The sequence below is a fragment of the Canis lupus genome, chromosome 27, assembly GCF_011100685.1.
Source record: "Canis lupus familiaris isolate Mischka breed German Shepherd chromosome 27, alternate assembly UU_Cfam_GSD_1.0, whole genome shotgun sequence".
NCBI lineage: Eukaryota > Metazoa > Chordata > Mammalia > Carnivora > Canidae > Canis > Canis lupus.
This window is the reverse complement of record NC_049248.1, coordinates 5,405,819-5,477,907: the sequence shown is the minus strand read 5'-3', so window position 1 is coordinate 5,477,907 and position 72,089 is coordinate 5,405,819. Positions and strand designations below refer to the sequence as shown.

The 72,089-nt window shown below is 42.4% G+C and overlaps 1 long non-coding RNA gene across 3 annotated transcripts; it reads right to left on the bottom strand.

The window, feature by feature from the left end:
• Positions 1-18,033: 18,033 nt before the first annotated feature.
• Positions 18,034-62,761, bottom strand: LOC111092891. Of its 3 annotated transcripts, XR_005379751.1 has the most exons (8): positions 62,679-62,761; positions 59,444-59,562; positions 54,646-54,743; positions 37,063-37,149; positions 35,944-36,094; positions 26,625-26,712; positions 20,552-20,741; positions 18,034-18,377 (listed from the first exon to the last, which is right to left on the bottom strand). It is a non-coding gene; the product is annotated as an uncharacterized LOC111092891 (long non-coding RNA). The 3 variants fall into 3 exon arrangements; XR_005379752.1 differs by lacking the exon at positions 26,625-26,712; XR_005379753.1 differs by lacking the exons at positions 20,552-20,741; positions 26,625-26,712.
• Positions 62,762-72,089: the final 9,328 nt, after the last annotated feature.

Genomic DNA, 72,089 nt, shown 5'->3' with positions numbered 1-72,089 from the left:
AGGCTCAGGGAGGGAGGGCGAGGACGTCCTGATGTGGCAGCCCTTTGGAGGGGCTGCAGGGTGCAGGCCCTGTGGCAGGCGCCTGCACTGGGAGGCAGAGCTGCGGGGATTCTTCTATTTCCATCGAGTTTGTCATTACTTTCCTAGCCAGGATCTGTCTGCATTTGCTTATCTGTTTCTTTCTTCAAAGATTTTTTTCCCCTTTATGGTGTACACCTTTTCCTGGCAAACTGTATGCCAAATATGGTGCTAAATCATCCACACAAAGCCATTAGTGTAGAATGAAGTGGGTACTATCATTAGTCCAATTCTCAGAAGATGAAGAAAACAACCCTCAGAGACGTTAAGTGATGTCTCCAACGTCTGCCTGATTCGGTACCCTGCTCTCTGAACCAACAACAACACAGTAGTAATAGTGCCTCCCTGGGGGCGCTCAGTCAGTGAAGCATCTACCTTTGGCTCAGGTCATGATTCCAGGTTCCTGAGATCGAGTCCTGCATCAGGCTCCCTGCCCCGTGGGGAGTCTGCTTCTCTCTGCCCCTCTGCCCCTCTCCTCGCACGTGCTCTCTTGCTCTCTGTCAAATAAATAAATAAAATCTTAAAAGAAAATAGTGCCTTGTACTGTGCAAGGCACTGTTTTGAGTACTTCTCTTATAGTAATGAATACAGTCCTCACAACACTATGATAGGGACTACTATTGATAAATAGCAGACAGAGGCACAGAAAGGTTTTGTCACTTGCCCAAGCTCACCCAGCTGAGAAGTGCCAGAGCTGGGATTATATGTGACTGCTTACATTTTGTGATAAAATAGGAAGACATTCCTCAGTTTTTGTTTTGCTTTCCACTTGAGCTCTCCCGTGATAGCTTGGACCGGGATGCCAGGGTGCTGAGAATAGTCTCCGAGCTGGACTGGGAGGGGGTGCCAGTGATGGCTGCATCCCTGCAGCTCTTGGAAGGGGGTGGCGGAGACGGCAACCACAAGCTGGGGGCCCTGCCAGGGAAGACCGCTAAGCTGACTCGTGGGCTGGCATCCCCATGCTGGGCGGTGCACAGGGATGAGTCGTGGCTTCCAGGAGACCAGCAGAACATGGTCTTTGGGAGAAGAGAAAACCTGAGGGAAGGGTTGTGCCCAGAGGAGGGGCCTGTAGAGAGAGGCAATGGGCCACCCTTAAACTGACCTCTGCATTATCTCTGCCCCTTACATTCTGAAACCCTATCCATCTTTGGAGATTTGACTTCACTGCTACCTCCTCCACGAAGCCCTCCCTGACTGACCATTCCCCACACACCTGCAGAGCTCAGTTTCATTCAGGGGACAGAAAGCCTGGGTACTCTGACATCTAGACCAGTCCATGTTCATTCGGGGCAGGGGTCCCCAGGGGGCTGAGACCAATCATTCAGGTGATTGATGCCTCAGACACTCTGGAATTCAGCCCAGTCAGCCCTGGGAACTCTCCTCCCAGTAACCCCATTCTTACAGTCAATATGCCCTCTCTGCTGTTCATTTGGCCTTGGGTGGTAGATGACTGTCACCTTTCTGGTATGGTGTCTCCTGGCATTAGCAGCTTCTTGCCTACATGCATTTCTCAGACACTCATAGCATACTTACTGAGCACTTACCATGTGTTCAGCATGACTGTAATGGCTTTCCAGAAGTGATCTCATTTAATCCTCACCCCCCAACAGCACTGTGAGCCAATGTTTTAATCACAGTACATTGCAGAGGAGACAGAGACCTAAGTCCTCAGCAGCTAAGGAGCAAGCCGGGACTCAAACACAATGTTGAAACCTTGGGCATCAAAGTCTGGGATATGTTTCTGACTTGTCCCAACAAAAAGAAGCCAGGGACCTTCCTATACCTTTGCATATCTCTTAGAGCTCCTAGCAAGTACCGGTACATAGTGGTTGTTCAGTAAATGTTGGCCGATTGGACTGTACAAATACATTTATAGTCTGCTTTTTCCATGATCAGTGAGTGAAAGTACTTTTGAGAGGATAAAATAGTGTCAAATCCTTGTTTGACAAACTCAAGTACTTCATAAAGCAGTAAGAGATTTGTAGGCAGTGTCCTCGACGATTTTGTTCGAAGTCATTAGGGTAGCTGTAATATAATAAAAACAGATATTTGGTCTTTGTCCCTGGTTCCTGACACAGAGCTCCTAAATCCCTTGGAATTTCCTGGGTGAGAGAAGTGATAGGAGCATTCTTTATTCTAGTAAGACTACTCTTGGTAGTCCCTACATAGCTTCAGGATGGGAGCCTGTCACCAAGAAGACCCAGGCATGACTAGAAGGTTGGAAACTTTAAGCTCCTTCCCCAGCATCCCGGGAGGGGAGAGGGGCTGGAGACTCAGTCAGTCACCAAGAGCCAGTGATTTAATCAGTTGTGCCTAGGAGAGGGGACACCCCAGCTCTACAGGCAGCCTCTGTGCTCAGGATTCTTCAGACCTCACCCTGTGTGCCTCTTCAACTGCCTGTTTATTTGCATCCTTTATAATATCCTCTATAATCAACTGGTAATAGAAAGCAAACTGTTGCTGAGTTCTGTGAGACATTCTAGCAAATGATCAAACCTGAGAAGTGTCTTATGGGAACCCTCGAATTTACAGCTGGTCAATCAGGAGTACAGGAACTTGTGACTGCCACCAGACATGGGGTTGAGCCCTTAATCTATAGGGTCTGTGCTAACTGCAGGAATTGAAATTTAGGGCACCCAGTTAGTGGGAGAATTGGTTGGTTTTGGGGGAAAGCCCCCACATTTTGGGTCAGAAGGGTTGTGAACAAACACAGTTCATAGTAGCAAACAGAAAAGGGAAAAGCAGTTGGGAATGAGGGGTACAGGGAGATGACTGCATTTCAGCAAATCAAAGCCACGTTATTAACTGCTCTTCCCTCAGTCTTCCATTTGTAGGAAACTATACAGAAAAACTGGCTTATACCAGGATTGATGTTGAAAATGCACCTTCCAGAAGATGCTAAGGCATCAGTGTAGACTTGATCTCTGCCCCATCTGTCTGTATGGGAATCCTGCCCATATCTCATGTCAGAAGAAGCCCCTAACTGCGATCACCAAGAAGGTTGCATTCATTTCTCTGTGCTTGCTAAGATAGGAAATTAGCCTCTTGGTTTTAAGAAATGTTTTGTAAGAAGAATTGAAACATAAAGAATTTTTTTCAAGTTAACATCCAGCTCATAATAATGATGTTTGGAAGAACTTCTCCAAATGCTGAGTGCTTTGGTCAATTGGCCTTTTGCTGTACCAAGCAAATCAAAAGCCACAAATAAATTGGGGAAAAGGGTTTACACTTCACCAAAAGATTTGTTGCTTATCTTCACACTTTATCTTGGTACTTTTAAAAATTGATAGCGCTTCTGGTACATTTTATTTTTTTTAATTTTTATTTATTTATGATAGTCACAGAGAGAGAAAGAGAGAGAGGCAGAGACACAGGCAGAGGGAGAAGCAGGCTCCATGCACTGGGAGCCCGATGTGGGATTCGATCCCGGGTCTTCAGGATCGCGCCCTGGCCCAAAGGCAGGCGCCAAACCGCTGCGCCACCCAGGGATCCCTTCTGGTACATTTTAAATGGTTTCACTCCCTTGCAACCGAGACATATATTCCATTCAGAAAATCTGGTGAAGTAACTCACATTCTGATAAGTTAACATTTCATAAATCACTTTCCTTGATGTAAAATGAGAAAAGTGATACCTGGCCTAATGGATTCACTTATTTCGTATATGGTAAAATGCATCATGTGCAAAAAAAAAAAAAAAAAAAAAAGGTTTTGGTCACCATAGAAATGTAAAGAACCTGGCTATTAAAATTTGTCTTTGAAAGGGCAAAAAAGGGGATCCCTGGATGGCTCAGCAGTTAGGCACTTGCCTTCGGCCCAGTCTGTGGCAGGCTGTCCAATTTCAAGTTTTTTTCCATTGCTGTGCATCTTCCTTGTATCCAAAATATCTGGGAGTCCCTGGTTAGAACTATTTGGCCCTCAGTGGCTGTCATGGATGCTTTATCATTCATTGATTTGTCTTTTGTATATTTTTCCCTTTTATTATTGAAAATTTTCAAAGATAAAATAGAGAATATTATATAACTCCCATGTGACCCTCACTCAGCTTCTACAAGTATTAACATATGATCGATCTTTTTTTTTTTTTAAGATTTTATTTATTTATTCATGAGAGACACAGAGAGGCAGACAGACAGAGGGAGAAACAGGCTCCCTATAGGGAGCCCGATGTGGGACTTGATCCTGGGACCATAGGATCACGCCCAGGGCTGAAGGCAGGCGCTCAACCGCTGAGCCACCCAGGTGTCCCTGATCGATCTTCTTTTATCTATACCTATCCCCAGTTCCCTTTCCCGCACAGATGATTTTAAAGCAAATCTGAGCATCATGTAATATAATCTATAAATACTCCACGTGTAACTGTAAGAACCCTCTCATACATATACCTATGTCTGTATCTACAGTACGATTATTGCAACTAACAAAAATTAATGATAAATCCTGCAGTTGTCTGTTCACCTTTCTGTGTGTGTGTGTGTTTCTCTTTTTCAATTGCCTTGTTAGAATCAGGATCCAAAAAAAGCTGGAAATCAGGTTTCAGGTATCAGGTGAAATGATCAGCTGATCATTCAAAACTCCTGCATTGGAATGTTTGCAAACAAGGGGAAATGAATCACACATTAAGAATACTTTGTAATAATCATGGGTCACATTTCTATATGCCTTTACACTTCATAAACTGCTTTGAGCCAGGGCATTCTTGTCAGATAGGGTAGACAGGTATTACTTGTCTCAGACAGAGGAAACTGAGGCCAGGGGTTTGTACAGGATCCAATTAATGATCAAGCTGAGACCACCCAAGTTGCCTGACTAGGCTCTTCTCACTGCAACAAAGTAACATTATAACCATAGATGCTCATTAACCTTCCCAGCAACCTTAGGAAATAGGCACCTTTATTCTCATTCTGCAGATGAAGAATCCCAGGCACAGAGGGGCTGAAACATTTTCTCAAGGTCCCGCAGCACCATCATTTCCACCCAGGTCTTTCCAATTCCAGAGCTCAAGCTCAGAATTTCTGTAACATACCAGTATTGCACTGCAAGGCAACTGTAGTTTTCAGTGTTGAAAATTAACCTATTGACTTCATCTTTCTTCCCTTTCCTAATTTGGCCTTGATTAGGAAATAAAATTACGTTCAAAACAATACCTGCTTTTCAGACATTAAATAAATGTGGATGTGATTTTCCTTTATCTGAAGCACTACATGACTCCTGACTAAATAATTAAGAACTGAAAATAAATCCTAGGCTCCGGACCTGTCTGCCCCAACCTCGCACAGCCAATGGCTAGCGACACACAGTCCCCGCCTTGGCCTGGCCCTGCTCACTCTGTCTTGTGCTTTCAGGAGCAATCAAAGCCCTTTTTAGAAAATATTTCCTGGGCTTCTGTGGCCTCGGGTGGACAGAGTTTTCCACTAGGCTTTTTTTTTTTTTTTTTTTTTTTTCCAGCCACACTGGCCCTTAAGAAGATGTTAGTCAAGGTTCCACACCTACTTCAAACATTTTTAGGGGCCCTGGCTGGGGCCTCGTGCATGATTGCCAGGAACCCTACAGAGAGGAGGAGCCCAGCTTTGGGCCTTGCCTTGGTCACAGTATTTACTGAGAGCTCCAGAGGCCTGCTGTCAGGGTGGGGATTCTTTTTCTCACACTTCCACAAACAGCATATTCTTGTTAGGCAGCTGTAGCTTGCAGGGCCGACTCTCTGCCCCCGGTTGCTTTTCCCATGTTTGTATCTCTGGTGGGATTCCCCCACCCCCCCTTCCTTTATTTAAGGGCTTTCTCCTTAAGTCTCTCTGTCGCAGAACAGCTGTGCTCTGATATTAGATAGAATGTTTCCTGTGCTCACCACAAGCTTATGAACAAAAGGGTTTTAAGAACCCTGATAAATGAACAAGGTCTCTGGGAAGATGAAATGTTACCAACATTTCAAACAATCACAATCCTTGTGCATCTCAAAAGCTTTGCCCTTTCAGAGCAGTGCCGGGCGGGTATTTGGTGGTGGAGCCTTGGAGACTGGGATTTTTTTCTTTTCAGTCTCCCCATCGACCTGACATGGGAAAGTCAGTCGGAAGATGGCCCTTCACTGGCCTTAAAGTCCAAACTTGCTTTCCCATCGGCTGTTTGTCTCCAAGTGAGGCCCCTCTGGAGGGTTTCAGGGAGTGTGGTCAGCAAGGAGAGCAAGGCAGGGCTTTTCTGGTTTCTGTTATCTTCCAGGTGCTGCTGTGGCTCTAGCCTCATCTGAAGGTACAGACTGTCCCCAATTTAACTATGGTTCAACTTAACAATTTTTCAGCTTTATGATTATGGAAAGCCATACCCATTTGGTAGAAACTGTACTTCAGATTTTGAATTATGATCTTTTCCCAGGCTCAAGATATGCAGCATAAGGCTCTGATGCTGGGCAGTGACAAGGGCAGCAGCTCCCAGGCAGCCATGTGATCCTAGTGTCAACAACCGATACAGTTACAACCAACTCTGTATTCAGACAGCTATTCTAATTTTCACTTTCAATCAATTACATGAGATAATCAATTTCTCAATCAATTACTTGAGTTTAAAAAGGCTTTGTGTTAGATGACCTTGCTCAACTGTAAGCTAATGTTAGTGTTCTGAGCACATTTAAGGTAGGTTAGGCTAGGCTGTGATGTTTGGGAGGTCAGATGTATTAAATGCATTTTCAACTTTTATGTTTTCAGCTTATGATGTTGGGTAACTGGGATGTAGCCCCACTGTAAGTTGAGGAAGATCTGTACTGGTAGCCACTTTATTTATTTATTTATTTATTTATTTATTTGTTTATTTATTTATTTATTTATTTTTTGGTAGCCACTCTTGATTACGAGCTACCTATCTGCAGGTGCTGGGCTGAGCACTGGACATTATCCTATTCCATCTGCAAAGCAATCCTATGGAGTCTGGATGTATCACCCCTAACTTTCAGAAGTGGACTCAGAGGCTCGAGGAAGTTAAGCACTTGGCCCAAGGTCATCACCAGTGAGAGGTAGAATTAGTATTTGAACCCAGATTTTTAGGACTCCAAAGCCTTTCCTTTCTTTGAGAAAAATGACATCTCTGTGTGCCTGGCCAGGGATGACTGGATGGGTGTCTTCCAGACTGTTCTGCTGCCCTACTTATATTCGGGACTTCATTCTAAACTGAAAAATTCTAAAATTCTTCCATCTTTTAGATTCTTCTCACCCCCATCCCCATCTCCCATCCACACCCTCTGAAGTGTCTTCCTCAATTCCCCATTTTAGGGCTCTCCAGACCCAAGGATCCTTGCTTTGGTTTGCTTGCAGCCCAGTCCACGGTCCCAGCTTAGACGTATTTGCTCCCCAATCCAAGTTTCTTCCTGGTGCTGCTTTTTACATGGGAACAGAAAGGTCTAGCTTGAAGTAAAATGACAGATGGAAAAGAAAAGCCTCTCCCAGCCCGTGGAGCTCCGTGAAATCCTTCATTATGGGATTTCCCTTGTCAGGGCTGCGAGGAGAAGCCTGAAGGCTTATGGCAAAAATCTATAACACATAAAGGCACTGTACATACAGGCATTGCTCATCGCCGTGAAAACATCTGACAAGCAGTCCCAAGAGTGGGGGCGGAGGATGATGGGGGGAATGAAAGGGGAGGGGAGGAGAGGAAAGAAAAGAGGCAAATGACCAGCATCATGATTGCATTTCCTGCCTGTTGGCCTGGTGCCCACTCTCCTCCACAGAGATCCAAAGAGGTCTTTTCAAAATGCGGCCAGAAGGATTTAGGCTAGACCAAAGAACATGAAAGCCACGTGAGCCTAGAGACCCAGGTGTTGATCGTCAAGGCATTTCCTTCTCCAGCAGTCTCTAAGATTAGGTTCAAACTCATCATCTGGGGGAGTTTAGGGATGAGTTGGCACAGGGACAGGGACATGGACTCCACGGTATTGGTCCTGGGGATTCAGGAATGAGTAGTCGTGGGTTGCCTTAGGAGGCATTCTCTTCCCAAGCTGGAGGGGACCAAATCGGTAAGTTCATGCAAGAAACTGACAGGAGGTGGACACCAATGGGGGAAAGCCCAGAAACTCCTGTCTCCAGCCATACATGGTACACACCTCTTCCTCTTCTGCCCTCATACTTCTCAATCTTTTCTAATTTCCTGTAGACTTTGAAGCTTCCTATTACCCCCATTGAAAAACACAGACAAAGCATCTTTCCTTCTGGGATGTTCATGTTGATAAAGAAAAAGATTTGCCCAGGACACAAAGTTGATCACAAATCACATGTCTCCAACCAACTTAGGAGGGCTTTGTTCTTGCAGGGAGATGGGGGCAGGTTCCAGAGTCCAGGCGTGGTGAGGCTGCCTGAGAGTGAACTGCTTTCCCTCCACAGCCCCATGTGCCCCCTAAATGGGACACCTCTAGACTATTTTATGGGAGAGGAATCTATGAAAGGAGCAAAGACATTTTCATAGTGACCTCAGGGAGTGTGATGTGCCCCTTAGAGAAGGTGTGGTGGTGGTGGTGTGACATGGGGAAGGTTCTATGGGTTCCAGGCCAGCTAACTAGCAATGGAACCTTGGACCAGTCATTTTTCTCTCTCTGGTCTCTATTTCTCCTCTGGCCCAAAGGGGTTAATCTGAGTTATCCTGCTTGGGAAACCATGAGGATCAAGTGAAATACAATTTGGGAAGGGACATTTAAGTGATTCTTGTTTGCTGCATTTCAGGAAGCAGAGAAATAGGAACCCACGATAGGCCACTCCACCCCTTCTGTCAGAATTTGCCAAGCCTCTGTAGTGGCAGTGGCCATGCCCTGCTGCGAGCTGTGGGAGGAGAGAAGCCAGCAGTAGTTGGAACTGTGGCTGGCCGAACCACCCTCCTCCCTCCTTGCCCAGCCTGCTCCAAACCCCAGGAAAGTCAGAGTTTCTTTGGAAACTTAAGCTGTGCCTGCTGGACCAGACTGGGACGGTGGTGGGGGCTGCACTCTGCCAAATGGTGGGCAAGGAGTGGAGTGACAGCTGTAGGGTAGAAAGCTGGAGGCAGCGGGAGCCCTTCTCCTGCCAGCCCGGGCTAGGCCAACCGCTGCCTGCTCACAGCAGAGGCAAAGCATGGGGGCTCTGAGCCCAGGGTTGGGGGCGGGAGGGCAGGGTGAGGCTCAGGGAGCCTGTGTGTGGGATGCTGGAGAGATCTGGGGCCAGCAGGCAGGGCATACGGTGCACACTGCCCATCGAAACCAGAAAGAGGATTGGGTCCTGCCTGGCAGGCCCTGTCTGGCTTTTCCTACACCAGAGGAGACTTCTTGCTCGCCTAGAATCATGTGAAAGACCATGGGCTCACTTGTCAGTCCTGGTGTACAAAGACCCCTTCTATGCCTCCCCTCCGGATCCCCCTGCTCTTTGCCAACACACATACACATACTACTCCCCACTTCACACACACACATACACACATACAGTTCCACCCTCAGGAGGACACCCAAATGGAGGTGACCTCCCTGTTTGCTCCCATGGGCACACGTGTGTGTTCGCCATGTCTCCATTCTCCCTTCTGTCTGGCCACCTAGCCAAGCAGAATGGCTCACAGCTCATGGCCAGTGACATGGAATCTAGAGAAAAGTCTGCCTGAGGTGTGACTGCTGTCACTCTGTGCACTGGTTGTCCTTCACGACAGCAGGTATCAGTTTTTATAGCCTGGCCCCTGACATGAACTGGCCTTGCGCAAGAGTCCATGTCCTCTTCTGCAGGACATGACATTTTAAGACCCACGTAAACAGCATGTAACAGTTTTAAAAAGTAAAATGCACGGTTACTTCTACATGTGGCAAGTGAACCAATGTCACTGGTGTCACTGGTCCCAGTATTTGTTTCATCCCCACCCCCACCCCCACTGCTGGTCTTGGGAGAGTGACTTTGCTTCTCTGGGCCTCAGCGTTTTCATCCTGGATAGGAGGAGAATGGGTCAGGCTTCCCTCCAGAAGGACAGCTCAGTGATAACAAGAGGAATGATTATGCTAACATTACTAGTTATAATGTGTAGGCTGCTATATAACATATAGGATACCATGTGTCCTTCACTTTTTTTCTTTTAGTCCACACCAAAAAGTGTAAAATTTTAGTTGGTAAAGGTTTCATTCTCAATTCCTGTTCTGTATCATTCACCTCCTTAAAGTTTTACCAAAGTGGTAGTCCTGCCTCCAAGTCCCCTGAATCTCTGGACCCCTGCTTTCCTAGAGTATGGCAATGGCCTAAGGGTGCCCCTCTCCACAGCTGCCATGTCCACCCTATTGGTTCTTCTTCTTCTTTTTTTTTTTTTTTCCTATTGGTTCTTCTGAGACCGACGTCCCCCCAGCCTGAAACCCCACCACCTTACAGACAGACGAAGCCTAGGCTGCCTGCTGAAGCCTACGGGACCTGCATCAGGCTACTGTTTACATGCAGTCTACTAATAACGAGTGTTGATTATTGGTAGCACGCGTCCTGTTAGCCTGCTTTTTTTTTTTACAGATGAGCAAACTGAGTGTGGAGAGGTAAAGAAACTTGCTCCTGCAGCTAGTGATGGGAACCCATTCTTAGTGACCGCAAAGCTTGTGCCTTTCCTCCCCTCCACCCTCTTTCTCCTGCCTCATTCCCACCACTTCTCACTTCCCTTCACCTAATTATCCCTGCACCTTGGAGGAGCTACATATGAAGCCTCTGGATTTTTTTCTACAGGGTGCTCCCTCTGGCTAGTGTGAGACCCACATTGTCTGCCCATGAACTCCTATTCATGCGTCAGATTCTTGCTCAAGAGTTTCATCCTTTGTGAAATCTTCCCAGATCTCCCGAAAGTTGTCCCTTCCTCTGGAGAACACTGACTTTTCATCCTCCTGTTAGTCTATCCTATCATGCAGTCCCCCCGGAATGGCCGATCCGCCTCCTCTAGGGACCTGTGAGCACTTCAGGGTGGGATGAGGCATAAGTTGTCATCTACCCCTCACCCCAGTCCCCAGTGCCAGGGCTAACAGGAATTGAACTGTTTTCCAAAACACTTAGTACTTTACATGGACTACCTTACTTAACTTTCCTATAACTCACAAAGTTATCATTTCCCCTCCTTTTCCAGATGAGCGAGTTGAGAGGGAGGGAGGTCATAATCAGGTTGTGGGGGCTGTCAGGGGAGTCATTGGGAAGCTGGGTTTCCTGTGCCTTGTTTTTACTTTACACATTGTATGTCTGGGGGGCGGCTATCAGTTATATGAACTAAAGCTTCCCATGGTGCCACCTCCAGAGGGAAGTTAAGCCATTAGCCCAAGATCACATGGGTGGCAAGTAGCAGCATCAGGACTTGAGCTCTGGGTAGTTGCTGGACAAGACCTAGATGGCTGCCAGGAGGCAGTTAGTGAGAAGTCATTAGGTAATGAGTCATTAGCACGGAGTTTACAAGAAGAAACCCATAGGACTCTTTTTTTCTAGCTTATAGGTTCATAGGGGAAATAAGTCATTAAAATGTACATAATGACACATAAAAAAGGACATGCCCGGCAGGTGCATAAAATAGCAACTGGGCAGAAATCTCTGTGTTGAGGAGCTATTGTGTGAAGGTAGGATGGTTTCTGGGTAAAAGGGAATATGACTCAAAATTCTGATGAAGAGAAAGAAATGTGCTGTCATGTTAAGCCACAGCCTACCTACCATATGGGTTCTGGGTTCTCCATCTGCACAAAGTGAGGGGTTGGATTTAATGGTCTCAAAGTCCCCTTCCACCATTGATACTTTATGATTCTGGTTTTGTTTTCAAAGGTGGGGAAATATTAAACAGATACAGACAGCACTTAGACTCTGCAATTTCTGCGACTTTTTAAAAACTCAGAGAACAGCCTCTCAGACATTTCTATGCAGTTGTCTGTTTTGAGACTTGTCTGTGGCCAGATCTCATCAGGAATCAGCTTTCCTTCATCCTTGTCCAGGAATTGCATGGATTTTAATATTCAATAGTCAGGAAAGTCGGCTGCAGGAAAGGGAAATAAAACCCATGAAGTTCTCCAAAGCCAAACGGAACTGGTTTGAGGTTCCTTGTGATTTTGCATTATCTGAGCCAATTCTTTATGACAGTGTGGATAATCCACTACTTTTATCTGAGAGATGTGGGTAGTCTGACAGGTGATAGAGAAAAGCCTGTGTGTTTCATTGGCAGGTGAGTGGGCCTTTCTCAGAGAAGCATAGAGAGCTTAATCCCAGGCTGTTTTCTCTCTCTTGCCTGGAGTCACAAGTTGAGCATCACACACGGTGGTGGGGAGTCTGGTTGCTTCCCAGAAGCCAGCCCAGCCCACCCCCTTTGGAGAGTAAGAGGGAGATGAATTTAATGATTTGGTTCCAAGCCCAACTATGGCTGCATCAGGGCAAAGGTTACCAGTACTCAGAGTCTAGGGGAGTAGCAGCTGCCTGGGAAACCCATGGAGCTGCCAAGTGCCTTCCATCGAAGGATCGCAGCGGCACTTGGAGGGAAAAAGCACAGAGGACATGGGGGGAAGGGGTGGCCCAGAGGCTGCTGGGAAGAGGCTGCTGTAGGAACCAGCTCTGCTGAAGCTCTGGATGCAGTGACTTTTAAGGGGGGAAGAGATAAACAAGTGGGAGGTGATGACCATGGCCTGTGCCCCTAACACCACCTAACAGGATGGCTGAGGCAACAAGAGTCTTCATGGCCTGCTGCAGGTGATCCTTCCATAGAGGAAATAGTTTTAAACATTAGTTTAACAAATCATTCATTTGTGCCAGGTGGAGATGGTTCACAAAGAATACTAATTTATGTGTTTTGTCCTGGATTAAAAATAAAATTTTGAGTGGTAAATTTGGAGTCCATCTTTAGAAAGATGTTAAAGATTCCCAAAAAGAAACATGTGTATGCCCCCAGTCTCTCCTGCTCTCTCTCCTGCTTCTGTGTCTTCTTCCTCGTAGGGAAGGCAGAGCAATGGGTGATGGGGGGAGGAGGAGTGAGCAGGAAGAGGGTCTGGGTGAGTTCATGGCCATGGTTGGACTTGCTCCCTTGCCTCTTTTGGGTCTACGGAGCCTCCTGGGATTCCATAACACAGTCCTTTTGTCCATTTGGGGAGCTGGGTAACCTTTCCCAAGGACAGGGTCAGACAGTTTCTCCCAGCCCAGACTCTTCCTGAGGTTAGATGCTCCTGCCATTGAACAGGCTAATTCATATGATCCTTGCTTAACATGTGGTTGCCAAGATCTAATAACACCTCCTCACACAGTAGTGGCTTCACCTAGCTTAAGGGAAAGTCCATTTGGGATGCTCTGATCCAGAATGTGGACAAAGAAGAAAGCTCTACTTTTCTAACATAGAGAAGATGCTACTGACCAGTGCCCCCCGCCCTCATGTAGGATGTATCAGGAGTCCTTTCTGGGTTTAGGGCTGGAGATGAGGATAAGCAAGACAGAAAACAAAGGGACAAGTGTCCGTGCTCCCCATAGCTCATATTCTCTTGTCAGACACAGTTGTAAAACTAGCAATAATACTGGGGAGTAAATGTGGCTCCTGGAATATAGAGGTTGGGGGGATTTTCACACATCCTTCCAACAGGTGGCCAGAGGAATCAGGAAAGCTTAGAAGAGAATTTGATTCAGAATTCAGAGGGCAGTAGGATTTTGGTAAAGAGAGATGGAGGATGGCACTCCCAGGCATAGAAATATTTGAGCAAAGAGATGAATATAGGAAATATTGTGTGTAAGGAATGGCACTTTTAACCAAACCACAGAGGTTTAGGAGTATGAAAATGTTGTTGGAGATGCAAGGAGACTCCAGCCAAAGTATGGAGGATCCTACTTTCACCATATAGATTTTGAATTTTATTCAAAATAGACCCTATAGACCCACTGAGTGTCATGGATTTGAATGAAACTGTCTGCCCTTGTTCAGACCTTCCAATCTACAAAAAGACTGCCTAGAGCCAGGAGCTCAGCCTGGTCAAAGCTAACCAGCCCAGGTGAGCAATGACCTTGTGGCTACAACTGTCTTCATTAGCCCCATGCTCTAAAGAGCCCAGTTGGGGGCAAGCATAGATATTCTTGGAGTGGAGGAGCAAGATGGCTGGCAGAACCAAAAAGTACCCTCAATTTCTTCTCTGCCAGACCGAGGCCCAGAATCAGTAGTTCAATGCAGTGAAAAGAACAGCAGGATCCAACGCTCCTGGTCAGGATTCCCGGGCTCCTATTGGTTCTGCCACTAATGATGTAAGTATGTTTAGATGGAGAATTCATTCCACAGACATGTATTCAGCACAAACTGCATGCCAGGTACTGGTGAAACATGGAAATCCAAAAGTAACAAGACCCAGTTCCCATCCTCAGGGATGCCAATGGTGTAGACAGATAAATAGGTTGTTTCCAAACAATGTCAAAAGTGTCCTTATGTCCCTTCCACCTATGCCTGCCATGACCCCTTGTTCTGTACCTCTGTTTCTACAAACCAAACCTACGTGATGGCCAGGTTGCTGGGCCACCAGGTACAACTCCCTGGGCTCTCTTCTCTCCAAGTGAGAGAAAATGAAGAAGACTCCAGAGACTTTTTTTTTAAAGATTTATTTACTTATTTATTTTATGATAGAGAGAGAGAGGCAGAGACACAGGCAGAGGGAGAAGCAGGCTCCATGCCGGGAGCCTGACGCAGGACTCGATCCCGGGACTCCAGGATCATGCCCTGGGCCAAAGGCAGGCGCCAAACCGCTGAGCCACCCAGGGATCCCCGACTCCAGAGACTTAACTCTCTGAATTCCTTCAATCCATAAGCATCTTCCCTGCACAGCCACAAAGAACCTTCTTGCTCCTCACTGGGAATCAGAATTTGAACAGAAACTGTCAGTAAGGGGGTTACAGCATACAAGTGCATTCCATACACATGCCAGGGAAGGCCTTGATTCCCCTATAGCTCTTATCCCCTGGCTTGGCCTGAAAAGAGAAGTCTTGCTGTGATTTTTCTTGAAGATTATGGCTGCCTTCCAGATACATGGACTCCCAAGGGTCAAGGAAAATCCCACTGCTTTAATGAGGAGCCAGGACACACAGACCCCAGCAGAACAGACAGTGCCTGGGCTTCAAAAAAATGCAGACAGGCTCTGTAATAAGGAAAGTACCCAAGACCCAGGATAGAATCCCACCCAGCCTCCCTGGCTCAGCCTGGCTGTTTGCTGCTTCCCAGGCCTCACTCCTCATGCAAACCAGATTCTACCTCACTGCTACTCCCTTTTTGCCTTTGCTCCTTCCCACTCCTGGGGTCTGCACATGGCCTAGTCACCACCCTTGGAAGTGCCAGACCCTTCTGTCCATCCCTGTATCTCCCAGCAAAACCCGACTTCCAAGAAGTTTCCTGAACTGATCCTCAGTGATACCACTCACCCTATTTCTCAGTACCTATTCAGTACTCACACTCAGCATTCTTTCACTTGGCATCACCTGACTGGTCTCATTCTGTGCTATGTGACTAGCAAGGGAACTGATATAGATAGGTATGGTGTCCTCCTGGGTACACATATTTGGCAGTGTGTGCATGATATGTGGGGAAAAAATGGGAGACTTCTGTTTGTTTTTAAAAATACCATTATAAAGCAGGGATTTTTAGTAAAAACGTATCAGCATTGGTTCATTCAGTGGGACAAATCTACCATACTAAATTAAGACTTAATAATAGGGGAAACTGGGTATGGGGTATATATGGTGAGCTCTCTGAACTATCTTTACAAATTCTCTATAAATCTAAACTTTTTCTCAAATAAAAAAGTTTATTTTTAAAAAATTACAAATATCATTCTCAATGGGGAAGCACTGGGAGCCCTTCCCCTAAGATCAGGAACAAGACAGGGATGTCCACTCTCACCACTGCTGTTCAACATAGTACTGGAAGTCCTAGCCTCAGCAATCAGACAACAAAAAGACATTAAAGGCATTCAAATTGGCAAAGAAGAAGTCAAACTCTCCCTCTTCGCCGATGACATGATACTCTACATAGAAAACCCAAAAGTCTCCACCCCAAGATTGCTAGAACTCATACAGCAATTCGGTAGCGTGGCAGGATACAAAATCAATGCCCAGAAGTCAGTGGCATTTCTATACACTAACAATGAGACTGAAGAAAGAGAAATTAAGGAGTCAATCCCATTTACAATTGCACCCAAAAGCATAAGATACCTAGGAATAAACCTAACCAAAAATGTAAAGGATCTATACCCTCAAAACTATAGAACACTTCTGAAAGAAATTGAGGAAGACACAAAGAGATGGAAAAATATTCCATGCTCATGGATTGGCAGAATTAATATTGTGAAAATGTCAATGTTACCCAGGGCAATATACACGTTTAATGCAATCCCTATCAAAATACCATGGACTTTCTTCAGAGAGTTAGAACAAATTATTTTAAGATTTGTGTGGAATCAGAAAAGACCCCGAATAGCCAGGGGAATTTTAAAAAAGAAAACCATATCTGGGGGCATCACAATGCCAGATTTCAGGTTGTACTACAAAGCTGTGGTCATCAAGACAGTGTGGTACTGGCACAAAAACAGACACATAGATCAGTGGAACAGAATAGAGAATCCAGAAGTGGACCCTGAACTTTATGGGCAACTAATATTCGATAAAGGAGGAAAGACTATCCATTGGAAGAAAGACAGTCTCTTCAATAAATGGTGCTGGGAAAATTGGACATCCACATGCAGAAGAATGAAACTAGACCACTCTCTTTCACCATACACAAAGATAAACTCAAAATGGATGAAAGATCTAAATGTGAGACAAGATTCCATCAAAATCCTAGAGAAGAACACAGGCAACACCCTTTTTGAACTCGGCCATAGTAACTTCTTGCAAGATACATCCACAAAGGCAAAAGAAACAAAAGCAAAAATGAACTATTGGGACTTCATCAAGATAAGAAGCTTTTGCACAGCAAAGGATACAGTCAACAAAACTCAAAGACAACCTACAGAATGGGAGAAGATATTTGCAAATGACATATCAGATAAAGGGCTAGTTTCCAAGATCTATAAAGAACTTCTTAAACTCAACACCAAAGAAACAAACAATCCAATCATGAAATGGGCAAAAGACATGAACAGAAATCTCACAGAGGAAGACATAGACATGGCCAACATGCACATGAGAAAATGCTCTGCATCACTTGCCATCAGGGAAATACAAATTAAAACCACAATGAGATACCACCTCACACCAGTGAGAATGGGGAAAATTAACAAGGCAGGAAACAACAAATGTTGGAGAGGATGTGGAGAAAAGGGAACCCTCATACACTGTTGGTGGGAATGTGCAATGGTGCAGCCACTCTGGAAAACTGTGTGGAGGTTCCTCAAACAGTTAAAAATAGACCTGCCCTATGACCCAGCAATTGCACTGTTGGGGATTTACCCCAAAGATACAAATGCAATGAAACGCCGGGACACCTGCACCCCGATGTTTCTAGCAGCAATGGCCACGATAGCCAAACTGTGGAAGGAGCCTCGGTGTCCAACGAAAGATGAATGGATAAAGAAGATGTGGTTTATGTATACAATGGAATATTACTCAGCTATTAGAAATGACAAATACCCACCATTTGCTTCAACGTGGATGGAACTGGAGGGTATTATGCTGAGTGAAGTAAGCCAGTCGGAGAAGGACAAACATTATATGTTCTCATTCATTTGGGGAATATAAATAATAGTGAAAGGGAATATAAGGGAAGGGGGAAGAAATGTGTGGGAAATATCAGAAAGGGAGACAGAACGTAAAGACTGCTAACTCTGGGAAACGAACTAGGGGTGTTGGAAGGGGAGGAGGGCGGGGGGTGGGAGTGAATGGGTGACGGGCACTGGGGGTTATTCTGTATGTTAGTAAATTGAACACCAATAAAAAAATTAAAAAAAAATTACATGTAAAATGGTCCATATTTTATGTATGTTTTATGATATTCACAATGTTTCCATTTTAACCTAGTTAAAACATAGGTTCAGCTGCAGGATCCTGGGACTCAACTACCTAAAAGCATCTGGAGGCCAGTGGCCCCAACGTTGGGGTGAAGTCTCTTCTTTATCAGGCTGTCCAGAGACCCAGGCTCCTTCTCTTCTTTTTCCTCATCATTACTAGATCTTAACCTAACCCATGTTGTCCACAATGGTTTGCTACCAAGCCCATGCTCTAGAGGGCAGCATGGGGGAGATGAAGGGAAGGGGCAGGTTCCAGAATTTACACATTGCTTTCCCGAAAATCCCATTGGCCAGAACTTGATCCAGATGGCTACACCCAGCTGTTCCAGGAATGGGAAGTGTAGGTTCATTTTGGATGGCCATGTTTAATCCTGTAGAAGAAAGGAAAAGGGATAATAGGTGGCAGCTGGCATTCTATGCCACAATTGATAATTTTATTTCACTTATGACTTAAAAAATAGATGTGCATATATTGAGGGATTAAAAAATATATTTTTAAAAACTGATAGGGGCATATAATCAAACAAGTTTAGGCTGCCAGTTTAAGATACTAGTAAGGGGCTGGGTTGCATTTCTAACTCATGCCTTCTGCATCCTGACCTAGGATTTTTTTTTTTCTAAGATTTATTTATTTATTTGGCAGAGAGAGAGGAGAGAGTAAGCAGGAGGAGGGGTTGAAGGAGAAGGAGAGAGAAAATCTCAAGCAGATTCCCCACTGAGCACAGAGCCCAGTGTGGCGCTCAGTCCCAGGACCCTGAGATCATGACCTGAGACAAAAGTCAGATGTCTAACTGACTGAGCCACCAAACCTCTCCCGTGATTCATGACTTTACTCTATGTCCAACCAAGTCTGCATAACATGTGTATGTTTCTCTGCTGCCAGGTACCAGACACTCCAAAAGTGTCACCTCCTTTGGATCGATTTCCAGTTCCCCGGATCAATGTCTCCTGGTTCCCAAGAAGCCTATTTGTTTTCTTTGGAGGATATTTATTTCAGTCAGGAGGACTAGGGCATGAAGAAAATAGGTGAGGAAGGACAAGGACAGTGTCTGGGAGAGATGGGCAGACAGAGAAAGAAACAATGCCAGATAAAAAGAGAGAGAGATAAGGAGAGAGTGGCTAGACATTGGGCTTGGAGCCCAGGAGAAAAGACTGCAGAGGTGGAGAAGGGCCAAGCAGAGGGGAGGCCCACAGAGTGAGGCTAGCCCAAGAGGAAGTGGACATTTATCTGGGGACCTGTGAGGCCACTTATCCTCTGAATGGTGGGGAAGGCCAGCAGTGCACAGGGTGACCTGGGAGCAGCCCTCCCGATGACTGCGGACTTACCCAGCCTGCTTTGCCAAGGTTTTTCTGCTCCAGAGGTCATCTGGAGAAGGGAAGAGAAGAAGGACTATTTTGTAGGGGGGAGGAGAGATTCCAGTCACTTCTCTATTTCCCCTCTGCCCACTCTCTGCACACTTTTTTGTGCAGACCTTGCATTATTTGTATAGGTGAATTTCTTTCTGTGTCTTTCTTATCTCCTAGGAAACCACATGTGCCCCAAACCTCCTCCCCACCCCCCGCTCCTTGGTGCTTAGGGAAACAGAGGCTCAAGCCAAGTGGAATGGGATCACTTAAGTGCCAGAGATGATTTCCATGTGGGTGAATGGGGAGGGCTTCATGAAGGAGGTGTCAGTCTTGTGGGGCAGGAAGAGACTTTAACAAGTAGAGAAGGGATGAGGAAGAAGGATATTCATGGCAGAGGGAACCCTGTGATCAAAGGCAGGAAGCACGGAGTATGCTAACGGAACGAGGAGGAAGGAAGAAGGAGGGAGGAGAGTATCAGGAAGCTGGAGCTGTTCACTGTACTGGCAACAAGAATGCAACAAAGTGATTTCCCTCAAGTTACAACTGATAAACAAAACTCTGTGTTTCATGTTCTGTCTACAGAAGATAGGGTCAGGACCAGGTGTCAGGACTCATGGTCTGACAATGGGCAGCATTCTGTAAGCCCCACTGTCCCGGAAGCCCCGGGCATGTGGCTTTCATATCTGCAGAAGGATGTTTCTTTCTCACCCAAATGGCCAGAGCTTCCAAGTCCTAGCCACTGGGGTCATCCCAGCCACCACAAAGTAGCTGGTGAGGCAGGGAGCAAAGCTGTAGAGCAAGCAATCAAACATACAGGTAGTCAGCCAACAAATAATTATCTTTTCTCCCTTCCCACTGGCTTCTGTACCACTGTCTCTCTATTTTTTCTCGAACCTCTCATTACATTAACTTGTATGACATAAGGTGTTCTAATTATCTTCCTGCTGCTAGTGGTGCTCCTTCTCTGCCTCCTTTGCTCTTTCCTTTCCTTCGTTCATTACATCAATGGCCTTCGCCCATTGCTTTCTTCCTCCCTGCACACTCTGGTAATTTTTACAAACACTCTCATGACTTTCATGGTCACTTCTATCATATAGGTATTTCTCTACAGAGGTGGTATATTAGTTGAAATTCTTTTGGCAACAAGCAACAGAGACCTTGACTGCTGGCTTAAATAAAAAAGTACATTTATTATCACCTAGCAAGGAAGCCTGAGGTCATTTCTGGAATTGGATAGCTTGGTAGATTGATGATATCACTAGAGTTCATTTCTTTCCATCTTTCTGCTCTGCCATACTTAGCATGTTGGTTTTTGCCCTCAGCCCTGTCCCCTCCTGGTCACAAAGTGGCTTCTTTAGCTTCTGGCGGTCCATCTCATAGAGTCACATCTAGAGGCAGACAAAAGGAAGATTCTCTTTTCATCATTAAAAAAAAAAAAGAGAGAGATGAATCCTAGAAATGTTTAGAATCCTCTTAGCAGACATTTTTTATTATTGAGAAATGTATGACATACCCAAGTTCAAACAATGGTAAGAGGAAAGGAGTTATCTGTGACTATTTTGGGCTAATCAAGATTCACCAACAGTACTAGGGTCTGAGGCTGGGTTGGGGTCTAATATCCTCTGGAAAATGACCACTCTACATGTGAACAAAAGTACGGTACAGTTAGCTAAGACGGGGGAAATGATTGTTGGATAATGAACAGTGTCTGCCACTGGTGTGACCAAATCTTTGTCTTCAACCCAGAAGTTTCTTCTAAATCCAGTCTTGGGATCCCTGGGTGGCGCAGCAGTTTGGCGCCTGCCTTTGGCCCAGAGCGCGATCCTGGAGACCCAGGATCGAATCCCACGTCGGGCTCCCAGTGCATGGAGCCTGCTTCTCCCTCTGCCTGTGTCTTTGCCTCTCTCTCTCTCTGTGTGTGTGTGTGTGTGTGTGTGTGTGTGTGTGTGACTATCATAAATAAATTTTAAAAATTAAAAAAAATAAATAAATCCAGTCTTGTGTTTTCATACCTTCTGATATTTCCATGTAGATGTTTTAAAAACCTCAAATATGACCTGCCTCCCATTGAGCACCTTCCTCAGAACAACTCCCTCTCCTATCCCCTCATTTGCAATGACCTCATCATTCTCATAGTCTCCCAGGCTGGACATTCTCTGCTTGCCTTTGGCCTCCTCCCTTTCCTTGTCCCCATGTCAGTCATTAATAAGAATACCGATACAGCTGAGAGTAAAGGGGAGATGTGGTCAGTGCGAATGCCCAAGTCAACCAGAGATAGCAAATAGTTTTTATCTTTCATACTTACTTCAATGAAATAATAACAGCTACCTGAGCCTTGTGTGAGGCAGATTCTCAGACCAGGGTAGGCTCTGGGAGAAATAGTGTCTTGAATGACTAGCAAGTCTGTCTTGGACACTGGAGAACAAAGTAGTGAGATACTTGCCATGTATTTATTAAACTCGTGCTGGAGTTGGTTTAGGGAAGTTGAAGGGACCAACTCTGGGAAAAGTATCAGCCATAATAAGATTAATAATAGTTAACCTCTACTGAGCACAAATTATATAGCAGGCTCTGATGAGGACTTTACATGGGGTGTCTCACTTGATAATCCCAATGACCCTGTAAGTAAGTACCATTATTACTACCATTGGGGGAACTAAAATTTGATTAAAATGACTTGCCCAAGATTATGTCAGACAGGATTCAGTCAGGCTCATAAGACTCACAGCCCTTGTTAACCAAATAACCAGGATACTGGATCAGCATCTTCATTTCCCCTCACTAAGGTACTCTCCTCAAACCTGAAACGTGCACACAAACTACCTATGGCTCTTATTATTTATGTATATTTTTTAGAAGGGGGAGAGGGACAGAAGGAGAGGGAAGAGAATCTTAAGCAAGCTCTGCACTGGGCATGGAGCCCAATGCAGAGTTCAATCATACAACTCTGAGATCATGACCTGAGCCAAAAGCAAGAGTCAGACACTTAACCAATTGAGCCATTCAGGTGCCTGACCTATGGCTTTTATTAAAATGCGGGTTCTGATCAAGTGCATCGGGGTAGGATCTGAGATTCTGCATTTCTAATTCATTCCCAGGAAATGCTGATGCTGGCAGTCCATGGACTACACCTTAAGCAGCAAGCTCCTAGAAAGTGAGCCTTATCAGTGCAGGGTCTTTGTCTGCTTCTCGTGTCTCCTAAGAACATGGCTCATCTATTTCCTAGTCTACCTATGTCTGCATTGAATGTATGCAAAATGATGTATGCCATTTACAGACCTGCTCCATAGATACCTCCCATGAAATCCTCATTTCACCCTTCTCTTCCCCTGTCTGGCAGCTGCATGTTGATAGCCAGACATCTTTGAATGTCATGTTGAAGATGGCAGAGCCTCTCTTAGCCTGTGTCCTTAAATGATATTGTGGAGTAGCCCCCCACCCTATTATCAGGTGGACTTTAAGTGAAACAGAAGCTTCTCTTGTCTTAAGCCACTGAGATTTGGGGTTCTCACGGCTATAATAGCCAGCATTCTCTTAACTAATAAGTTCCCCTCTTTTCAGATGAGAATACTGAAGTCGAGAACAGTAAAGTGATCTTTCTAGGACCATGAACTAAAGAGATTCTAGCTAAAGAGAGAGATGGAACTAGAATCCAAGTCCTCCCCCCTTACCTTTCCCTGAACTTCAGTGGCGACTCACCTCCTGCCCTCTCAAGGTTTTTTCACCTTGCGTACACGTTGCTCTTCCTTTGTATCTTCTGGGGCTGATGCTGGGGCAGAGAGTGGGACAGCAAGACAGAGACAGGCAGAGTAGAGAGACCCAGCTGTGAGAAGGAACAACCCTAAGAATGTTGTTGATAGGTCAGGGTGCTGCCAGCCAAAGATTCCTGTCATTGTTTTCCTGTATTGAACCATATTAGAAATTTTTTTTTAATTTTTATTTATTTATGATAGTCACAGAGAGAGAGAGAGAGAGGCGCAGAGACACAGGCAGAGGGAGAAGCAGGCTCCATGCACCGGGAGCCCGATGTGGGATTCGATCCCAGGGTCTCCAGGATCGCGCCCTGGGCCAAAGGCAGGTGCTCAAACCGCTGCGCTACCCAGGGATCCCCCATATTAGAAATTAAGCAGCGAACTGATCTCTGTTCACAGGTGACATGATATTATATGTAAAAAACCATAAATATTCCACCAAAAACTGTTAAGCAAACAAATTTAGTAAAGTTACAGGATATAAAATTAACACACAAAAATCAGTTTTGTTCTTGTATATTATTGAACAATCTGTAAAGGGAATTAAGGAAAAATTTCATTTGTCATAGAATCAAAAAGACAAATAGATTTAATCAAAATAGATTTAATCAAGGAGGCAAAAAAAATGTACATGAAAAACTACAAAACTTAGCTGAAAGAAATTGAAGACAAATAAATAAAGAGACATCCTATGCCTACAGATTGGGAGATTTAATATTGTTAAGATGACAATACTAACAAAACCCCAATGACTAGATAGATAGATAGATAGATAGATAGATAGATAGATAGATTTAGATATAGATAGATCTAGATGTCTATAGATCTATAGATATAGATCTACATATATATATTGATGAAACTAGAAAAACCCATCCTAAAGTTCATATGGAATCTCAAGGAATCCTGAATAACCAAAACGGTCTAAAACAATCTTGAAAAAGAATAAAGATGAAAGACTTGAACTTCCTGATTTCAAAACTTACTACAAGTCTACAGTAATTAAAACAGTGTGGTATTAGTATAAAGATACACATATAGACCAATGGAACAGAATATAGAACCCAGAAATAAGCCTTCAAATGTCTGGTCAAATGATTTTGACAAGGGAAATCAAGACTACTCAATAGAAAAGTACAAATTTTTTTCAATAAATGATGCTGGGAAAAACTTAATATCTATATCCAAAAGAATGAAATTAGAACCTTATGTGGTACTATATTTTAAAAATTAACTCAAACAGATCAAAGACAATAAATATAAGAGGCAAAACTATACAGCTTTTATAAGAAAAAGGAAAAGAAGGGAAAATCTTCATATTAGAATTGGCAATGATTTCTTGTATACGACACCAAAACCACAATTAACAAAAATAAATAAATAAATTGAGCTCCATCAAAATTAAAAACTTTTGTGTATCAAAGGATATTAGGGGAGTGAAGTGACAACCCACAGAATGGGACAAAAAAATGGTCAATCATATATCTGATAAGGGATTAATACCAGGATATATAAAGAGCTCATGAAACTCAACAACAAAAAAACAAACAACTCAATTAAAAAACGGCCAAATAACTTGAGTAGACATTTCCCTAAAGAATGTATACAAATGGCCAATAAGCACATCAAAAGATCCTCAACATCACTAGTCATTAGGGAAATGCAAGCCAAAACCCCAATGAGATACCATTTCATACCAATTAGAATAATTAAAATCAGGGATCCCTGGATGGCGCAGCGGTTTGGCGCCTGCCTTTGGCCCAGGGCGCGATCCTGGAGACCCGGGATCGAATCCCATGTCGGGCTCCCGGTGCATGGAGCCTGCTTCTCCCTCTGCCTATGTCTCTGCCTCTCTCTCTCTCTCTCTCTCTCTCTCTCTCTGTGACTATCATAAATAAATAAAAATTAAAAAAAAAAGAATAATTAAAATCAAAATTTAAAAAACAAAATAAATGAAAGGGAGAATGTGGAGATATCATAAAATTTATGGATTGTTTGGTGGCATGTAAAATGGCCTAGCCATTATGGAAAATAGTTTGGTGGTCCCTCAAAGAGCTAAACATAAAGTTAGCATATGATCCAGCAGGTCCACTCTTAGATATATACCCAAAATAATTGAAAGCAGGGATTCTAACAGATACTAGCACATCAATATCCATAGCGGCATTATTAATGATAGCCAAAAGATGGAAACAACCCAAGTCTACATTGACAGAAATCAACAAAGTATGGTATATATATGTAATAAACTACTATGCAGCCATAAAAGGGAATGAAGTTCTGATACACACTACATAGATGAACCTTGAAGGCATTTTGTCAAGATAAACCAGATAAACAGGACAAAGAGTATATGATTTCACTTATAGGTAGTACTTAGTGTAGTCAAATTCACAGAGACAGAAAGTGGATTAGAGGTTTCCAGGGCTAGATGGGGTGGATGGGTGGAGATTTATTGTTTATTTGTTAATTAATTATAGGGATTTATTGATTAATGGGCAGAGAGTTTCCATTTGAGATAATAAAAAATTGTGGGGATCCCTGGGTGGCGCAGCGGTTTGGCGCCTGCCTTTGGCCCAGGGCGCGATCCTGGAGACCCGGGATCGAATCCCATGTCGGGCTCCCGGTGCATGGAGCCTGCTTCTCCCTCTGCCTGTGGCTCTGCCTCTCTCTCTCTCTCTCTCTCTCTCTCTCTGTGTGTGACTATCATAAATAAATAAAAATAAAAATAAAAATAAAAAATTGTGGAAATAGTGGTGATGATTGCATAACATTATGAATCTATTTAATTGCACTGAACTGTATACTTGAAAATGGCTAAAAAGTATATTTTGCCATAATAGAAAAATATATGGGAGGTGAAGGAAGAGAGAGACAGAGACAGAAGGAGAGAGACTGATTCAATTATCAGTGGTAAATGATTAGAGAGTCTCTCAGTGCTACTGCTTTCTTTATCCAAGCTTGCCTGGTACAGACTACCCTTGAATAGTTTGACAGGTGCTCTCAGGTCATCATACCTGAGGACAGTAGGGAAGAAGGAGGGAAGAAGAAAGCTCTCAGTCTCACATCTGATTCTGGCTGGCCCCTGATCAGAGAAGAGTTTGTGGTTAGGAAATAGGAACCCCTGAAGGATAGATTTTTGTTTTTCAACCCTGGTAAATTAACCCTTCAGCTTCTGGGGTTGCCTGCTTGCCATCCCTGCTCCTTCCACAGAACAACTGAAATGAGAAGCTCAGCCCAGACTTAAAGGAGCCCCATAAGTTTTCAAGACCATCATATTCCCTGCAGCCTCTGTATCATGCGTTACTAAATGAATCCACATTTTCCGATTTTCTGTTGCTACCTCTGCCTCCACTTCCAAAAAATATGAATTCAACATTCATTTCAGCACCATGGGAAGCCTAGTCTTTCCCAGAGTCCTCTCCAACATTTCCCATGATCCTGCTCAGGAGTTTATATTTTCATGGTTATATTTACCTTCTAATTCTTGCCCTTAAGAAATTCTGGATTCTCACTTACATTTTGATGCCTACCCCCATGCCAGGGCAGCTGTTCTTCCTCACCCTTCTCTTGTCTAGTGTTCAGACTACAGCTGATTCTCCTTCCCCTAGAGCAACATGAACACACAGTTATTGTACTTAACAGACTTTCCCAAGGGTTAGGAATAGCTAGCTGGGTGGCACAAAGAAGGAAAAAAAAACTACATATTGAAGGTCAGACACCATTGCTTCTAGAAACTTGTTAGCCCTTCCCTGACAGGGAAGATTTTTCACTGGCCATGCCCCCACTCAGTTGCTGGGGATTCCTTCTCTGAAGACCCTTGCACCCATCTCCTCTCTTACAGGGTCCCAACCTTGTGTAACTTTCAAATGTCTGTTTAACAACTCACTAACATACTTTTATTTATTTGTTTGTTTAAAAGATTTATTTATTTCAGAAAGAGAAAGAGCACACGTGTGCACTCTTGAGTTGGGGAAGAGGCAGAGGGAAATAAGAGAAATCTTCAAACAGACTTCCCACTGAGCATGGAGCCCAGTGCAAGGCTCAATCCCAGGACCCTGAGATCATGACCTGAACTGAAATCAAGAGTTGGATGTTCAACTGACTACACCACCCAGGTGCCCAGCAATTTTACTTTTAAACTCAACATCCCACTGAATTCTGAGATATTCCTTTGCATATCTAAAAATCCCTTTAAGGAGTATCCTTAAACCCCAGATACTCTACCATCAGGTACACAAAGAATAAGAGAAACTCTGAAATTACAGTTTCTTTAATTTAGGCTGGATCATATCTTAGGAAGGCAGGACTCTCTCATCTACAAACCAGAGCCAATCCCAGAGGCTATGAAGTTCTTCTCTTCCCATTACACATTTCCCTGGGTTTTAGCAAAACTGGAGATAAGGACTCTGTCCAGCTGAGGCACTGTAAGGGCTTGTTGGATTATCTAGACAAAGGTACCTGGGGCTGGAGACAAGCAAGTGTGCAGCCCTGGACACTGGGCACTGTAGGGTGAGCCAGGCAAGAATACCCAGGGGTGGTACCCACTGAGATCAAGTTCTTGACCTGCCAACTCCTTCTGTGTATAGAGGCTCTTTGGATGAAGTGAGTCTCAGATTGTGATTGAGCAGGTTAGGGAGAAAAGGAAATTCATCTGGACTGGATGATTCTAGAAAGAGATAATGTCTTTGCCAATGTTGGGGGAAATAGAGCCAGGAGAGGCCAATCTCACTCTACTTGAATAATGGAGAGATATCGTGACAATGCCACAGGATGGACATCCTGACTAATGGAATAGAGAATGCAGAAACAGACCTGTCTGGATTTAGAACTTTGAAATGTGGCAGAGGTGGCATGGCCAATTGAAGGGAAAGGGGGTGCTCTTCAACAAACAAAGCTGGAAAAAAATTGTTAACCATTTGGGAAAAGAGGAAATTTGTTCCCTACCTCAGACCATATAAAAATAAACACCTTCAGATTGAAGTAATAGTCAAAGAAAAAGTTAAAAAACTTAACTTTAGGTTTCAGATTTTAGATTTAATAGAAAACACAAGTGGATATCTTCTAGACTTTGGAACAGGGAAAAGTTTCTCCAACAAAACACAGAAAGTGTTAATCTTGGAGGTATTAAAGCAAAAAAAAAAAAAATCAAATGACACCTTAAAGAAACAGGTTGGCTTAAAGAACGTATAAAGAACTCCTGTAAGTCAACAGGAAGTGCATAAACAGCCCAGTAGAAAAATGGGCATGAGACATGGACAGGTACTCACAGAAGAGGAAGCATGTATAGCTAATGAACAAACACAACTTCATTAGTGATTAGAGAAATACATCCATTCTGTTGGAAACTTTAAGAATTTGACCAAACCAAATGTTAGCAGATGTAGATCCACACATCTCTCATTGCTTATAGGTATGTTAATTGCTACAACTACTTTGGAAAATCTTCCCATATGCTACAACATAGTAATTTCACTCCTAGTTACATAAACAAATTTTTCACGCTCCCCAAAAGACATTTCATGGCAGCATTGTTCTCAATAGCAATAAGAAAGGAGATTTAACATGAATAATTCATACAATAATCTACTGTGTTCAAAACGAATGAACCACTGTGACACACAATATGGATGAACCTTAGTAGTATCATATTCAAGCAAAAATAAGTCCCAAAATATAACTTACAATAATCATACTCTTTGATAAAATTAAAAACAAAGAAATATAAGAATACATATAAACGGAATAAAATTATATAAAAAGGAAAGCAAGGAAATGACATATCCAGAATTTAGTATATTGGTTACATTATATTAGTGGAAGAGGCCGGGAGGATGAGATGAAGAAAAGCCACATGTTGGGTGGTATGTTTCTGGGAGTTTGTTATACTATTAAAAATAAGGAGAAAAAAAAATAAGGGACACCTAGGTGACTCAGTGGTTGAGTGTCTGCCTTTGGCTCAGGTCATGATCCTCGGGTCCTAGGATTGAGTCCCACAGGGCTCCCTGTGGGGAGCCTACTTCTCCCTCTTCCTGTGTCTCTGCCTCTCTCTCTTTGTCCCTCATGAATAAATAAATAAAATCTTTAAAAACAACAAAATAAAATAAAAATAAAATTGAAAAAACAACAACCCAAATAAAGTTATGCATGAAACAAAGATGAGTGTATCATGAAATAAGCATTATGATTGACACAGTTCAGAGTAATTGAAATCCACTTAAGGAAATAAAAGAGGATGGGGGAAAATGAAGGGCTATTGTAAAAGAAATGTTCAGGATTTGGAATCAGAAGATCCCGTGTGTAACTTTGGGAAAAGTTACATAATCACTCAGACACTCCATTTCATGCTCCATACGTGGGTGAAAGTAGCAGGAGCAACACCAAATAAGTTTATGGTGAGGGTTAAATGAGAACCCAATGTGAAAGCCATGTGCCTGCTGCCCAGCATCGCACACACAGTGTCTGCTTCCTGGCGTCCCCTTCTGCTGTGCACACCACCCCCACGTTTTTGCACATGAAGATTAGGGAATAGCGAATATTAGGGGCACCTTAATGAGGAGTCACAGAAGAGCAATACTCAGAATGAGGGGAAGGAAGGGGAGTCCAACTCCTCTGTCTGGGTGATAATTAGGTTGGGGATTTAAGGGCTGATTAAACGTATCAAAGTCTGTTTTTTCTCAAGAGTGAACTCCCTCCCCCCATCTCCTCCTTTATAATCTTTTGTATCCTAGTGATACCCTCGTGGTGATGTCAGTCAGAAAACACTGTTTTTTAATTTTAGGTTTTAGAGGCAGCTTAGCATGGTGGAATACACATAAGCTTCTGTAGCAGATGACTAGGGCTTCCCCATTTCTGGGTTTCCTCTTTCCCCGAACACAGAGGAGTCAGGGGGGTCCATGTGAGTGATCTGTTTACAGACTATGGGTGCAAGTGATATTGTCCACTCATCTTGACGTCTAACTGTGGAAGCCCCACACATCCCTCCAGCCCTCTCTTCCTCAGACAGATGAATCACAAAGGCCACACGTGAGGGTAGCAGAAACAAGAGGTAGAAAGAGACAAGGTTGCTCAGTGGCCTAAAAGAGAGAAGCAACCCTGGGAGAGACACTCAGACCTGTAGCAGCTTTTGCATGGGTGAGAAATATACTTGCTCTCTTTTTTAAGGTTTTATTTATTTATTTGTGAGAGCAAGAGACAGAGAGCACGAGCAGAGGGAGAGGAAGAGAGGGGGAGAGAGAAGTAGACTTCTTGCTGAGCAGGAAGCCCAAAGAGGGGCTCGATCTCAGGACCCTGGGATCATGACCTGAGCTGAAGACAGGTGCTTAACTGACTGAGACACCCAGGTATCCCAGAAATATACTTTCTTTATGTATATGTATATATGGCCACTCACATTTCAGAGTTTATTTGTTATACAGCATAGCTTAGCTTAGCCTCCTACAACTTTTTCTCACACACTCTTGGGTTTGAATGCTAATTCCATTGTTTATAAGCTATATGACCTGGAACAAGTCCCTTAATGAGCCTGATCCTTAATTCTTTGTCTTAAAATGGTAACAATATTTAATTGGGTATTCTTATCAAAATAAACAAACTAATGTGTTAACGGTTCTTTTTGCAATGTCTGAAACAGAGTAGGTACTCATAACTCATGGCTATTATTATTACTACAACGTCTAGTCTCTATGCTAAGCACAGTGGGAAATCCAAAAAAGTATAAGATGTATTCTCCCTTCCTTAAGGCAAATGGATGATTTGGGAAAATAGCCCATGCATTCAGGAGAACTTGACAAAGCCTTACAAGAGATTGTTGATACAACTGAACACACAGTCAGTGCTATTAGACCCAGGAGGAGGGAGTGTGGCAAGGACAGCAGAACAAGGTCAGGGACTACCACCCGACTCATCCTGAGTCATACAAGGACTTGTGCTTCTCGAGTCCTCTAAAGCAGCAGGTGCAAATGTGAGATCCTAAGTCCCCATCTGTGCCTGCCTGAGGATCTAGCTGGCACGGGATGGTGAAAATCTTTGGCCACGACTGGTTGATCTGATTAAAAGATTCACAAGGCCTGCACAGATGTGGACCTAAGGAAAGGAGAAGGCGGAGAGGTTTGGGAACCCTTCATGTGGCCAACCTGGTGGCAGTGGGATGGATCTAGGGACTTACAAAGCTCTTCCAGCCATAAGAGGTTAAACTGTGAGCCACAGCTATAGAAGTCCAAGATGTTTATGGCCCTTTGCTGAGCTGAGAAAATCATTCCTTCAGAGCTTAGAGTCCATATGAGAGAGCCAAGAATAGACTGGGCAAGAAAGGAGCCAGAAGAAGCCACTGAGTCATTAAGGATCAGGTTCCTGTTTTTATTAAGGGTCTGACAGATAAAACTCAGAAGCCTGGCCCAAAGCCAGGCCGCAGGGATGTGGCGTGGGTTGCCAGGTTAATGTTCAGAAGTTGAGAAGTTGTCAGAGCCTTCACTGGGTGATCGTAATTGCAAGCCAATTAAGTATGCATTACCGCATCTGAGGAAAAAAAGCAGGTTTCCCCCACCCACCAGCTCCCCATCTCTGTCAAAGGAAACTGAAAGCAAATTTATGACACACAGATTTGGCCAGAGCCTTAGAGACGTTCAAGACTTTGGGGCATGGAGCCTTTGTTTTCAGATCTAGAATGACTTTGTCAGATCTCTTGATACCATCTGCCCAAATCTCAGCCATCTGAGTAATTTTCTGTATGGTCAACTCTGTGAGCAATTCAGGCCAAAACCAGGGGCTGCATGGTGCCTCAGCATGGACCCATGTTTCAAAAAGCACTTTCTTTGTTCTCTTCAGACCATTTCTTCAAGCTACTGTGCAGCCCTATGCCTATGCTCCATGCTTACAGACTGGGAAACTGAAGCCAGGGAAGGGATTATCTGTGTGGGTCATCTCACAATGGTTTAGATGAGAAGCTGTGAATGAACCTGAAATAGCCTTTTTAGAGTAATATTTCACTGAGTTCCATGCAGCTGCTGATTTGAGACTTAACTTCATCATCTTTAAACCAGGGATGATGTGCAATAACAAAAACAATAAAAGAAAGAAGAAAGAAAGAAGAAAGAAAGAAAGAAAGAAAGAAAGAAAGAAAGAAAGAAAGAAAGAAAGAAAGAAAGAAAGAAAGAAAGAAAGAAAGAAAGAAAGAAAGAAAGAAAGAAAGAAAACTAGGGATGATGCATGTTTCATAGGTGCGCTATGGGGTTCCATGGAGGTTACCACTGAGGAAGTTATCCAGCTCAGCATACGTAGCACATAGCAAAAGGCCTTCAGGATGAATTTCAGAATCTGAAATATGAATTTCCAGGAAGGGAGCAGGACCACCCAAGGGAACAGTGTCATCCCCATGGCCACAGCTTCTTTGTCACATGTTGGTACTCTCCCTCTTTCTCTTTCCTTGCTGGCAGCCGCCCAGTCTCTCTGTGTCTCCCTGGCTTCATGTCATGGATGTGCTGGCTTGTGTTTGGGGGAGACGTTCCTTGATCCTTAGGAATGGATTTTGGAGTCAAAGAAAGAAAACCTTTGCCTTCACCTCGAAATGAGTCTAGAGCAATGATTATAGGAGCTTGGGGAGTGGTCAAGGGCAGGTTAAGGTCAAGGACAGACCAGACCTCTGCAGCGCTAAAGGCAAACCTACACCTACAACCAGCATGGGAAACTTTGGAAGGGAAGCTCTTCCCTCTTAGCTTTCCTTCCCCCCTCTCCCATACAGCTTCTTATGACATTTTTGTGGGCAATTTTGCCCCTTTATTCAAAGCAGGATAAAGATGCTGGGGCTGGAGAGGACCATGCAGTGCCATCTATCCCCATCAACAACTCTTCTCCTCCCAGTTAACTTCTCATTTGCAACATGTGGATGATCACTCCCATCTGACAAGCTCTTTGTGCAGACTTGAGTTAATGCAGTACCTGACACATTCTAGGCCCTCGGTACCTGATTTTGATAATGTTCATGTGTTGGGTGCCACATGTAGTGCTGGACACTGTACATAGTAGGATTGCCCTGGCTCCTATTCTTAGATATCCTGTAGAGGTGACACAGCACAGATGCCTCACATCCACACGTCCAGTAATTAGGCTACATAGACCTGGATCCTCCTCATGTGATTTGGTCCTCTCCCCATGTTGCCCATGTGCTGTGGGATGAGCCCAAATTTGTCCCTCTTTAAAATGGAGACCAAGAACGTAACTCTGTGCCTCATGAGAAAGATCACCAGAGAAGTCACCATGTTTTATTACAGACTCATTGGGAATTAGTACCAATCACACCAAATGACCTATCCTAGAGATATGCAGTAAGATTTCTGGAGATAGGGAACTAATTAAACAAACAAAAATACATATCCTCACAAGAGATCAGGAGACTTCTGGGATTCTAGGATGCTCTATGTATTGAAATAGGTGATGGTTACATGAGTTATTCATTTTGAATAATTCATTGAGCTAACCATTTTTATTTTTTTGAGCTGAATATTTTAAAACAACGATTGTATTGAGATATAATTCACATATTTGTAATTCATCCATTTAAATCATACAATTCAATAGTTTTTGGTATATAGAAATATATACAGATACATAAACTCATTTATTATGGTCAATTTTAGTACCTTTACATCACCACAAAAAGAAACTGTACCCTTTAACTATCATCTTTCTGTAGCTCCCACCTACTCAGACCAAAGCAATCACTAATTTACTTCCTGCCTCTATAGATTTGCTGATTCCGCACATTTAGTATAAATGGGATCATATAATACGTGGTTTTTTGCAAGTGTCTTTTTTTCATTTTGCATAACATTTTCAAGATTCATCTGTGTTGTGACATGTATCAGTATGTATTTTTTATGATCAAATAATATTCCATTGTGTGGATATACCACTTTTGTTTATCAGTTCATCAGCTGACAGACATCTGGGCTGTTTCTACCTCAGGGCTATTATGAATGTGCTATAAGCATTAGTGTACAAGTGTTTGTGTAGACACGTTTCCATCTCTTGTGGGTATGCACAAAGGAGTGGAAGTGTTGGGTCATATGATAACTCTCTGCTTAACTTTTTGAGGAACTGCCAGAAAACAATTTCCACAGTGGTTGCACAATTTAACTTTCCCATGAGCAGTGTATAAAGCTTTTGATTGCTTCACATCCTCACCAATACTTGTTGTTATCTGTCTTTTTGATTATAGCCATCCTAGTGGGTGTGCGGTGGTATCTCTCACTGTGGTTTTCATTTGCATTTCCCTGATGACTAATTATGTTGAACAGTTCGATTTATGTACTTTTTTTTAACATACATCCTACTTTAAAACATAGTGTTCTTTTAAAACACACTTGGTCCTTGACCCTTGATACCTGTAACAGTTGCCTGCCTGGCCCTTAAAGAACAGATCTCTGGAGGCTGGAGGTTTTGTATCTCCCAAATGGAATTCACTTCTTGGGTTAACCAAGCCATCTTGGTACCAAGCTAGACTGGAACTCCTCTCCCTTCCAGCAAAAAATTTCCCCTGGATCATACATGGATGGGTGCTGAATGTACCTGTGTGTGGGTATATAGCTTTTCCCATACACTCAGGTAAATTCAGGTTGTGGAATAGAGTAGAAGGCTAGGATTCGGATGTAGGTTAGCCATCTAAAAAACCCTATGTGTGACTCACGTCCTTATCTTTTCATTAAGGCACCAAGTCCAGGGCAAGAAGATTGGTGTACTCAATCCAGACATGGGGCTTAAGAACAGAATCGTCTCTGGAATAGGTGAAGCGTAGCCCTTAACAACATGTGTTACTTCTCTTATTTTACACACAGGGTACCTGAGGCTTAGAGCAGTAATTAACCCAAGCCTTAGAGTAATTTAGACTGCACGTGTAGTCGGGGGGCTAGCCACTTCTGTGCATGCCTCTGATCACTTAGGCTATTCTTCCTCTGCTGATCAGTGGGCTGAGTTCTTCCTTTTCCTCTTATTGGGTATAAGATCTTAATGTTTCTAGCTTCATTCTGGCACTAGGTACCACTATTGTTTTGAAGGTTAAGGGAAGTGTGTTGGTTGGTTCTCCAGGAAGCAGAGGCTGAGGTGGAATTAGGAGTGCACAGGGGGCAGCCCAGGTGGCTCAGTGGTTTAGCGTTGCCTTCGGCCCAGGGTCATGGTCCTGGAGACCTGGGATTGAGTCCTACCCATGTCAGGCTCCATGCAGAGATTCTGCTTCTCCCTCTGCCTGTGTCTCTGCCTCTCTCTCTCTCTCTCTCTCTGTCTCTGTCTCTCATGAATAAATAAATGAAATTAAAAAGAAAAAAGGAGTGCACAGGATTTTGAGGGGAGCATGTGTGAAAGAAGGAAAGCAAGCAGAATTGGGCGGGGGGACCCATAAGATGCACACCTAAAGTCTCTGCCAGCTCGATGGGGAGCTACAGAGGAAGGACTGCTCAACCGAGGATTCTCCCTCAGGGGAAAAATAATTGGGTCTTCATACAACCACCTCACTCCCGCCTGGTCCCTCCAAAGTAGTTGAAGTTGACCCTGAGGGAGCTAAAATCTGGCACCTGTTATCTAGGCACGCTCTTCAAGTCCTTTCTTAAAAGGGGAGCTGAGGAGTACATGTCCTCTTCTGCCAGGGCTCCAGGCAAAGCCAGACATTCACTTATTGACTGAATCATGAACTACAGACCTGGGATATAAACTGAAGAACAGGTGGATTCCAATCTCCCTGCCCTCTCTTTTTTGTGGGTCACCTCATGAGTGATGTGTCACTGAGCTGGAAGGACTCTGCAAGGTCTTTGGGCCTCAGTATTCAAGGACTTGGGGACAGATGAATTACCTCACATCCTTTGTGCTGTTACTGTAGCATGAATTCAGGTCTCTGCTGTGAGCCACAGTCACCATAGTCCTTCTCACCATGTTCAAACAGCCGCTTTCCCCAGTATCAGCCAGGATTCTGAGAATACCAAATCTTCTGTGGTGCTAGATTGCTAGTGCAATACAAAGGTTAATACAAAAGAAAATTCCAGTTCGCTTTGTCTTCCAGAAACTTCTTTTTGGGACAATCACATGCTATGCCAAATATAGAATGAATTACAATGACTTTCTGGGTTCTGTGATCCTAGGTTCCCAATTTCCCCTCTATAAAATGGGAATTACTGTGATTGCCTCCCTCCTCATCCTAAAAGGGCTGTAGAGACTTCAGTGGCATAATGGAGGTAGAAGCCTTTGAGCACCTCATTCCAAAGTTATCAGAGCATCTTTTGCCTAAGGCTCTTGAAACTTCTTAAAAGCACCACCATATTTTCATCAAATAAAAAATTGCCCAAGAGAGATCTCATTACAGCACTTGGTGGGAATCTGGCATTCATTCTCACATTCCCCTATGATCACAGTCTTACCACAAAGGGCATCTTTCTGCTGGTTTATCTGCAGAGCAGTCTAGGGCAGAAGGCAAAAGCACCAGAGTATCTTGCTCACCTCCTCCTCTCTGCTGGGGCCCTGGCTGTTGTTCCCCAGTGTGGTCCCCAACACTCTGGTCTCCTTGGCATGGTTATTCTGTTCGCCAAGCTAACTTTTATTTAATTCAATTTCTTACTGGAGATTCATTGAGAGTATTTTTGTCCACTGTTCAAACTCATGAGACTAGTATGTTACTGGGAAGAGCATGTCCAAGGTGCTGTGGGAACAGAGAATGCAGAAGACAAAGCCCGCTAACATGAGAAAGGACTTCCCTTCACTTCCTCATTTACAGGTAAAGCAGACACAGTGAGCATGTGCCCAGCCATGTGAGACTCGGTTCACCTGATCGAAGTAGCCTGATTCTTGCATCTAACATTCTAAAGTGAGGTGGACTCAGTTTACCTAATTGGAGTAGCCTGTTTCTTGCTTCTAAGGTGTAGAGTGAGGTGGAATGAACTTAGGTTTTAGAGTGATGGGCTCGGGCTCTGCCACTTACCGTCTGAGCTTGTGCAGGTGACTTAACCACTAAGAGCCTCAGTCTTCTCGGCTATAGAGATAATAACTCCCTCCCTTCAGGAGTGCTCTGACCAGAGATAACATATGAAGAATGAATGAATCGTAAGAGACAATCAATAAGGGATAATTATTAAAATCATCACATTGTCTGCTAGAAATCAACAAGTAGTTATTGGATCATACTCTATCTATTCATCTGTTCAAACATCCTTTCATTCATATAACATTTCTGAACTCAGAGTTGTGTTGGACTCAATGAGAAGTCCTACCAAGAAATAGAAAGCAGTTTCCTTGAGTTCAAAAAACTCAAACTCAAGTAGCAAACAATAAACTAGAGAGGAATCAAATTATAAAATGGAAACCATCACACCTTCTTGACCATGCTGTTAAGAGTGGAGCGTATAGGCCTGCAGCCTCAGCCTCTGGCCCCAGGTGGGTTCACTTAACAGGTAGCCCAACTGGAGTTGTATCTTACACAGGGACATCGGCAGTCTGTGAATCTGCTATGAACCCATGAAGCATGAGTTTTAGGCCTCCTCATCTGGAAGAACTTCTTCCAAGGTTCTGTACCTAATTTTGTTTTTCTTACCTATAGAGGGCCCCCCTAAATTACATAAACATCAAGCCCACAAATCTTTAATTATCCCTTATGGAGGATTGAGTTTTAAAGTCGGAAGGTAAAGTAGTAATCTACAGGTTCATGTCTCACAGCATGCTCTCGGAGAGTCGGGAGCACTTGGATGAGGTGAAGAATCAGGATACCTTGAGATCTGAAAGGAAGGTACAAATCAAGGCAAGACAAACAGTGGAGCAAGGATTTGAAAGCTGGAAGCCTCGTGGAGTGAGAGAAAAAATGAAAGGGGCAGGTGATGCGGGATGTGAGGGTAGAGAAGTATACTTTAAGCAAAATACTCATACAATGTTTACATTACATGTGCAAGAATAGTGTATAACGCATAATGGTGGAAACTTGTTTGGAGTCACACTGATCTGGGCTCTACTTATTTGAGTACTGTGACTTCTCAGACAGGTCAAGGAACATCTTAGAATTACTTTTTCAATTGTACATGTTAATAGTAATACTCATCTTGAAAGTACTTTTGAAATTTCAGATTACAAAATTAGGGAGATGTTTTGTGGAAATTATTTGTAAACTGTAAAGAGCTCTGTTTACCAATATTGGTTCTAATTCATTGTACTCATACTGCAGCTAGAATTTTCTTGTCACCCGGGCACTGAGGAGGTGGTATATATATATTTATATATATAAATTTTATTCTTGTCACCAACATGATAATAGTGGAAAGCACCCTTAGGGGGAAAAAAAAAAACAAACCCCAACCCCTAGTACTTCCAGAGTGAAAGCTCCAGCTCATTATGATTTTAAGCAATTCCCTAACTTCCCCAAGCCTCAGTTTCTCTATCTAAAGCATGGAAGTTCTTATACTTTGCCCTTAAACATCAATGAGGTAATATCTTGACCAAATTTATCTTTAAGTTCCTTGGGAGGAAACAAATGAAAACCATCCGATTCACTTTCTTTATTCTGACCTTTTCTAGAATGTGGAAAGGAGAATGCCTCAAGACTTTGAGGAAGCACTGAGTGCCACAGCCTCCTGTGGGCCGGACTGTAATGAGAACAACATTGGTTGAATGCTAGCTGTTGGACATACAGTTTTGCCTCAGTCCCCTAATGAACCTATATCCTTGCCATTATGGTTTGCATTACAGAGATGAGGAAAATGCGGCTGAGAATATTTGAGCAACTAACTACCTCAGTTACCACCTCTGGTAAATGGAAGAGCAGAACTTCAAACCCAGGTCAAAGCTGGAGCCTCCTTTTCCTGGTGTTCCCAAGTTGATTTTTAGCTCCTTTGTGTCTAGGGCAAAGAGGATTGAACCTATGTTCTACAGGGAGTCAGGCTGGTCACAGGTAAGATGACATGAGGCTAAGACTCTTGTAGACTCAGCAGGTTGTGAAATTGCTAGTTATTGTTTTTAAACCAGGGAGAAAGATTCCACACGTGCTCTTACAAAAGAAGTTGGCTTCCACATCTCATAGTTTTTGCCACCCTTGCCTTTTCTGGATCAGTGTCCAAAATAAAAGACTGTCTTCCCTATGTGCTATGGCTGCTTCTGGTAAGCTGTCTCTTCAAAGGTCTAATCAAGGAGGCCATCATGGTGCCTACATGTCACAGAAAGAATGGGGCCTCACATCTCCACAATGGCAGAAATGAGTTCAAAATCAAAGACTACCTCAGTTTTGGAGCATTTCCACTTGTGATGTTTGACATCCTTCAGACATGGTCTGAGACACTGACAGGACCAGCATCTTCTCAGCATCCTATTATTGAGGAATAACAAGGATGGGAGGAGTTCTCCTGCCACAGATACACCTGTGGTACTAACCATCCTTCCCACAGCCCTTAAGGCAGTGTCTCTTCTCCATCCCGTACACACCCCACTTGGTTCACAGGTCTCAACTATTAGATGAGTAATAAAATAGGATATAAGCCTCCCTTCTGGCCAATCCCAGAGCTAAAGTAACATGTTCAAACACCCTGTTATTATTATTACCAATGATAATAAGAGGAATAATGAGCAAGAAGAATTGCTTTTACTAAATAAATCAGGAAAATGCACTTTACAACATGTTCCAGAGACATGTCAAGAGGCTCTCTAAATGCTTGGATGATGTTGGATCATGCGTTGCTCACCATTATGAGGGAGTTTCTCTACAATTACTGGTCTCTTAACAGCAGGTTAGGACTCATCTTATAAATATATAATAACATAAACGGGCTTTCTGTCTATCCACTACTACATTATAAGTGTGTGTTTTCTTCCTATAAACCCCTTTTTTTAATAGGTGTGTTTTGGAAATGATACCATAATTGTAGCCATTTAAAGACTAAGATATTTAACCTTGATCTGTTGCTATTTTTCTCAATTTTGGAATTAAGAGGGAAATCGTAGTTTCCTTAGCTCTATAGCCTTCTCTAGGGTCAAGTGCTCTGAACATGCCAAGCATACAGTAAAGGTGCCCAATAAGTGTTTTTTTTTTTTTTTTTTTTTTTTTTGAGTGAATGAATAACTACAGAGATCTTATGGGTCAGCTGCATTGCTCCCTTGCATCCTAATGGGGCTATATCTGAAACTATCCTAGAATGGTAGCAATAATAATGTAGGGGAGTGACACCTGACTGGCTTAGTTGGTAGAGTATATGACTCTTGATCTCAGGGTTGTGAGTTCGAGTCTCATATTAGATGAAGAGATTACTTAAAAATAAATTTATTTATTTATTATTAAAAAAATTTTTTTTGAGAGAGAGAGAGCACATGTTTGCAGATCAGTGAGGGCAGAGGCAGAAGGAGAGAGAGAATTTTAAACAGGCTCCACACCTAGGATCTCACAACCCTGAGATAATGACTCAAGCCGAAATCAGGAGTTGGACACTCAACCAACTGAGCCACCCAGGTGCTCCAAAAAGAAAGTCCTTAAAAAAAAAAAAATAATGATAATGTAGGAGAGCACACAGCCTGAGAGCAAATATGTCCACAGTTGGATTTCAGTGTTTGGTTAAGGGCTACACAGTCTTCAGTGTGCCTAGTATATTTGATGCCTGGAATAGATCAATTTATTATTCACTCCTCCCTATTTCCTCAAAATTATTTTCTATAATAATCATTTTCTTGATTAGTTCTACAGTTTTAAAATAATAACTTAAAAAAGATAAACAATAATATTAAAGATATCCAAATTTAGGAAAACACTTTAGGCATGGTCCAAAATGAACTGTTACCAAGGAAAATATTATACCCTGCAGTTCACACTCTGTTCTAGTGTTTTAGAATTTAAACCCAAATAAGATTCTGAGTCCTTACTGCCTCTACATTCACTGCACTGTTATCTTTTCCAATGTCTGGGTTTTTTTTCACCACCATCAAGAAATTCTCCAGATCTCAGTGGACACTGTCTGGGTGCCTCACAAATTTAACTCAATTCTGATGCTGTCTACCTGGATACAGTGTCAGATCCCACAGGTAAGGGCTCAGTCGTACAGCACTCCCCACATTTCAGACACCAATCTCAGGTTCAGGTTATTACTTGTGCTTCTAACCAATCAGCTATAAATCAGAGGTACCTATGACCCACTCCTTGGGTTGATTAATTTGCCAAAGCAGCTCACAGAACTCAGGACACCAGTTGTTGTTGTTGTTTTTTGTTTTTTGTTTTTTTTTTTACTAGGTACCGATTTATTACCAAGGAGATTACATTGAGTGAGGTCCAGAAGGGTCTTGAACACTAGAACTTCTGTCCCAGTGGAGTTTGGGAAGTGCCATCTTCCCAGCTCACAGATGCATTCAGTTCACCAACCTTGGAAACTCTCTGAATCCTTCCTTTTGGTTTTTATGGAGGCACGATTACATAGTCGTGATTGGTTAAATCAGTGGCCACTGGATAGTCTTCAATCTTCAACCTCACTCCCTCCAGGAAGGTGTGGGACTGGAAGTTCTGACACTCAAACCTTGGTTGATTCCTCTGGCAACTAGCCCCCATCCCTAGGGACTTTCCAAAAGTCACCTCATTAACATAAGCCCATTTGTGGTGGAAAGGGGCTTGTTATGAATAACAAGACACTCATTTCACCTTTATGGCTCTGAAGTGATTTTAGGAACTGAGGACAAAAGATCGAATATTGTAACAAAAGATGTTCCCATTGCTCTTATCACTCAGGAAATTCCAAGAGTGAGAAGCTGAGCCAGGAACTGTGGACAAAGACCAAAATATATATGTATCACCCCGTTTATTTCAAATCGGCTATATAAATGTGAGAAGATATGATACCACAGGGAGCGAAGATATGAAGTGAGTCTGGAGGAGAGTTCCAACAATTCTGAACCACTATGCCCTGGAAACATACCCTTGGAAACAGAGTCCTTTAGTGAGTCCTCAGGGGTAGGGTGGGTCAGGGAAACAGGACTACGTAACTGGGAGTTCTTGAAATTAACTACTATATGGAATACAATGTTCACTAAAATGGGCTAATTTGAGTCATGTAAGTGTGTATCTGTATGTATAAACTCAACAGTAATCATAGCAACTATTTAAAACTGAGACCAATATAAGGTTTGATGGGGCAGGGAGCATTTTTTCAATGACTTTGTTTAGAAGTGCAGGTACATGTCAGGTCCATGATTTCAGTTTCATTACTGTTTTTAAATTCTCTACAGAAAATGCTCCTCATTATTGTCTCCTTGCAAGCAGTCCATCCTCAGACAACTCATACTAAAGGAGCTAGGGAAGACAAGTGTGACCTAGCTGCAAGGCCTACTCGTAGAGGAGAGGTGCTCTTCTCAGCACTGCAGGGCCTTCACCTCTGCCAAAGCAATTTAGTAGTGAGTCTGATGTCCTTTATTCAAGGGAAAATAATCCAGGGATTAGGGAAGTATAGTGCCTCACAGGCAGGGGGATACTTCCTGAGGGATCTGGGACAAGTTTGAATTTTATAGAGCCTGAGAAGAGACAATGCAGAAATGGCAAGACTGGTTAGCAGGTCCTATTTTTCAGAGTAAGATGAGCTAGCTAAAGCTGAGCTGGAGGACTGTGATTGGAGTATGTTACCTCCCCTGCCCCCATAGATGTTTCCTGAAAGTACAGGCTGACTTAGGTTTAGATTTGTGACCTGGTCCGGGCCACTGCAGTGGCCTCCATTATGTGGGTCCAGACATATGAATTAACCTTACCACCTCTCACATCGGTCTCTCTGCCCAGGGAGCTCATGTTTGAGTCCAGTAGGGTTGAGGTAGCGGTAACAGAAAGCGCCACTAATTAAACCCTGTGAGATTGTCGGGTATGACTAACTCTGTTAGGAGGTCATTCTAGACAGAGTATTACCCCAAAGTAACAGGACTAATTTTGCCCCCTTGCTATATATAGAATGTCACGTGGCTGAGGACCTGCTGTACATGCAGTACCCAGTGCCCAGCAGAGGGTGACAAGCTCAAGAGCAAATAACCAGGTAGTAGCTGACCACAGCAGTGACCTGGTAGGCACTCCTGATGAAGTATTGGCTACATGTCTAATTATAATGTTAAGTAAGCTTTCTGTGTTGAGGAGGAAACACCCTCTCCTCTTCAAGATTCTTTTAGCTGGTCTAAGAATTAAATTGACTTGAGATGTTAGCAGGAAAAAATCAAATTTAATTACATATGTACTAGGGTTCCGTAAGAATATGAGGTCCACAGTCAGTCAGGCAGTTGAGGCTTACATGCCATCCAAAATTAAGGAGAAGGGATAGGCGGCTGGGACTTCAAAGGGAAGGAAAACAATTCACAGGAAGATAAAAAAGGCCAAACGTTTGGTAAACAAATGTTTGTTGGACTATGCAGAAACAATGGGTCCCAGAGAGGAATTTTAACAAACAGACTTTGCTAAGTTCCTGTCTGCCACACCTAGTTCATATTATTCCGTCGTTGTCTGTGGTAATAGCTGCCTTCCTGGAGTAGGTCCTCCAAACAAATTTTTCGGGACAGTTAGCGGGGAGGTCACAATGTCTTCTTGAGTCTTGTTTCTTAAAAATAATTAGCGTAAAACAACCCACATGCCATGGACACACACTTTGGGGTGGCAAAATTTTCCCCTACTCTTCTTAAAAGCAAGAACTTTTACAGACTTTACCTTGTGTTGGTCTTCCAGTAACTCTGTAAGGTGGATACCATCACTACCAGCCCTACTTCATGGCTTACACACTCCGTCTGATCTGGAGAGAATGATCACTTCTCCCAAGGTCATCCAGCAGAGACTTGAACCCTGATCTCTAAGCTTTTGTTTTTCTGAGTGACCCTTATGGCCTTGGGCAGAGCTAGCAAAGAAGGAACCATGAAATGTGCACTAAAAATTTTGATATCATGGAACTTCAGAGGCCAGAAGTGAAAAACTAAGGCTTCTTTAAAAAATTTTTTTTTAAATCTTCATATTGAGGTATAACCTCATACAATGAAGTACACAAACCTAAGTGTACAGGAGATGACTAAGTGTTGAATCCCATCTGGATCTAGATAGAAAGCATTTCTAGCACCTTAGCAGGTTTCACCCTTCAGGCAATCCCGGCCCTCTCCAAAGATAACCCTTCATTCTGATTCTCTCTCAAGAAATTTTTTTTTTCTCTTATTCTGGCATTTACTATATCAAACAACTTACAAGGCTGATATTTTTCACAACATTAATTATTTTTGTAATTAACTGAGCAAAAGTGACACATCCCATTTTAAAACGTTTGTCCTTGTTGCCCTTCCTTCTGGAATAAGCTGTCCCCAGATATTTACCCGCTTTGCTCCCCAAATTCCACCTCTGTCATGTCTTTACTCAAACCCCTTCTTCTCTGTGAGACCTCCTCTGAGCAGACTACATAAATTGCAACTCCTGATCCTGCATGCCACGTTCTACTCTCTGTTTTATTTTACTCCACAGCACTTCCCACTACCTGACATCATCTACACTTTCCTTACTTGCTTATTCTCTACCTTACCCAGACTAGAATGTAAGCTCCTTGAAGTCAAGACTGTTGGGCAGTTCTATTTGCTGCTGGATATCTGCCCCCTCCAACAGTATCATCAGGAACGTAGTATCTGCTCAGTAAATATTTGTTTGAAGACACGAATATCCTGTATCTGAACCAAAAACCTGAAGCAAATGACTGAAAACTTAGTCTGAACTTTCACTTCTAGTTTGGGAAGTTAAATGTACAGTTACATACATTTGATTGAGAATTACAAGCTCATTCTTCAGTAGGTTACTCTGAGTTACAAATGTGAAGAAGAAAGCTCAAGGAAAGATCAGGGTCTTCAGATCAGATGGAATCGCGGCTCTGCCATTGTCTAGCTATATGAACTTGTGCAGGTGTGTATATTACTGTGACCCTCAGTTTTCTTTTTGTTTGAAAAATGAGGATGATCATGGCTGTTTCATAGGATGCTTGTGAAAATTAGGCAAAGCATTGTTGAATAAATAGAAGCTATATTTATTACACTCTTCTCAGTCATATTAATGCTACATAATTCAAACTGAGTAAGGAACTTGACACGAGTTTTATCCCCATGCCTGCAGCTCTAAAGAAGTGCATTGTAAATGAGCAATTATATTTTTTAAAGTTCCTTAAACCCACACTCATCTCTCTGGTTACATTCCATATTACTGTGTTAAGATAGGAGTTAAAAGTTCTAGGGGATCCCTGGGTGGCTCAGTTGTTAGGTGCCTGCCTTCGGCCCAAGGCATAATCCTGGAGTCCCAGGATCGAGTCCCACATTGGGCTCCCTGCATGGAGCCTGTTTCTCCCTCTACCTGTGTCTCTGCCTCTCTCTCTGTGTCTCTCATGAATGAATGAATGAATGAATGAATGAAGAATTAAGAGTTCTACAACCGGATGCCTTTAAGATATACCTGCCAATGGAAATTTCTCACAAAAATGGTGGATGCAAACAAGGCCCTGCCATTTCTTGAAGATTCTCTTCAGATTTATCTTCAGGCCATGTGACTATTTACTGCTTTTAACCTTGCAGGAAGGTGTTTTTACCCACAGACTCAGGATCCAGCATGATTAGATGGCTTGGGAGGTCTTTCTTCCAAGACACCCCAGGCAAGAAGGAACCAGGAGAACACTCCTATCTAGTTGTTGTAGATGCTTAGAATTCCACTATAACTTTATTCCTTGGTGTGGCTCTTTTCTTTCTTCATCTGCAGGAGGTTATCAGTCATTTATGCCTTCATGTAAATGCATTTTCCAGCTCCTTTCATAAAAGCAAGGGAGAGGAGGGGAGGGGGAAAATAAGAGTGAGAGGTAACTAAGGAAAAGGTGCCAACTATGAGGGGAAAAACTACTGAAAGAGATTCAACCTGAGAGCTGCCAGATTGATTTCTTATAGATCTGTTTTGAGTCCAGGAGTGAAAGTCTTTGCTCTGGCTAGACACACAGCCCTCTCTGTGAACCTGTCAGCATTTTTTATTTCATGACTGCTTAGAAGAGGCTGCTGTCCACTGCTTACTGTTAATTGATACTTTTCTCATATTCAGCATTTCTCAGAGACTGGGACTCCAAGGGAAGCCTGGGAGCTGAAGAAGCTGTGTTCACAAACTGAGGCCATATGCAAAAAAACAAACAAAGCAAAAGATGGAGGAAGTTGCCACTGCATGTGAATCTGACTATCCCTACTGCAACTTTTTCTTTGTGGGTGATTAGATTTCAGTGGAACCTGAAGACTTGGTTTCCATCTGTAGCTGCATGGAGTACATAGTGCAATTGAATGTCATGCACTAAATACTCTGATCAGTAATTCATGACTTTATTCAATAAATATTTCCTGTGTGATTGTTACATGTAAAACATAGGATAGAAAGCTACTTCGGTGAACAAGACAGACAAGGCCCCCCATGCCTGGAATTTGCATTCCTGAGGGTGGGTGGGGGGAGAAAGACAGCAAAAAAGTAAAAATAAATGAGAAAATTGTAGATTATGATAGTGTTATAAAGAAAACAGAGTCTTATGACAAGAGAGCCTGTGTGTATTGATGATGTAGGCTAGTCAGGAAAATCCTCTCTGAGGACAGGATATTTGAGGTCAGGCTTGAATTCTGAGAATAGTGCAGATGTGTGTATACAGGGAAATGGCATGTTCAAAGGTCCTGAGACAGGAATAATTAAGCCCTTGAAAGATCAGTGTGCTTAGATCACAGAGAGAGAGACTGGAAGAAACAAGAGATGAGGTGGGGGTTGGGGCTAGACCTCATTGGCATGGGAAGGAAAGTTCATGATGGAGAAGACAGTGGTGATTTTAGAACAGACACATGGCATGATGTTACTATTGCACTGAATTTTTTTCAAGATTTTATTTATTTGAGAGAGAGAGAATGTGAATGGGGAGGAGTAGAGGGGAGTGAATGGGATAAGAATCTCAAGCAGATTCTGTTCTGAGGGAAGAAACCGATACAAGGCTCAATCCCATAACCCTGAGACCAGGACTTGAACCAAAACCAAAAGCAGGATGCTTAATCATCTGAACCACCCAGGTGCCCCACTATTCCACTGAAATATTCTAATTGCACAATGAGATTAGAAGGAAAATTTACTCTAGTTAACTGTTTCTGTGTTTCAAAGATGCTTGCTAAGTATCTGTTGAAAGGATGAACTCAAACAAAGGAAGGAATCACAGAAGAGAGCCAAAGGCTGGTAGAAAGGAGAGAGGCCTTCATCTGGAGCTGGAAGAGCTTCTCAGCTGGTTATATGACCCTGGACAATTCATGGAACCCCTTCAGATCTCAGTCTTGTCATCTGTAGACTGGGGTAAGCAGTCCCTGAACTGCTCTTGTAAGGTGTGGGGAGAATTGAAGGAAAAATGTAAAACATACGTATAGGAAGAGTGATGCGGGCAGCCCTGGTGGCACAGTGGTTTAGTGCCGCTTGCAGCCCGGGGTGTGATCCTTGGAGACTGGGATCGAGTCCCACGTCGGGTTCCCTGCATGGAGCCTGCTTCCCCCTCTGCCTGTGTCTCTGCCTCTCTCTCTCTCTGTGTCTCTCATGAATGAATAGATAAAATCTTAAAAAAAAATGGAAGAGTGATGGATGATAATGGAGGTAGATGAGGCTGTTTTTGGTCAAGCTAAGCCACAGTGGGATGCTTTGATTTTAACTTTGAATCCTTGATACTCATGAACTATCTTCCAGCTTTTTTTGGAGTATATTATACTTCTCAGCCTTACTCCTGTCAGGTGGGTGGCTTACAGTCCTGCCTTTGTTTATCCTTACGACCTCAAGAGAGAACCCCGAGCTCCTGTACACAATACAAATCTCTTGTCCTTGTCCTGGCAAAATGCTTTCAGAGATATTATCTTATTTGGGGTGGGCAACTCTGTAGAGGAGACAGTTCAGGTTTGATTTTCTGAACTGGACATACACATCTACCCTGTCTCTCTTCACACGGCTCATGTCCATTCTCAGCTGTGTCTTTCCAGGTTAACGGGTCCTAAAGTTTTTTGTTGTTTGTCTTATTAGAGAGACTAATCCTAGCTAGGGTGACAGGTGTATATTTTCTGGGAAAGAAATTCTGTAAGCCCTCCCTAAGTGTTCCTGTGTTTCACAGCTTGTCAGGCAGCCCTTTTCTCTAATCTGAATCCTTGTGGCTGTAACTGCAGCCCTTGCAGAGAGGGGGGCCAGAATGTGTCTTCAGATGCCTCTGGAATAGCATAGTCTTCTGGCACCAGGATGTTTGTATTGACTCAGCCTTGCAGATTGTCAGAGTAGGAAGGAGTCTTGAAGATGAGCAGTCTCATCTTCTTGTTTTACAGATAAGGAACCTAAGGCCTGTCACAACACAGCCTCTGTGTGGCACACTCACAGTTAGAACTGGTCATGGCACTTTTGTACACCACACGCATAATACTTCCTCCCCAAGCCACCAGGATCAGTGGCTAATGACCTAGCAAACTTCCAATGGCAATAGCATAGTATAAATGAGACCCGTTTTGCTGGAGAACTGAGATGATCCTTCTAGATGCCTGCTAGCGGAGGGCTTCAGAATGAGGAAACAGAAGAAAAAGCCAATGGGAGCATAAACTATTGGGAGGCATCCTTGGGGCTGAGAAGCCTGCTTCCCGGGGATGTGGTGCCATGCAGTGGAAAAGAAAGTCTCTGGACTCAGGCAATCTTATTCAACACTTGGCTTATTTACAAACTAGCATGTCCTTATCTGGGCCTCAGTGTTCTTGGCTGTGAATTAGGGATAAAAATCATGGAGTATTTTGAAGGATTAAATCCACTTCTGCACGATGCCCCGGCTCCCTCTATAATTTGGGTTGTGCCTTTCCAGCTTCCAGCCAGGGTTGGGGTTTGGAATAGATGGACTCAGAAGACCAAGAGGGAAAGAAAGACATCTTAGTTATCAAATAGCTTTCACAAACCACACTTTGCTGAGCTATTTTCAATGAACCAGACACCCTTGAATTATGTTACCCTTGAAATCCAGAGAGGTATGAAAATCAAGGGAGAACATGCTGGGGACAAGCTGCTTTTTGGTTCTGCCAGTTCAAGCTCCTGTGGAAAGTAAATTCATGAAGGATGCTTGACTGAACCTCAAGCCTGGCTGGCTTCCCCGCCCACCGCAGGAGCTCAGCTGGCCAGACAGCCCACAGGAGGAGAGCCGAGGACGCCTCCACCACCATCTCTCAGGCGCCCGCTTCCATGGCTACCCAGAGCCAAGATGGGCTAGGGGAGACGGGGTCACACTGCACAGGAGGGTTACCACTCAAGTCCTTGAAATATTCATATGCCAGATGCTCTGGTTTCCCAAAGTTCACTGGTCAGTTGAGATTTACTAGCATCCCTGATCAGGAGATACAGGGATAATAGAAACTGAAGAATTTTTATGAATGCTTTGGTTTTCTCCTGGTGGAGGTAGCCAGGGGACCTGCCTCCAGTCACTTTCTGTAAGGCCATATTAAAATGAATTTGTGTTCCCGGAGCATACATTTATTTTGTGAAGGGTGAGATAAGGGTAGACGAGAGGCCTGTGTTGAGGGCAGTGGGGAGCATTTACCCTTATATTGGGTGAAATGCCCATCTTCTGACTTAGGGTTGACCAGTTGGCTTCTTTGTTTCTGGAACCTTGGTGTGAGCAGGTGGAAATGACAAGAGAGTCCCCAAAGCTGCATTGCATGGCTCTCAGTCTCAGTTGCTAACCGTGCAGCTTCTGCCATCTTCCATCACTCATGAATGAGCACGGGGAAAAGAGAAGTTCATTTTTCCCTAAGAAGTTCCCTGACCAGGCCGTAGGCTTTAAAGGGATATACAGATCATTGTGAAGTGACTGAGAATCTGCTTTTCTCTCCTCTTCTCTTTACCTCTTTATGTTTTGAATCAGTGGCACTCACTCTAGTAGGTTGCTTGACACTTCCATTCCCTCACCCCGTGCTTATAACAGATAAATTCACATAAACAGTGTAGGGGGAGAGAGATGGGGGGGGGGGGGAAGAACATTTAAAGATATTAAGAGAAAGCATCCATACTTCCTGGGTGTTGAATTCACATGGGAAGCAACCCCATTTCCCCCAGGCCAGTTTTTGGGTGTGTCTTCCCTGGGTGAAAAGTTAGGGTTTTTTATTTTGCTATAACAAAATCAATGCCCCCTTCTTAAAGAAGGAGCAAGGGCTATTTAAGACAGCCCAGTGGAGACTAAGGTGAGGGTTTTGTAAACAACCTGGAGTCGACAGAGGGTGATGGATAACTCTGCATTAAGTTTGCAGTGGGATCTTCTGCCCCTCCTGTTCCCTTCTCCCACCCTTCTTCACCTTCTGTGTATCACCGGTTCCACACTGGCACCAATGTATGTGTCTCCCTCCGGTGATTCAAGGGGTATGAGATGGTGGGAGAGTCCTTAGAGGAAATTTAACCCCGAGACCCTTTCCACCAGAGAGGCAAGGCATTGTCTAAACAATCTGTCACATGAAAGATCGGCCTCTGTCCTCTGTGTTAGGGAGTGCTAGCTTAGCATCGTCTGTAAAGGGGATGAGAAATCCCTTTTATCTTGGCCTGTTTCTTTTAAGCAGTTCTATCACTCTCAGAATACCTTTCTGGTGAAAATATTCTGAATGCCCACTGCCTGCTTCCTACACATTTGCAGAAGGGAGGACGCTTCCCACATCTCACCCCACCCTTGCTAAGTAGTTGCTTGTCTACTGGCCCAGAAAAGTGGGCCATAAGCTGGACTGAAAAACAAATTACACATTTCATTTGACTCCCAGAGTAGAAAGGACAGGGCTGACCTATGTTTGCATGGACAAGTGCTTTCTGCAAAGTTGAAAGGTAGTGTGGCAGTAGAAGACCAGAGCCTTAGAAGTCAGGATTGAGTTCAGATCCTATTTCCACTACTTAAAAAGCGGGGTGCCTATAGGCAAATGATGCCCCCTTTCAATATTTTCCTTGCATATTTGTTGTGAGGATTACAGATATTGTGTGCTAAGTGCCTGGAACATAGCATACTAAATAAATGATAATTACAGTAATCTTCCTTGAATTACTTGTAACACAGTCTTCTACAGGTCATTATTATATTGCATGTGCTATTAATTAACTCATTTAGGCAGTTAATCAGTAAATATTGACTTATAAAAAATTATTGAGCAATGATGAGATTAGTAGTAAAGAATTATGTCAGAAACCCTGAGCTTAAAATTTCAAATGAAAACATGAAACAGTAATCATTTGATTCCTACTATGGTAGTCTCCAGTGCAACTTGCTTCAAAGTGAGGGTTCCGGGAAGGGCACAGGAAGGTAGCTGGCTCTCCTCTCTGGATAAAGGTCAGTCAAGCACCTTCCATCTATTGGTCATTTGTTTCAGATACGCATCCTGCACTCTAGTAGAATCTAAGTTTCTTGAGAGCACGATCTGTGGAATCACTGCTTACAATTAATTCAGTGGCCACTAACTGCCTGGAAAAACTGCTTTGTTTACTAATAGTTGGCTAAGCAAGCTCAGAGCTGTATTTGGGTCTGCCAATCAAGTCAGAGCCTTCATCAGAGAATTTAAGGGGATGAAAATTGAGGTTTGCAAGGAAGCTGTCCATGGGACATGGACACTTTTGTCTTCTAGTGTGTTCATTTTTAAATATCTTCAGAGAGAAGAAGGAAGGAACATGGGGAAGGAGGCTCAGTGCTCACTGGGGGTCCTCTGCATTCTGGTCCTCTGAAGATCTTGAGTGCTTTATTGTGAAGAGTGGGGTCCTGAGTTCCAGGTTCTCATTCTGTCTCTAACCTCATCTTCCTGAGCCTCAGTGTTCTGGTGTGTAAGACGAAGGGTTGACAAGGTCATTGCTAAGATTTCTTAACAGGGCAAATAGCTTACTTCTCATGGTTTATGTTGATGAAAAGTGTAGTTTTGGAGTTACTGATTGACTTCTTCTACTATAGATTCCAGTGTGTCAGAGGCTTCCAGACAATGTGTGCCTCTCAGGGAATTACTCTGCCATTTTCAAGTCAAGCCCTGGATGTTAATGATATCACAAGGTCAGGAATTCATGGGCCTCTAGCTTATTATGTTTGACTGTTCAATACTACATAGTGGGCCAGCAACTATGGTGCTCTCCAGGACTGACCAGGGAGGAATTAGTGTCCTGCTTAAACATATTATGGTCTGGAGCCATCCAATGTTTCATCTCTTCTAGGGAAGCCATAATTCACCACTTGTGCCATGGTTCTTTTCATTTGTCTGCAGATCCCCAGATATGTAGGAATCAAGTTGTTACCTTATCTTCATCACTACAAAGTCACTGGAATTGCATACATTACACATGCCTCCAGGAAGAAGATACTACTTAATGTTTGCTTTTCAGTCATTCATTTCATAAACGTCTATAGAGCACCTATAGGTGCTGTGCTAGGCATTAGCAATTTAATCATGAACAAAAACCAAACAGCCTCTGCTCTTTAGGACTTTACAACCCAGTGGGGAGGCAGATATTCATACAATACTCAAACATTCAAACTACTGCATGCTTTACTTCCAACTCAGTGAAGTGTTATGAAGGAAGGGAGACTGTTCTGTGCAAGTGTATGTAGCAGAGACTGCTTGCTGATGGCCTCTTCAAAGCCTAGTCTCCTCTTTACTCATTGAATCCCTGTTTGGTTAGAGGAGACAGTAGGGCCAATTGGAATTTTACTTTTCCTAGCCTCTCATGAAGACAGGCGTGGCTGTTGAGTCAATTTGGTGCAATAAGGTAGAGTAAAAGTTCTGGAATGGGACTTCTGGGAATTCTCTCTAATAGGGAGTAGGTGTTGTGAGGTCCAGAGCTCTGGAAAGCCCTTTGACAAACCTGAGGAAGAGGGATCTGCACCAGTAGGCACAGTAGTGCTGTTACCAGTCTTGGTTGCCTGTGTCTTTGCTGTTTGTTTCATTAGAGAAAAGACCCCCACTCCCACCCCGTTGATTGTTGCCCCTAACTCATCTTGTTTAAATCACTATTTGGAGAACAGGGGTCTTTACTGCTTAGAAGTGAATTAAATTCCTAGCTGATACAGCATTTAACACAGAAATCTGGCCCAGGTTGGGAGGGTGTATGAGGGGAGGGTGGCACATACCAAGGATGAGTGGGAAGTAGCAGGGAGAGATATTGGAGAGGATAACTGTGTTTGGAGGAGGGATCAGCCCAGGAAGAGGCCCCCAGGGGAGAGGAAGCAGAGTGTGTTCAGGAACTAGAGGCCAATGCAGGTAGGATGCAGAATCTGAAGGAAAACATTGGAGGGGAATGAGACAGGGAGATGGGCAGGGGCCACACCACACTGGCCTCTGGACATTTTCTTGAGAGCAATAGGAACTCCTGAAGAGTTAGAAGCAGAGGGGGATATGATCACTTTTGGAGAGGTCATCTTAGCAGCAAGAAGCAGAAAGGAGCAGATGCTAGGAACTAGTTTCTTTACTTTGCAGCCCCTAGATGTCATAGATGCAGATTGTAGCCTGAATGAGAATGGTAACAGTTGAGAAAAGCCAACAGCTCTGAATGACATTCAGGAAGCAAAAATAATAATAGCCCTTGGAAATCAATTGAAAATGCAGAAGGGAGAAGGAAGATAGATTTGGGCTCAGACTGTCTTGGTTAAGTTCTGGCTTTATCATTCACCATGTCTGATCTTTAATATATCATGTATTTTTAGTTTTCTTATATGAAATATGGATAATTGGGCAGCCTGGGTGGCTCAGCAGTTTAGCGCTGCCTTCAGCTCAGGTAGTTATCCTGGAGTCCCAGGATGGAGTCCCACATCAGGCTCCCTGCATGGAGCCTGCTTCTCCCTATGCCTGTGTCTCTGCCTCTCTCACTGAGTCTCTCATGAATAAATAAATAAAATCTTAAAAAAAAAGAAAAGAAAGAAAAAAAAGAAATATGGATACTGTTTCCAGGGAAATGTCCCCCAAATAATACCCAACTCTGAGATTTGCTGGGGATTTAGTAAGATAGCATATGTAAAAGTACTTTAAAAAATATAGTGTTGGGCAGCCCCAGTGGCTCAGCGGTTTAGCACTGCCTTCAGTCCGGGGCCTGATCCCAGAGACCCGGGATCGAGTTCCGCACCGGGCTCCCTGCATGGAGCCTGCTTCTCCCTCTGCCTGTGTCTCTGCCTCTCTCTCTCTCTCTCTGTGTGTGTGTCTCTCGTGAATAAATAAATAAAATCTTAAAAAAATACGTAATGTTACACATATAAATGTCATGCTTTCTACTAACAATAATTAAAATGAGAAGAAATATTTGGACCATCTCAGCCCTTGGTAGCAAAAGTTAATAATAGTAGTTACCATCTACTGTGCCAAGACATTGTGTACTTTACAAATATTACTGATTTTAAACTTCACCACCATCTTTAAGATAGAGATCACTGGCCCAATTTTTCAAGTGAGAAAATTGCAAATTAAAAGGATCAAGTAGTTTCCAAAGTCATATACTTAGCAAATGAGAGAAGCAGCATTTGAACTAAGGCTGTCTGGCGCCAAATTCTCCAACAGATCATGTTCCTGGTAGTACTACCTTGTCTCTGTGTGTGATATCTTCATTTCTTCTGTGATCTGTATTTACAATTTATTTTCAAATGACAGAGCTGTGTTTTCCAGATAAAATAGATGTTGCTAAAAAAAAAAAAAAATAGATGTTGCTGGCATACCTGTGAGACACATAATATGTATATCAAATTGTTACTCAAAGTAATATGTTCTTACCCTAACTTCATGTGGCCTTTTTTTTTCTTCCTAGAACTTAATAAAATCACTTACTATTGTACTATGTATCTACTTAATTACTCATTTATGATCTGGTGGTTCAAGTGGACACTTCCTGAAGGCAGGGGTTTCATCTGTCTTGTTTCCCTCCTATATGAGCCAGGGTTTGGAACAGTGGCAGGCACAAAGTGGGCAACCTGTATAGATTTGTTGAATAAATATATGAATAAGATTTGAAATGGCTCATGTACATTGCTTTATCCTGTCTCCTATCTAATGACCGCAAGAATGGAAAAGCTGACCGAGTTAGAGGAGCCCTTGAAAGTGTGAAGAGTCTATGAGTGGTTTTTCAAGGGGGGGGGGGGCAATTTTGAATCCCTTTGTGAGTTTTTTTCAAATCAACTGCCTATTCATTCAATTCTCCATTCTCCCCTTTCTTTCCCACCCTTCTTTCCTCCTCTAGTGGACAGGAGTTTTCTGAGGGCAGGGACCTCACCTTAGTAGTCATATTTGATATTGCACACCCAGATACAAGAATAGTGAATTACAGGTTCTTGGTCTCTTTACCATACGCTGCCATGGCCTGGCCCACAATAGCTCAATCTACAGGTCCTTGAGGGCCAAAATATCCTGTCTCAAAGCTGGCTCGAAGGCAGAGTCAGATTGGGGAAGTTGGGGATCTCTCCAAACAGAGCTGATAATATTAACCATGCAGGGCCAAGAGGCCAGGGAAGACTAGCAGCAAGGTGAGGAGTAGGGGAAAGTCTGTTCTGGCAGAGGGACAGCTGCAGGCACAAGAGGTCCTACCATTGTTGTCACCTTAGGAGTGACAGAAATTCGGCTATTCATAACTTCTGCTAATAGTTAGGGATCCATAGATTAGAAGGGAAGGGATTAAAATAGAATTCAAACCAGGTTTGAATGTCTCCTCTGTCACACACAGTCATTTTCTTAGCTTACCCAACCTTAAGCACTTCCTCTGCAAAATGGAGACAATGATACCTCAACCTACAACTTACCTCATTGAGTTGCTTTGAAAATAAAGTAAGATAATGTAAGAACCTAGCACAGTATTGACACTTAGCAGCACTGGAAAAAAATTATTGTTAAATTGTCTTACAAATTATAAAACACTACACTCTTGAAAGGGATTATTAGATACAGAATGGGAGGCTCCCCAGAGGTCCTGGAAGGGACCCCTCCCAAGCCTCACTCCCAGGGCCCTACCCAGATGCTTGACATTCCAGCCTCTGGCCCTTTGGGCACCTCTGTTGAAATGCAGATTTTATCTAGTACTGTTTAATGGCATTCATTCAAGTTATTAACACCTTAACTCTAATCAGATTAACTCCATTGAAATAGGAGTCTTGGGCCAAAGAAATGTGAAGTGAAGGAAGAGGTAGTGTAAGGGGTTCACACCATGCAGAGGTCCTTAACCCTTGGATGACCTGCGAGGACTTCGAGCAGGGGCTAAGGAGGCCTGAGTTGCTGGCACACAGCAGCCTGGGGACTGAAGCAACATGTCACCATGCACTCCAAGGTAGTCATGGTCTCTTTCTAGCCTGGCCTTGCTGTTAGGATGATCCACTAGAGATTAATTTACAAAGCCTGAAGGAGTTCGCGGTGGTCTGGGACATTCTGCAGTTTCTCAAACAAAAGATCTTAAAAGGTTCAACTAGTCTGGGGAGATGGGGAAAGGCAGAGGGAGGGGCTCCTGATGGGGAGATTTTCTTCTTAATTAATAGATTTTATGTTTTTGAGGAGGTTTACGGAAAAATTGAGCAGAAAGTACAGAGTTCCCTTATAGGCTTCCAATCTGGCAGACGCCCTTCTGTGATTAACATCTTGCATTGGTGTGATACATTTGTTATAACTGATGGACCAAGATGGATACACAATTATTAGCTGAAGTTCATGAACCTTATCAGCGGCCTCTCCCTGTGTTGCACAGTCTGTGGGTTTTCCTGGATGTTTAATGTCATGAATCCACCACTATGGCCTCATACAGAATAGTTCTACGGCTCTAAAAGGAGTCCTTATCTTCACAGAGGGTGGAAAGCACTGATGTAGGGTTGGTCTCATTTTAGAGAGATTTTTAGAGGGAGTGAATGTGTACGGAGATTCACAGGTGAGACTGCAGCATCCGCCCTCCCCAAGATCCAGTCTGACTTGTGGGGCTGAAGGTGGGGCTGCCTCAGCATTCTGGGATGAAAGCCCCCCCTTTCCCTTTTCTGTTCTCCCTGCTTTTATTCTGTTAATACTTTTTCTTTTCAGGTTTTAAGTCTTTTGATCGGACCTTTATAAAAGACTTAGAGGTCCTTTGTTAATGGTTATTAACCTTGACTATACGTTGGAAACACCTACGGAAGTTTTTAAAAAAAATACTGGTGCCTAGGAGTCACTCTGGTTTGGTTAAATTAGATTTCCTTGGGTGAGAGTTTGAGGGGCGGGAGAGAGGGGACCCCAAGGCACGAATCTCCCCAGGTGATCTTGAATCCTAAGAGCCTACAGCCAGGGTGGCCTGCCTGTTCTTGGTCTTATGCCTACAGTGGTTCCAGACGCTCCAGGGTCCCACCCCAGACCACAGAGAGATCACAAATGTCTCTATTGTACAAGTGGCTCTGGAGAGAATACTTCACATTTTCACACATGTTCACAAAAAGGCAGGTACAGGATGGTAGGGCAATGTTGTTCGAAATACTGAACAACTGGAAAAATAGAAATATGTGCTAACAATGCAAGATGACATAAAAATGTCAGCTCTGTCCTGCAGAGCACCACACAGCAGTTCAAACGAATAAGACAACCCCAATGTTTTAACACGCAGGGCAATGTTCAAAACACGCACCCCTGCTTGAGCATGGGAACTGACCAGTCAGAACAGAAGTCTGGCTAGCAGAGGCAGGAGCCAGCCCTGTCACTGGGCAGGTACACCCAGGGTGAATATCAGCTTTGCTGACACATGAGAAACATCTCTAGGGTGTTGTTAAGTGGAAAGCGCCAGTACCAGAACAGCATGAAGAGTGTGATCCCCTTTATGTAAATAAAAAACAAGCACTAAAAATAGGCATAAATATACATATTGGACAGTAAATGCAGAGGAACAAAAAAGCCAGGAAGGAGATAAAAGTCTGCAAATATAGTTACCTCCCGGGAAGGGATTGGGCCTGGGAGTGGTTAGGGGATGGTAGAGGGGCTTTTTAACATTTTGGTTGATGTAATGCTGTACTATTTGAATTTTTTAAAAGACTATTTATTTTTGATTAATTTATTTATGAGAGAGAGAGACAGAGACAGAGAGAACAAGCAGGGGGAGCAGCAGAGGGAGAGGGAGAAGCAGGCTCCCCACTGAGCAGGGAGCTGGATGTGGAACTTGAGCCCAGAACCCTGAGATCATAACCTGAGCTGAAGGCAGACGCTTAATTGACTGAGCCTCCCAGATGCCCCTGTATTGTTTGAACTTTTTATGGTGAACATTTGTTCCAGCTTTATATGCGAGATGAAAAAAAAATAGATAATTTTCTTTATGAGAAAAAAAAGGTCCATGGGCCCAAAGTTCTAAGCTGTAGTCCTGGTTTTGTCACTTAGTAACAGGGCTTGCCACGTGGCCCTTCTGTGCTCAGTTTCTCCATCCATGAAATGGGGATAATGTGATTTCATATGCCACAGGGTAGTAGTGAAGATCCGTATGAATGCAAATGTGTATCTGAAGAGGGGTGGGGAAGGCTGCCTTCCTTCACCAGAAAAAAATGGAAAGGGTTTACTTTCCTGCAATTCCCACTGAGAATGACTAAAATTGCATGCAGAGGGAAAGCTGTGTGCCACTGGGGGACTCACTGGCAGACTTCCCATTTCTAGTCAAGCAACCCCATTCCCAGGAGTTTATTTATTTGTCAATTAACCCATTCCCCAAATGTCTAGTAAGCAAGTGTTACGTGTTGAATTGCAGGTAACCCCCAGAAAGTGACCTTACTCAGAAATTAAGGTCATTGTAATTAAAATGAGGTCATATTGGAATGGGGAGGGGGGGCGGCTTAACCCAATCCTACTGGTGGTGTCCTTACAGGAAGGACATGCAAGAGGAGGAGGCCAGGTGACAAATCTCAGTGGATACAAGCCCAGGAAGACCAAGCAAGGATTGCCAGCTCTTCCGACTCGCTACCACCTTCTGCACACTTTTATACAGTGTTCACCTCCCTACTTTGTGATTGCTCCCATGGGAAGCTTCAGCAGCTGCCTCCACCACCACCACCTCCCAAAGTGGAAGCCCACTGAAGCAAGAACCTGCATCTTATTCATTTTTGATTCCTAGTGTCTAGCAGATTACTGTCACTTACAATGAGTTGAAAAATGTACATTAAGTCCATTCTTTGAATTACAAGGGCCTTTGCTGATAGTGAATATGACCAGTTGGCCCAGTGAAGGACATAGGTTGCAGTCCCCAGTGGCCTTGGCTCTAGTTCCAGGACCTTGCCAAGGGCCCTGCAGGGTCCAGGAAGGTTGGGATGCCCTCCTGGATGGTTCCTGATGTCTTCCTTCTGCACCACTTGGTGGCTTTGCTAAGAAATATATGGTCACTTCTATTTCTCTCTCCCTACCAGGTATTATACCTTAAAGAAGGGCTCTTGAGATCATTCAGGTTTTTCTTCAATGAGCTTGGATCAGAAGATGCTGAGTACAGCTCACTTGTGTTACATGCAGCAGTATTTCTTCCTGAGATGCTGTCTACCTAATGTAAAAGGAAATAAAGGTGTCAATTATAATCCCAGCTCTGAACCAGTAAAAAGTTAGAGACCTGTAGAGAAGAATACATTTTGAAATGGAAAATGGGAAAAGGTCCATTACATAATATTAAAGGAAATGATAAAAATCATACATGGTGTGATCTTAACATATCTACCACTAAAAAATGATATGCTCAGAAAAAGAAAAGGCTGGAAATAACTACTGAAACGTAAAATTATCTTCGGTGGTGAGATTATTATTCTGCTTCCTTAATATTTTTGTTTTCTACAATGAGCATATATTACTTTATTTTTTATTTTATTTTTTAAAATTTATTTGTTTATATATAGAGAGAAAGTACGTGCACATTTGAGGGTGCACGCAGAGGGGTAAAAGGTAGAGGGAATATGAGAGAGAGAATCTCAAGAGACTTATCAGTGAGTACAAAGCTGATGGTAGGGCTCAATGTCACTACCCTGAGATCACAACTTGAGCTGAAACCAAGAGTCCGATGCTTAACTGACTGAGCCATTCAGGTGCCCCTATATTACTTTATTTTTTTTAATTTTTTTAAATATTTATTTATTTATCATAGTCACAGAGAGAGAAAGAGAGAGAGGCAGAGACATAGGCAGAGGGAGAAGCAGGCTCCATGCACCGGGAGCCCGATGTGGGACTCGATCCCCGTCTCCAGGATCGCGCCCTGGGCCAAAGGCAGGCGCCAAACCGCTGCGCCACCCAGGGATCGCTACTTTATTTTTTAAATAGGCTTGTGACACCTGGCTGGTTCAGTGGGTAGAGTATACAACTCTTGATCTCTGGGTCTGAGTTTGACCCCCAAATGGAGAGATTACTTAAAAAATTTTGTTAGGGGCATCTGGGTGGCTCAGCTGGCTAAACCTCTGCCTTCCGCTTGGGTCATGATCTCAGGGTCTTGGCATCCAGCCCCTTATTGGGCTCCCAGCTCAGTGAGGAATTTGCTTCTCCCTGTCCCTCTGCCCCTCCCCTAGCTTGTACTCTCTCTCTCTCTCAAATAAATAAAAATCTTCAAAACAAATTGTTAAACAGGTTCTACATTTTTATGGTACATCAAAAAATAGATAATTTAGTAAAGAGAAAAACCTCCCCTTCCATCTTTGTACCCCTTCTACCTAGTTCCTTTCTTCAGAGGCAACCAAAGTTGTCAGCTTCTTGATTTATATACATACACAACACACACATATTCACTATATGTACATACATATACATATACATATATATGTATGTATTGTATACAAGTGACAGCCTATTATATGCATTGTTCTATACCTTGCTTTTCTCATTTGACAACATATCTTAGCAATTTTCTCTATCAGGATAACTGCCATATACTTTTTAATGGATGATAGACAGTATTTCATTATACAGATATATCAAAATTTATACCGATGATAAAGCACTGTGTTGTTTCCACCATAGAGTCATTGCTTTGTTGTGACAAACGATGAATGTTCTGACAGTAATTTTTCATACGTGCAGGCATATTTATAGGATAGACACCTAAGGATGCAACTATTGACTCAATGGATGTGTACTCTTCTCATTTTGACAGAGATTAGCAAATGTTGCTGCACAGTTGTATCGATTTGCATTACTACCAACAATATGTGAATGTCTGTTTCTCCACATTCTCATTAGCTCAGGAGGCTATCAAACCTAAAAAAATATCTTTATTAACCCTACAGGTGAAAATATGGCATTTCATTGGAACTTAAAGTTGCTTTTCTCTTATGATGACTAAGCCTGAATATCTTTTCATATGTTCAAGAGCTATTTGGGTTTCTTTTTCTATAGAATTGTTTCCATTCCTTGCCCATTTTTCTATTAGATTGTGGGATTTTCTCTTATTTACTTTAGTTCTTTATATATTAAGATAGCACTTGCTTATCATGTGAGTTAAAATATTTTTCTTTTTTTTAAAGATTTTATTTATTTATTCATGAGAGAGACAGAGATACAGGCAGAGGGAGAAACAGGCCCCATCCAGGGAGCCCGATGCGAGACTCGATCCCGGGACTCTGGGATCACGATCTGAGCAGAAAGCAGACGCTCAACCGCTGAGCCACAGGAGTCCCAAGTTAAGAATATTTTCCCCACTTTTTTGGTGACTGTGGAACTGGGAAGATTCTGGCCAAGGACGTCGAATCTAACTGTCCTCCTACCCTTTCAACCGGTCTCTGAAGCCCCTCAACAAAATGGTGATTCCCTCACCTCAAAAAAAATTTTCCCCGAGTTAGTTGCTTACCCTTCGGTTTTACTGAGGCATTACTATTACTATTACTATTTTTGTCTTTGTTTCAAAGAAAACAAAGTAAAACGTTTTTACACGTTAAAATTTATCACTCTTGCGGTACCTGGCTGGCTCAGTCAGTAGAGCATGTGACTCTTGGTCTTCGGGTTGTGAGTTCGAGCCCCACATTGAGTACAAAGCTTATATTTTTATTTTATTATTATTATTTTTTGACGGCATCATTTTTTCTTTTAATTGAAAGACAAAAGTTGATCACATTCAGAGATTAGCGGGCTTCATGCAGATATTTAAAACCATCCTTCTCTTTCTTGCTAACCACCTCCTTTCAAGTGATGTCCATGAGCCTTTAGAGCCATCTGAAGTCGTCCTCTGCGGAGCTCCACCGCAGCGGTCGGTGCAGGCGTGAGCACACAGGCCCCTGGACGGCGTCTCACGGGAGGTCATCATCATCAAAGCGATCTTCAAAATCATTGAAAAAGTCTGCGTGAACTGCCTTCTCGTCGGCTGCCAAGTCCTTCAGGAGCCCGGTGCTACCCCCGCCCTCGGGGAGCATCTCGTCCACCGCCGGCTTCAGCTCACCGCCCGCGCGTCGCCGGCCCTTATTATTTTTTTTAAAGATTTTTTATTTATTTATTCATGAGAGACACACAGAGAGAGGCAGAGACACAGGCAGAGGGAGCAGCAGGCTCCATGCAGGGAGCCTGATGTGGGATTCGATCCCGGGTCTCCAGGATCAGGCCCTGGGCCAAAGGCAGGCGCTAGCCCGCTGAGCCACCCGGGCTGCCCAGCATAGCTTATATTAAAACAAAAACAAAAACAAAAACACTCACTTAAGCTTCTGGATTTTGTGTCATAGTTTCTCTCACATGAGGTTATAAAATACTTCTCATCTTTCTGTCTAGGAACTTATGAGGTCATCGAAATCTTTTGTCTGTCAGAATCTATCTTGATGTTAATTGTGAACAAAGCATTACGTTTATTTTTTCTTCCAATGGATATCCAGCTGAGCCAAGATCATTTATTTAACATGGAAAATTCTCATAAATTCTCTAAAATCTATTTCTGGATTTTCTGTTTGGGGTTAGTGATCTTTGTTTCTATTCCCCCCCCCCTTTTTTTTAAGATTGATTGATTGATTGATTGATTGATTGATTTATTTATTTATTTATTTATTTATTTATGATAGACACAGAGAGAAAGAGAGAGGCAGAGACACAGGAGGAGGGAGAAGCAGGCTCCATGCCGGGAGCCCGACGCGAGACTCCATCCCAGGACTCCAGGATCGCGCCCTGGGCCAAAGGCAGGAGCCAAACCGCTGAGCCACCCAGGGACCCCCTCTATTCACGTTTTAAGGACTTTGAATAGCTTTTTATATATGGTAGTTTTAACCTTCCTTGTTACTTTAATTTTTAAAAATTTTCCTGGCTATTCTTGGTAATTTTTCCATATGAAATTTAGAACTAGCTAGGCTAGTTCCCAAAAAATTCCCTTTTGGTATTTTTATTGGGATGACATTAAATTTACAGATGAGCTATCTTTGACAGCTTTATGATGCTGAGAATCCAAGGACACCATGTGCCTCTGCATTGTTAAATCTTCTGTTGTGTCCTTCAGTAGCATTAAAATTGTAAATTGTAGAGCTTGCATTTCTTGTTAAGTTTATTCTCAGGATTTAAAATGTATTTATTTATTTATTTATTTATTTATTTATTTATTTAGCTATTCTAAATAGGGTCTTTGCTTTCTTTGTATTTTCTAACAGGCTATTTTTGTAGATATGAGTCCTGTTTGATTTCCATATATATATACAAGTGGAATTTATTGAATTCTATTTGAGTTTGTTATATTTTCCTTTGATTCTCCTTTTTCCAGGTATGCAAAGGATCTGCAAACTATGTCCTCTGGGACAATGCCAGCTATAGGCTATTTTTGTATCACTGAGAACTAAAAATTGGGGAGGCAGGGACAGAGGGAGAGAGAATCCCAAGTAGACTCTGCTGAGCATTAAAAAAAAAAAAAAAAAGACTGCTGAGCATAGAGACTGTTTCAGGGTTCAATCTCATGAGCCTGAGATCATGACTGGAGCTCAAACCAAGAGTCGGGCGCTCAACTGCCTCTGCCATCCAGGAAATTCACCTTTTTTTTTCTTTTGAAAGAACTGCTTTTGGGGAGCCCTGGTGGCTCAGTGGTTTAGCATCGCCTTCGGCCCAGGGCCTGATCCTGGAGTCCATGGATCGAGTCCCAAGTCGGGCTCCCTGCAGGGAGCCTGCTTCTCCCTCTGCCTATGTCTCTGCCTCTCTCTCTCTCTGTATCTCTCATGAATAAATAAATAAAATCTTAAAAGAAAGAAAGAGAAGAAAGAAAGAAAGAAAGAAAGAAAGAAAGAAAGAAAGAAAGAAAGAAAGAACTGTTTTAAAGAAAAAGGAAGAAGAAAAAAATATGCCAGGTATCATTTACTACCTGGTCCTTTAAAGTACAAGTTGAGTGACCTTTGAAGTATATTATACTCTCACTTGCCTTTAATGATAATTGATCTTTACCTGTCTAATTTTTATATGTCAGATTTCTATTTCTTCTTTAATTATTTTTTTCTGGAACCTGATGATACCAGACACCTGTGTCCTGTTCCTAAGTGTTCCTTGGTGTTCCTAAGTCTTCAAATATGAAAAGGAATTCCGCTCTCTCTCTCTCTCTCTCCCTCCCTCTCTCTCTCTCATGAATAAATAAATAAAATCCTTAAAAAATATGAAAAGGAATTCCTTTTCATATTTGTGCATTTAGGAGGATACTGGCTTTTAGGTTATAAGTGTATGCTATCATGTTAAGAAAGTACCTACCTATTTCTATTTTCTTAAGCATTTTACAGAAACTAAAAGATGTTTAGTTTTATTTTTCAGCATCTATGGAGAATGTCATCTTTTTTCTCTAATGAAGTGGAGAATCATTGTTTTCTATTTGAATCATTTTTACAGTTCTGGGATCAACCCTCTGCTTTGGTATTTATAAGTGAGACTGGTTTGTTTATTTTTATATAAACTGTCAGGTTTACTTGATCTATAACTATAACTTGAAAACTTTCCTTTCTAAAAGTCAAAGATAGGTGCAAATGATTTAGAGAAGCAAAGCTTTACAAGATTTGCTGTAAGAAAGAAAACATACCTGTTCCATTCCTCACCTTACCCTCTTTCCCTAGAAGTAATCACTTCCCATGCCTGCTGTATTAGTTACCCAGGATGCTTTAACAAACTACCATCAGTGTGATGGCATACAACAACAGAACTTGATTCTCTAACAGTTCTTGAGGCTAGAAGTCTGCAATCAAGGTGTCAATAGGGCCATGCTTCCTGGGAGGGAGCTAGGGGCAGGAGAGCTCTAGGGAAGAATCCTTCCTTGCCTCTTCCTAGTTTCTGGTGGTTGCTGGTAATCCTTGGCATTCCTTGGTTTGCAGTGGTGGCATCACTCCAATGTCTGCCTGGGTCACCAATGGCTTTCCCCTGTGTCTGTATCTCTGTCTCCCTATAAACACACTCCTTATCAAAAAAACTGTCAATGGATTAGAGCCCACCATCATCCACCATGGCCTCATTTTAACTTGAATACAGCTGCAAAGACTTTATATCTAAATAAGATCACATTATCAGGTTTTGGGTGAACATGAATTTGGGGGAAACCATTGAACCCAGTACAGTGAGTCCTCCCTTTAAACCCCCCAAAATTCATGTTTTTCTATGTGCAAAATGCGTTAACTCCATTTTAGTATCTCCCAAAGTCTCATCTGCTTTAAGTCTAGAATCTAAATGTCATTAACTCAAAGAGCCCCAAATCTCCTCATTTAGGTCATCTAAATTTGGTATGGACAAGCCTCTGGGTGTGATCCATCCTGGGTCAAAATTTCTCTCCCCCGTGAACATATGCAACTGGAAGTTTACTTTTTTGCTTCCAAAATTAAATGTTGGGCCAGGCACAGGATAAATATTCCCATTCCAAAGGGGTGAAAATGGAAGCAATGAAGGGTTCACCTGTCCCAAGCAAGTCTGAAATTCAGCAGAGAAAATTTCATTAGGTCTCAAGGCCTGAGAATGAGCCTCTGTGGCTCAATGCTCTCTCTCTGCCCTCTGGGCCTGTGGAGGACACAGCCTCTAGGTCTCTCTTTCTGCCTGTTCTGGTTCCTGTATCAGTGACTCTATCCTACACATTATAAGATATTAAGCTCCTTTTCAAAGATCATTCTTTCCCTCCTTTCACTTTGTCTCTGCCCCTCTCTGTCCGGGCTGGCAGTATTTAAGCTGGTACAAAATTCTCTAAATGCTTGTAGGTCTTTTGTGGATGTCAAGAGGAATCCACACCACTAGACATAACCATTCTCTGCAGAGCTTCCTAGATAACCCCATCTCAATTCCTGGCTTCTGCTGAGGTGGCTGGTTGGACCCATAGCCACATACCACAAGGCTGTCCAGTGACAACATGGGTAGTGTCTACATGAGGGCATGCTTTATCATCTTTTCTAATATGGATAGCTAAGAATTTTCCAAATCATCTAGTTCTGGTTCCTTTTTACTTAACACTAAATTTATCTTCCTCAGTGTATCTCTCTTCCTATACCATTACTGTGTACTATAAGCAGCAAGGAAAAACCCAGGCTTTCATACTTTTTTGTTTTGTTTTAAAAGATTTTATTTATTTATTCATGAGAGACACAGAGAGAGGCAGAGACACAGGCAGAGGGAGAAGCAGGCTCCCTGCAGGAAGCCTGATGAGGGACTCCATCCCAGGACCCCGGGATCATGACCTGAGATGAAGGCAATGCTCGGCCACTGAGCCACACTGGCACCCCAAGGCTTACTTACAAATTCTATCTCCTATCCAACAGTATAACACAATTCAGCCAAATTTTCTGACATTCCTAACAAAGGGCATATTTCCTCCTGTGTCCAATAGCACGCTCCTCACTTCCTTCAAAGTCTTACTAGAAGCCCCGTTAATATTTCTGCTGACATTCTTTTTATAATGATATATATATATATATATATATATATATATATATATATATATATTTCCAAGATGATAGATGCCTGTCTACCATTCTTTCCATTTCCTTCTGAGCCCATACCAGAATCTTCAGTAAGTAACATCCACATTTCCACCAATTCTCTCTCAAGGCAATCCAGGCTTTTTCTAGCATGTACCTCAAAATTCTTCCAGTCTCTTCCCATAACTCAGTTTCAAGGCCACTTCCACATTCTTAGGTATTTGTTACAGCAGCACCCAAATTCCTGGCACCAAAATCTAGATTGATCAGGATTCTTGAGAGAAATGGAACTAATTTATTTAAAGAAATTTGATCATAGAGACAGGCAAGTCTGAAATCCATGGGGCAGGTCAGCAGCCTGGACACTGTGGCAGGTATTGCTGCTGTAGTCCTAAGGCAGAATATTGCCTTCTCTGGGAAACCTGTTTTTGCCCTTAAGGCCTTCAGCTGCTTGGATGAGGCTCACTCACATTATCAAGGATAATCTCCTTTACTTAAAGTCAACTGCCTGTACACACTGACCACATCTATAAAAAGCATCACAGAAATATCAAGGTTAGTGTTTGATTAAACAACTGAGTATTACAGCTTAGCCAAGTTAACACATACAACTAACCATCACACCCACTAAGAAACAGTCCAAAATTAAGATGATTGATTGATTTAAATAATCTCTACACTCAGGATGCCTAGGTGGCTCAGCAGTTGAGGGTCTGTCTTTGGCTCAGGGCGTGATCCCAGGATTCTGGGATCGAGTCCCGCATTGGGCTCCCTGTGAGGAGCCTGCTTCTTCCTCTGCCTATGTCTCTGCTTCTCTTTGTATCTCTTATGAATAAATACATAAAAATCTTAAAAAAAAATCTCTACACTCAATGAGGGGTTTGAAATCAAGACCTCAAGATCAAGAGTCACATGCTCTACCAGATGAAACAGCCAGGTGCCCCAAGGTGTTTTAGGTTCTGAAATAGCTTTACAAAACAACAGAAAATGACAGTCTTTTCAAAAAACTACCTTACACCCATGTTTTCAGAAACTATAAATTATGAATTATAAGATATAATATAGAACTTATAAAGTCAAATGTTAGTAATGAAAACCGGGCAACTTCTTTTTTTAAGTTTCGAATTACACAAAAACATGCAAAAGAATATAAGAAAAAGCATTTATATAATTTTAAGAAAATAATAAACTCTTATGTACTCACCATTTAGGCCAAAAAATTGAACATAAAAAAATTGAACATAAAAAAAAATTGAACATTATCATACCTCAGACATGCACCACCATGCCCTTTACCAACTGCATTTTCTCTCCTCTTTCCTCGCTCACAGCAAATTTTGTGCCAATTATTTTCTTTCTTTTCTTTAGAGATTTTAGTAGTGCTATCAAACATTTAAATTATTATTTATTTACTTCATATGAGTAGACTTCTACTGTATGCAGTTTTCTTTAACTTGTTTCTTTTGCCCAATGTCATATTTTTAAGATTTTCCCCATGCTGATGCACATGGCTCTAGCTCATAGAGTTTTTACTCTCATAGAGTATCCCTATGTATGACAATACCTCAAGAAACCTATCTATTGTACTATTGGTGGACATTTTCTTACATTTTGTAAGTCTTCTGGTGTGTAGGTGCAAGAGGAGATAGTTTCCCCTAGTAATTATGACATTTTGAATTCCCATCAGCAACTAGATGAGAGTTCCATTGCTCTACATTCTTGGGATTGGCAGGATTTTTAATATTTGCTCTTTGGGTGGGTATAGAAAGTATGTTGTTCTAATTTAAACTTGCATTCTCTGATTACTAATGGTTGAAGATAGTTTTATATCTGCATGGAAAATTTGTGCCTCGTTTTCTGTGGGATTTTGTGAATTAATTTTGCTAAATTGTGGGGGAGGTTGTCTCTACTGATATACAAGAGTTTTTGTATTAGGATACAAATCTTGGGATCCCTGGGTGGCGCAGCGGTTTGGCGCCTGCCTTTGGCCCAGGGCGCGATCCTGGAGACCCGGGATCGAATCCCACATCGGGCTCCGGTGCATGGAGCCTGCTTCTCCCTCTGCCTGTGTCTCTGCCTCTCTCTCTCTCTCTGTGACTATCATGAATAAATAAATAAAATCTTTAAAAAAAAAAAAAAAGGATACAAATCTTTTTAGGTCTTATTTATTTATTTATTTATTTTAAAAGATTTTATTTATTTATTCATGAGAGACACAGAGAGAGAGGGAGAAGCAGGCTCCCCACAGGAACCTGATGTGGGACTCGATCCTGGATCAGGACCTGAGCCAAAGGCAGATGCTCAACCGCTGAGCCATCTAGGCATCCCTAAGTCTTATTATTTATTTATTTATTTTTTTTTTAATTTTTATTTATTTATGATAGTCACAGAGAGAGAGAGAGAGGCAGAGACATAGGCAGAGGGAGAAGCAGGCTCCATGCACCGGGAGCCCGATGTGGGATTCGATCCTGGGTCTCCAGGATCGCGCCCTGGGCCAAAGGCAGGCGCTAAAACGCTGCGCTACCCAGGGATCCCAGTCTTATTATTTAAATGTCTTCTCCCACTCTCTAGTTTTTGATAGTGCCTTTTGATGAATAGGTGATCATAACTTTAATTATGATCTTCATTTTAAGAAGATAATGAGTTTCCTTATGGCATATTGAATTCCTTTTCAAATGCTTATTGGCTACTGGATATCATCTTTCATGAAGTTTTTGTTCAAGCCTTTTTCCGTTCAAAAAACATTTATTGTTTGTCTTTTTCCTATTATTTTATAGGAGTTTTCTATATACTTTGAATATTTGTGCTTTCTCATATATATGTATTTATGTATATATAGTGAATATTTTCTCCTAGTCTGTGGCTTGACTTTTCACTTAAAAAAAAAGATTTTATTTATGTATTTATAATAAGATTTTATTTATTTATTCATGAGACACACAGAAAGAAAGAGAGGCAGAGACACAGGCAGAGGGAGAAGCAGGCTCCATGCAGGGAGCCCAACATGGGACTCTCGATCCCAGGTCTCCAGGACCAGCCCTGGGCTGAAGGCGGCACTAAACTGCTGAGCCACCCGGGCTGCCCAAAATATTTTATTTATTTAAGTGAGAGAGCACAAGCTGGGGGAGCAGCAGAGGGAGAAGGAGAAGCAGGCTCCCCACTGAGCAAAGGAGCCAGACATGGTGCTCCATCCTAGGACCCAGGGATTGTGACCTGAGCCGAAGGCAGACACTTAAAGGACTGAGCCACCCAGGTGCTCCACTTTTTTACTTTTTAGATGTCTTTTGATGAACATAAGTTTTGAATTTTGATAAATCCAATTTATCATTTAAAAAATTTTATGGTTAGTACTTTTTGCATCCTATTTAAAAAATATTTTCCTACTCCAAAGTCATGAAAATATTCTCCTATGCAATCTCCTGGAAGCTTTATAGTTCTAGTTATCATGCATGGTTTTATAATTCATCTTTTATTCTCTCTCCTTTTTAAAATATTTATTTATTTGAGAGAGAACTCAAGCAGGGGGAGCAGCAGAGGGAGAGTGAGGCAGACTCCTCAGGGAGCTGGAGGTGGGGATCCTTCCCAAGAACTTGAATCATAACCTGAGCTGAAATCAAGAGACTGAATGAAGCTTAATCAACTGAGCCACCCAGGTGTTCCTATGATTCATCTTAAAATAGCTTTTGTGTATGCCATGGAATAGAGTTTATGAATATTTTTTTTTCTATTGAAAATCCAGTTGTTCTAGCACCACTATTGAAACGTTTGCATTCTTCCCACTGAGTCATATTGGTACCTTTGTCAAAAATCAAGTGATTGTATTCGTGTGGTTTCATTTCTAGATTTCTCTATTCTATTCCACTATTTGTTATGACAATACTACGCTGTTTTAACTTCTATAGCTTTATATTGTTCTGAAATGTGACAGTGTAAATTCTCTGATTTTTCTTTCTTCTTCAAAATTTCTTACTAATGCATATACATTTGAGAATAAGCATGTCGATTTTTTCAAAAAGACTACTAGGATTTTGACTGAGATTTTATTTTATTTTTTTCTGAAATTTTATTGAATCTATAGATCTACAGATCAATTTGGGACAAACTAACATCTTAACAATAATAAGCATTCCGATCTATGAACATGGCACATTCCTACATTTACTTAGGTCTTCTTTTCTTATTTCCTCAAAAATATTTAAAAATTATTAGTGTAAATCTCTTGTGCACATTTTGTTATATTTGTTCCCAAGAATTTGATTTCTTTTAATACTATAGTAAGTTATTCTACTTTTTAGTTTTATTTTCCAACTGTCCACTGATAGGATATAAAAAATATATAACTATATAACTATATATAAATACAATTGATTTATGTATATTAATCAGTGACCTTGCTAAATTCTAAAACTAGTAAGTACTAGTTAAAGCAGTTTGTTTTTAGATTTCTATAGATTTTTTCTGTCTGCTTTCATAGATAAAGTTTTACTTTTTCTTTTCTAATATTTATGCATTTTCTTTCCTTATTGTACTGACTATGACCTCCAGTATAATATTAAATAACAGTGTGAGGGTGGACACCCTAGCTTTCTTAGAGGAAAGTATTCAATATTTGACTATTAAGTTTTATGTTACTGTAGATTTTTAGAAGATATTTTTTCATTGAAGAAGTTCCTGTTTATTTTCAATTTTCTGGCCAGGAACTGAATTTAATCAAATATTTTGCATTTGTTATTCTGTTAAGATGATCATATTCTTTTTTTCTTTATTCTGTTAATGTGGTGATATATACTGTTTTTCAAATGTTTATCTAATCTTGCCTTCCTGCTATAAATCCCACTCAGTCATGATATATTGTTTTTTTTCACATCTTGCTGACTTTGATTTGCTAATACTTTTATAAACTTTTTAATGTGTGTGTCTGTATTCATAAGGGATATTGGTTTGCATTTTCTTTCTTTGTAATCTCCTTCTCTGGTTTTAGTATCAGGGTTATTTTTGGCTTCAGGAAATTAGTTGAGAAGCATTACCTTTTTACTGAACAAATTTGAATTTCACTGTAAAATTATCAGCACCTGGAATTTTCTCTTTACAAGATTTCTCTTTACAAATACTTTGACAGACCTAGAGCTATTCACATTTTCTATTTCTTCATGTGTCACTTTCAGTGAGTTGTGTTTCTCAAAAAAATTCATCCACTCATGTAAATTGTTGA